This window comes from Triticum dicoccoides, chromosome 7B (assembly GCF_002162155.2).
Source record: "Triticum dicoccoides isolate Atlit2015 ecotype Zavitan chromosome 7B, WEW_v2.0, whole genome shotgun sequence".
Classification (NCBI taxonomy): Eukaryota; Viridiplantae; Streptophyta; class Magnoliopsida; order Poales; family Poaceae; genus Triticum; species Triticum dicoccoides.
Genome location: NC_041393.1, coordinates 6921097 through 6985666, shown reverse-complemented (window position 1 = coordinate 6985666; position 64570 = coordinate 6921097). Strand labels below are relative to the sequence as shown.

The 64570-nt window shown below is 45.5% G+C and overlaps 3 protein-coding genes across 3 annotated transcripts; 1 reads left to right on the top strand and 2 right to left on the bottom strand.

Annotated features, from left to right (window-relative positions):
* The first annotated feature begins 11771 nt into the window (after window positions 1–11771).
* Window positions 11772–18881, top strand: LOC119336355 (mitogen-activated protein kinase 1-like). The gene is made up of 6 exons (XM_037608359.1): window positions 11772–12186; window positions 12268–12397; window positions 15953–16090; window positions 17151–17483; window positions 17651–17831; window positions 18341–18881. Exons 1-6 carry the CDS (start codon window positions 11957–11959, stop codon window positions 18508–18510), a joined length of 1182 nt encoding a protein of 393 aa, XP_037464256.1. The 5' UTR covers window positions 11772–11956; the 3' UTR covers window positions 18511–18881.
* Window positions 18882–20082: 1201 nt separating this feature from the next.
* LOC119341560 (disease resistance protein RGA5-like) lies at window positions 20083–25244 on the bottom strand. Its single transcript, XM_037613434.1, has 6 exons — window positions 25147–25244; window positions 24933–25056; window positions 23866–23950; window positions 22833–23734; window positions 20489–22480; window positions 20083–20390 (listed from the first exon to the last, which is right to left on the bottom strand). Exons 4-5 carry the CDS (start codon window positions 23663–23665, stop codon window positions 21316–21318), a joined length of 1998 nt encoding a protein of 665 aa, XP_037469331.1. The 5' UTR covers window positions 23666–23734; window positions 23866–23950; window positions 24933–25056; window positions 25147–25244; the 3' UTR covers window positions 20083–20390; window positions 20489–21315.
* A 1662-nt stretch (window positions 25245–26906) lies between these two features.
* On the bottom strand, window positions 26907–33005 carry LOC119335427 (disease resistance protein RGA5-like). The gene is made up of 6 exons (XM_037607563.1): window positions 32923–33005; window positions 32705–32821; window positions 30784–30868; window positions 29804–30652; window positions 27492–29471; window positions 26907–27405 (listed from the first exon to the last, which is right to left on the bottom strand). The coding sequence occupies exons 4-5, from the start codon at window positions 30634–30636 to the stop codon at window positions 29282–29284; spliced, it is 1023 nt and encodes a 340-aa protein (XP_037463460.1). The 5' UTR covers window positions 30637–30652; window positions 30784–30868; window positions 32705–32821; window positions 32923–33005; the 3' UTR covers window positions 26907–27405; window positions 27492–29281.
* Window positions 33006–64570: the final 31565 nt, after the last annotated feature.

Sequence of the window (64570 nt, the reverse complement as noted above, 5' to 3'; positions counted from 1 at the left end):
GTAGTATCGTGAAATACCGGCAAACAAAAAAGAATTAAATGGAAAATAAAGCCAAATTGAAAACACAAAATTAAAGCAAAAATTTAAAAAAAAAACACCCAAACATTTAGTACCGGTTGGTGTTACCAACCGGTACTAATGTCCTACACGCACACAGGCCTGGCTCGTGCCACGTGTTTGCACTTTAGCGCCGGTTCGTGACGAACCGGTACTAAAGGGGGGGGGGCCTTTAGTCCCCACTCTTTAGTGCCGGTTCGCCAACCGGCACTAAAGGCCGTCACGAACCGGCACTAAAGCCCGGTTCTGCACTAGTGGTTCTGTCATCCCCACTTCAACTTTCTGGGAGAGTTAAACATGATGCAACACCAGAGGCTAGCACTAGGCATTACCAGAACTAGGGATGTGACACCTTCACCAACCCCATTTCTAGCTCAGGAAATCTGTCTCTGCATGAAGGTGAGCCCCTAAATCAGGAGGACATCACTCAGTATAGAAGTATGATTAGTGCTCTTCAGTACTGAACTCTTACTAGACCAGATATTTTCTTTGTTGTAAACAAAGTTTGTCAGTTCTTGCATGCACCCACCACTTTCAATTGGATTGCTGCTAAACGTATTCTCAGATATATAAAGCACATAATCAGTGTTGGACTAATATTCTGCAGGTCTAAGTCCACACTTGTTAGTGCATTCACTGATGCTGACTAGGTTGGAAGCATAGTTGACAGGTGGCTTTGCAATATTTTTTGGTCCAAATCTAATATCATGGTGTACTAAGAAGCAGACAACTATCTCTAGGCCTAGTACTGAGGCTGAATACAAGGCACTTGCTAATGCTACTGCAGAGATTATTTGGCTTCAGTCCATACTGAAGGAGCTTGGAGTAACACAAGTGCAAACTCCTTGCACATGGTGAGATAATCTTGGTGCTACATATCTTTCTGCCAATCTAGTTTTTCATGCCAGGACAAAACATATTGAAATGGATTTTCATTTTGTGAGAGAACGGGTTGCCAACAAACAGTTGGACATTTGCTTTATTCACTAAGGAGATCATATTGTAGATGGCTTCACGAAGGCATTACCTACAAGAGCTTTTGAGGAATTCGGGCGTAATCAAAACTTGGTCAAGTTGTGATTAAGGGTGTGTGTTGGAATATCTCATCTGGCGCATGGCATGTTTCTGTTAGAGTTAGTTGTTGGTTAGAGATATGATTGTAATCGGTTTAAATTCATCTCTATCCCTCTATGTCTTGTACTCCAAGTTATGTACGCGCCACCATGGGATAAGCCCCGTTGATTCAATAAATACCCCACGCAGCCCTCTCCAGAGGGTAGAACGCTTCTCCATAGTATTCTACATTTAATTCACAGACCTCAATATGACGCATGATAGGAAATATGTGTGAGAATTTAGGGGAAACATTATTCCCTTGCTTGGTTCGTGAGAACTCACGAGAGAATAGATCAGGAAAGATAAGTAAATTATGATGAAGGATTAAGATGAACTTGCTACAAAACCTCTTCCAATTCCCACCCTCCCCTGTTAATAAAATGATGGGAGTTGGAGTCTCAACTCCCATGCCTAACCTCTTCTCAATTTTCAATCCCCCTAACAAACAATACTACGGTCATCTCCAACGTCATCCATCAAAACGAACACGCAAAACGTCCGCTGACGGTGTTAGCAGAGCCGACAATCCAACCTGATGCATTAAATGTCCACTCCATTTTTAGAAAAAATAGAATAAAGCTAAAACCATATGCCCGCCATGCCGCCTTGTACCATTGATCGAGAGCAATTCAACCACACTTTTAAATCCTAATAAAAGCGCCAGATGTTCAACAAGTTTTTTAAATTCTTCAAAAGCGATCTTCATCTCAAGTTTTCTCTCTTCAAGCTTGACCGGTGGCGCACACCCAGCCGGTTGTGACCGCACTGGCCTGACACTAGGCGAGCACACTGACAGGCGGGTCCGGTCTCCCCATTGCGCACGGGTCTTACTTGCATGCACCACCAAAGTCACCCCATGACGGTGGCCTTGGGCGCGCCCGCGGTCCATCAATCATGGCCCGTCGAGGCGGGTCGCCCGGGTGCGCGCCGTCTGGGCAGATCGGACGACGCGAATAGCCCCAGGGTGGTGCACGTGACAAGCCACGCCGAAACGGACGACATGGAGGGCACTCTTGCCCTCGAAGGGCCCAGGAGGCGGGGATTTCAACATCATTTATAGGAGTAATGAGCAGGACAATGACCACCGTCACCTGCCTTCTCAGAGCCATCAAGGATGATGGTCTTGGACTCCTGGGTGTCTGAATACTCAAGCATAGGAGAACCGAAAGGTTCACTGGATCCCATGTCATGCTTGCCAGTAACCTGACCCCAGGAAAAGATGGTATGCATCTAAAAGTAGTTCTGAATAGGAGTGTTGAGAATCCCGACATTCTTGGGGTAGTCCTCAGAAAGAAAGACAACTTTGCTAGTTGTGATTGGCATGTTAGAGAAGCGAAACAAGTGTTATGCTAGCTAACCGTAAGGTAGCCTTAGTAGTGTTCTTCCTCCAACTGGATCGAGAAGGTGCCCCGATCCCATTGTGCGCCGCTAAGATCTCTAAGCTTGGACAATTGGATACATCCATCTCTTCATTTCCCGAGGTACTTGTAGATCTGGATTGAGGTCATCTATTTGCCACACAACTCAAAGATCTGCTTGGCAATAGAGTTGAGGTGCACCTCTGTTGGGGAACGTAGTAATTTCAAAAAAATTCCTACGCACACGCAAGATCATGGTGATGCATAGCAACAAGAGGGGAGAGTGTTGTCCACGTACCCTCGTAGACCGAAAGCGGAAGCGTTAGCACAACACGGTTGATGTAGTCGTACGTCTTCACGGCCCGACCGATGAAGCACCGAAACTACGACACCTCCGAGTTCTAGCACACGTTCAGCTCGATGACGTCCCTCGAACTCCGATCCAGCCGAGTGTCGAGGGAGAGTTCCGTCAGCACGACGGCGTGGTGACGATCTTGATGTTCTACCGTCGCAGGGCTTCGCCTAAGCACCGCTACGATATTATCGAGGTGGACTATGGTGGAGGGGGGCACCGCACACGGCTAAGAGATCCAAGGGATCAATTGTTGTGTCTTTGGTGCTAGCCCTGCCCCTCTATTTATATGTTGAGCCCCGGGGTCGAAACTTGGAGCAAAAGCCTCCTCAAAGTCGGTTTTGCCAGAAAGGCAAGAGTCCCACTCGGACTCCAGGACCAAACGCCACAATCCTTGGCATCTGGCCCAGACGCCATGGGCCTCGGCGTCTGGCCCAGGGCCAGACGCCAGGGTCTCCGGCGTTTGGCCTCCTGGCCTCTGCAAAACTCCTTTTGCACTGACCTAAAGCCTCATGGGCTTGACCCCTTGGCCTAACCATATCATCCAATATATGAATCTTTACGTCTCGACCATTTCGAGACTCCTCGTCATGTCCCCGATCTCATCTGGGACTCCGAACTCCTTCGGTACATCAAAACATGTAAACTCATAATATAACTGTCATCGAAACCTTAAGCGTGCGGACCCTACGGGTTCGAGAACAATGTAGACATGACCGAAACACGTTTCCGGTCAATAACCAATAGCGGAACCTGGATGCTCATATTGGCTCCCACATATTCTACGAAGATCTTTATCGGTCAGACCGCATAACAACATACATTGTTCCCTTTGTCATCGGTATGTTACTTGCCCGAGATTCGATCGTCGGTATCTCAATACCTAGTTCAATCTCGTTACCGGCAAGTCTCTTTACTCGTTCCGTAATACATCATCTCACAACTAACTCATTAGTTGTAATGCTTGCAAGGCTTAAGTGATGTGTATTACCGAGAGGGCCCAGAGATACCTCTCCGACAATCGGAGTGACAAAACCTAATCTCGAAATACGCCAACCCAACATGTACCTTTGGAGACACCTGTAGTACTCCTTTATAATCACCCAGTTACGTTGTGACGTTTGATAGCACCCAAAGTGTTCCTCCGATAAACGGGAGTTGCATAATCTCATAGTTACAGGAACATGTATAAGTCATGAAGAAAGCAGTAGCAACATACTAAACGATCAAGTGCTAAGGCTAACGGAATGGGTCAAGTCAATCACATCATTCTCCTAATGATGTGATCCCGTTAATCAAATGACAACTCTTTTGTCCATGGCTAGGAAACTTAACCATCTTTGATTCACGAACTAGTCAAGTAGAGGCATACTAGTGACACTATGTTTTGTCTATGTATTCACACATGTATTATGTTTCCGGCTAATACAATTCTAGCATGAGTAATAAACATTTATCATGATATAAGGAAATAAATAATAACTTTATTATTGCCTCTAGGGCATATTTCCTTCAGTCTCCCACTTGCACTAGAGTCAATAATCTAGTTCACATCATCATGTGATTTAACACCAATATTCATATCTGTATATGATTAACACCCATAGTTCACATCGTTATGTGACCAACACCCAAAGGGTTTACTAGAGTCAACAATCTAGTTCACATTGCTATGTGATTAACACCCAAAGAGTACTAAGGTATGATCATGTTTTGCTCGTGAGAGAAGTTTAGTCAACAGGTCTGTCACATACAGAGCCGTATGTATTTTGCAAATATTCTATGTCTACAATGCTCTGCACGGAGCTACTCTAGCTAATTGCTCCCACTTTCAATATGTATCCAGATTGCGACTTAGAGTCTTCTGGATCAGTGAAAAAGTTTGCACCGATGTAACTTTTACGACGAACTCTTTTATCACCTCCATAATCGAGAAACATCTCCTTAGTCCTCACTAAGGATATTCTTGACCGCTGTCCAGTGATCTACTATTAGATCAAAATTGTATTCCTTTGCCAAACTCAGAGCTAGGTATACAATAAGTCTGGTTCACAGCATAGCATACTTTATAGAACCTATGACTGAGGCATAGGGAATGATTTTTCATTCTCTTTCTATCTTCTTCCGTGGTTGGGCTTTGAGTCTTACTCAATTTCACACCTTGCAGCACAGGCAAGAACTCTTTCTTTGACTGTTCCATTTTGAACTACTTCAAAAAATTTATCAAGGTATGTACTCATTGAAAAACTTATCAAGCGTCTTGATCTATCTATATAGATCTTGATGCTCAATGTGTAAGCAGCTTCACCGAGGTCTTTCTTTGAAAAACTTCTTTCAAACACTCCTTTATGCTTTCCAGAAAATTCTACATCATTTCCAATTAATAATATGTCATTCACATATACTTATCAGAAATGTTGTAGTGCTCCCACTCACTTTCTTGTAAATACAGGTCTTTCCAAAAGTCCGTATAAAACCATATGCTTTGATCAACTCATCAAAGCGTATATTCCAACTCCGAGATGCTTGCACTAGTCCATTGATGGATTGCTGGAGCTTGCACACTTTGTTAGCATCTTTAGGATTGACAAAAACTTTCTGGTTGCATCATATACAACTCTTCTTTAATAAATCCATTAAGGAATGCAGTTTTGACATCCATTTGCCAGATTTCATAAAATGTGGCAATTGCTAACATGACTCAGACAGACTTAAGCTTCGATACGAGTGAGAAAATCTCATCATATTCAATACCTTGAACTTGTTGAAAACCTTTCGCAACAAGTCAAGCTTAGTAGATAGTAACACTACTATCAGTGTCCATCTTCCTCTTGAAGATCCATTTATTTAACATGGCTTGCTGATCATCGAGCAAGTCAATCAAAGTCCATACTTTGTTCTCATACATGGATCATATCTCAGATTTTATGGCCTCAAGTCATTTCGTGGAATCTGGGCTCATCATTGCTTCCTCATAGTTCGTAGGTTCATCATGGTCTAGTAACATGACTTCTAGAACATGATTACCGTACCACCTTGGTGCGGATCTAACTCTGGAAGACCTACGAGGTTTGGTAGCAACTTGATCTGAAGTTTCATGATCATCATCATTAACTTCCTCACTAATTGTTGTAGGAATCACTGGAACTGATTTCTGTGATGAACTACTTTCCAATAAGGGAGAAGGTACAATTACCTCATCAAGTTCTACTTTCCTCCCACTCACTTCTTTCAAGAGAAACATCTTCTCTAGAATGGATCCATCTTAGCAACGAATAACTTGCCTTCGGATCTGTGATAGAAGGTGTACCCAATAGTTACCTTTGGGTATTCTATGACGACGCACTTCTCCGATTTGGGTTCGAACTTATCAGGTTGAAAACCTTTTTCATATAAGCATCGCAACTCCAAGCTTTAAGAAACGACAGCTTAGGTTTACTGCTAAACCATAGTTCATACGGTGTCGTCTCAACGGATTTAGATGGTGCACTATTAAACGTGAATGCAGCTGTCTCTAATGCATAACCCCAAAACGATAGTGGTAAACCGATAAAAGACATCATAGATCGCACCATATCTAGTAAAGTACGATTACGACGTTCGGACACACCATTACATTGTGGTGTTCCATATGGCGTGAGTTGCGAAACTATTTCACATTGTTTCAAATGAAGACCAAACTCATAACTCAAATATTCGTCTCCACGATCAGATCGTAGAAACTTTATTTTTCTTGTTACGATGATTTTTCCACTTCACTCTGAAATTCTTTGAACTTTTCAACTATTTCAGACTTATGTTTCATCAAGTAGATATACCCATATCTTCTCAAATCATCTGTGAAGGTTAGAAAATAATGATACTTGCCACGAGCCTTAATACTCATCGGATCGCATACATCGGTATGTATTATTTCCAATAAGTCAGTAGCTCATTCCATTGTTCCAGAGAACGGAGTTTTAGTCATCTTGCCCAAAAGGCACGGTTCGCAAGCATCAAATGATTCATAACCAAGTGATTCTGAAAATCCATCTTTATGGAGTTTCTTCATGCGCTTTACACCGATATGACCCAAACGGCAGTGCCACAAAAAAGTTGCACTATCATTATTAACTTTGCATCTTTTGGCATCAATATTATGAATATGTGTATCACTACGATCGAGATCCAACAAACTATTTTCATTGGGTGTATGACCATCGAAGGTTTTATTCATGTAAATAGAACAACAATTATTCTTTGACTTTAAATGAATAACCGTATCGCAATAAACATGATCAAACCACATTCATGTTCAACGCAAATGCCAAATAACATTTATTTAGGTTTAACACTAATCCCGAAAGTATAGGGAGTGTGCGATGATGATCATATCAGTCTTGGAACCACTTCCAACACACATCGTCACTTCACCCTCAACTAGTTTCTGTTTATTCTGTAACTCCTGTTTCGAGTTACTAATCTTAGCAACCGAACAAGTATCAAATACTCAGGGGTTACTATAAACACTAGTAAGGTACACATCAATAACCTGTATATCAAATATACCCTTGTTCAGTTTGCCATCCTTCTTATCCACCAAATATTCAGGGTATTTCCGTTTCCAGTGACCATTTCCTTTGCAGTGTAAGCACTCAGTTTCAGGATTTGGTTCAGCTTTGGGCTTCTTCGTGGGAGTGACAGCTTGCTTGTCATTCTAGTTGAAGTTCCCTTTCTTTCCCTTTGCCCTTTTCTTGAAACTAGTGGTCTTGTCAATCATCAACACTTGATGCTCTTTTCTTGATTTCTACCTTCGTCGATTTCAGCATCACGAAGAGCTCGGGAATCGTTTTCGTCATCCCTTGCATTATAGTTCATCACGAAGTTCCAGTAACTTGGTAATGGTGACTAGAGAACTCTGCCAATCACTATCTTATCTGGAAGATTAACTTCCACTTGATTCAAGCGATTGTAGTACTCAGACAATCTAAGTACTTGCTCACTAGTTGAGCAATTCTCCTCCATCTTTTAGGCGAAGTATTTGTCAAAGGTCTCATACCTCTTGACACGGGCATGAGTCTGAAATACCAATTTCATCTCTTGAAACATCTTATATGTTCCACGACGTTTCAAAAACGTTTTGTAGTCCCGGTTCTAAGTCATAAAGCATGGTGCACAAAACTATCAAGTAGTCATCATATTGAGCTAGCCAAACGTTTATAACGTCTGTACCTGCTCCTGCAATAGGTCTGTCACCTAGCGGTGCATCAAGGACATAATTCTTCTGTGCAGCAATGAGGATAAACCTCAGATCACGGACCAAGTCCGCATCATTGCTACTAACATTTTTCAACACAATTTTCTCTAGGAACATATCAAAATAAACATAGGGAAGCAACAACGCGAGCTATTGATCTACAACATAATTTGCAAAATACTACCAGGACTAAGTTCATGATAAATTTAAGTTCAATTAATCATATTACTTAAGAACTCCCACTTAGATAGATATCCCTCTAATCCTCTAAGTGATTACGTGATCCATATCAACTACACCATGTCCGATCATCACGTGAGATGGAGTAGTTTCAACGGTGAACATTAGTATGTTGATCATATCTACTATATGATTCACGCTCGACCTTTCAGTCTCCGTGTTCCGAGGCCATATCTGTTATATGCTAGGCTCGTCAAGTTTAACCTGAGTATTCCGCGTGTGCAACTGTTTTGCACCCGTTGTATTTGAACGTAGAGCCTATCACACCCGATCATCACGTGGTGTCTCAGCACGAAGAACTTTCGCAACGGTGCATACTCAGGGAGAACACTTCTTGATAATTTAGTGAGAGATCATCTTAAAATGCTACCGTCAATCAAAGCAAGATAAGATGCATAAAGGATAAACATCACATGCAATCAATATAAGTGATATGATATGGCCATCATCATCTTGTGCTTGTTATCTCCATCTTTGAAGCACCGTCGTGATCACCATCGTCACCGGCGCGACACCTTGATCTCCATCGTAGCATCGTTGTCGTTACGCCATCTATTGCTTCTACGACTATCACTACCGTTTAGTGATAAAGTAAAGCAATTACAGGGCGTTTGCATTTCATACAATAAAGCGACAACCATATGGCTCCTGCCAGTTGCCGATAACTTCGGTTACAAAACATGGTCATCTCATACAATAAAATATAGCATCACGTCTTGACCATATCACATCATAACATGCCCTGCAAAAACAAGTTAGACGTCCTCTACTTTGTTGTTACAAATTTTACGTGGCTGCTACGGGCTTTAGCAAGAACCGTTCTTACCTACGCATCAAAACCACAACGATAGTTCGTCAAGTTAATGCTGTTTTAACCTTCGCAAGGACCGGGCGTAGCCACACTCGATTCAGCTAAAGTGAGAGAGACAGACACCCGCCAGTCACCTTTAAGCATGAGTGCTCGTAACGGTGAAACCAGTCTCGCGTAAGCGTACGCGTAATGTCGGTCCGGGCCGCTTCATCTCACAATACCGCTGAGCCAAAGTATGACATGCTGGTAAGTAGTATGACTTGTATCGCCCACAACTCACTTGTGTTCTACTCGTGCATATGACATCTACGCATAAAACCAGGCTCGGATGCCACTGTTGGGGAACGTAGTAATTTTAAAAAAATTCCTACGCACACGCAAGATCATGGTGATGCATAGCAACGAGAGGGGAGAGTGTTGTCCACGTACCCTCGTAGACCGAAAGCAGAAGCGTTAGCACAACGCGGTTGATGTAGTCGTACGTCTTCACGGCCCGACCGATCAAGCACCGAAACTATGGCACCTCCGAGTTCTAGCACACGTTCAGCTCGATGACGTCCATCGAACTCCGATCCAGCCGAGTGTCGAGGGAGAGTTCCGCCAGCACGACGGCATGGTGACGATCTTGATGTTCTACCGTCGCAGGGCTTCGCCTAAGCACCACTACGATATTGTCGAGGTGGACTATGGTGGAGGGGGGCACCGCACACGGCTAAGAGATCCAAGGGATCAATTGTTGTGTCTTTGGTGCTAGCCCTACCCCTCTATTTATATGTTGAGCCCCGGGGTCGAAACTTGGAGCAAAAGCCTCCTCAAAGTCGGTTTTGCCAGAAAGGCAAGAGTCCCACTCGGACTCCAGGACCAAACGCCACAATCCTTGGCGTCTGGCCCAGACGCCATGGGCCTCGGCATCTGGCCCAGGGCCAGACGCCAGGGTCTCCGGCGTTTGGCCTCCTGGCCTCCGCAAAACTCCTTTTGCACCGACCTAAAGCCTCATGGGCTTGCCCCCTTGGCCTAACCATATCATCCAATATATGAATCTTTATGTCTCGACCATTTCGAGACTCCTCGTCATGTCCCCGATCTCATCTGGGACTCCGAACTCCTTCGGTACATCAAAACATGTAAACTCATAATACAACTGTCATCGAAACCTTAAGCGTGCGGACCCTACGGGTTCGAGAACAATGTAGACATGACCGAAACACGTTTCCGGTCAATAACCAATAGCGGAACCTGGATGCTCATATTGGCTCCCACATATTCTACGAAGATCTTTATCGGTCAGACCGCATAACAACATACATTGTTCCCTTTGTCATCGGTATGTTACTTGCCCGAGATTCGATCGTCGGTATCTCAATACCTAGTTCAATCTCGTTACCGGCAAGTCTCTTTACTCGTTCCGTAATACATCATCTCACAACTAACTCATTAGTTGTAATGCTTGCAAGGCTTAAGTGATGTGTATTACCGAGAGGGCCCAGAGATACCTCTCCGACAATCGGAGTGACAAAACCTAATCTCGAAATACGCCAACCCAACATGTACCTTTGGAGACACCTGTAGTACTCCTTTATAATCACCCAGTTACGTTGTGACGTTTGATAGCACCCAAAGTGTTCCTCCGATAAACGGGAGTTGCATAATCTCATAGTTACAGGAACATGTATAAGTCATGAAGAAAGCAGTAGCAACATACTAAACGATCAAGTGCTAAGGCTAACGGAATGGGTCAAGTCAATCACATCATTCTCCTAATGATGTGATCCCGTTAATCAAATGACAACTCTTTTGTCCATGGCTAGGAAACTTAACCATCTTTGATTCACGAGCTAGTCAAGTAGAGGCATACTAGTGACACTATGTTTTGTCTATGTATTCACACATGTATTATGTTTCCTGTTAATACAATTCTAGCATGAATAATAAACATTTATCATGATACAAGGAAATAAATAATAACTTTATTATTGCCTCTAGGGCATATTTCCTTCAACCTCCATGAAGCCCTTGTCAGTTCTCACCCCACTGGTGATGATGTCACACATCTTGTCAAGATGGGCGTGGACAAGAAAGACTTCCATTTCATCTTGTTTCCTTCCTAGCTCCCATATACTAATAGGTGTTGGGAAACCCAAACCACGGAAACCCGAGCCACAAACAAACTGCGATGCGTCCTACCCCTATAAATAGTATAGACGCATCCGCCCGCACATCAAACGACCACGTGCGGACACAAGGTGGAAAAACACACACCAGTCAGCGCCGACATCGTCGAGAAGGCGCCCTCGACCGCACCACACCCATCATCACACCGGTGGCGATGCGCAGTCCCCAACCGCTACCATCATCACCACAACCATATCCATTTCACGGATCTATACACACTACAACGCAATTAGGGATGGGCTGTAGCTCTCTTTTCTAGGGTTAGGGATGCACATAGGTAGGCATGATGAGCTTCTTTTCTCTGGAGAAGGTTGATGCCCCATCCCATTTCCCATCCCACTTGGAGTAAAAAAGCCGTCTTCCCATAGTAGCCGGCCACTCCCACTCGCAACTCGCACGCGCGCTGCCAGCCATCTCCTCCCTCCCCCACCCGTAGGCCGGCACGGCAGCCCCATCCCATCCCGAGCCCAGAAACTGAAGGAGAGAGAGAGGGGAGCTACCACACCACCTAAACAAACAAGAGGCGGAAAGCGACCAAATCTCGCGAGCGAAATCCACCGCACGGGCTCTCCCCTCCCCTCCCCGCACCCCCCACGCGCGCGATCCGGGCGGAGATGGACGCCGGCGGGGCGCAGCCGCCGGACGCGGAGATGGCGGAGGCCGGCGCCGCGGCGGCGGCCGCGGCGGGGTCGGCGCCGGGCGGCGCGATGGACAACATCCAGGCCACGCTCACCCACGGCGGGAGGTTCATCCAGTACAACATCTTCGGCAACATCTTCGAGGTCACGGCCAAGTACAAGCCCCCCATCCTCCCCATCGGCAAGGGCGCCTACGGCATCGTCTGGTACGCCCCCTTCCCCTTTCTTTCCCCTCCATCCCCATCTCCGGCCGGCTGACCGACTCACTGACCCCCGGCGCGTGGCAGCTCCGCGCTCAACTCCGAGACCGGGGAGCAGGTGGCCATCAAGAAGATCGCCAACGCCTTCGACAACAAGATCGACGCCAAGCGCACGCTGCGGGAGATCAAGCTGCTCCGCCACATGGACCACGAGAATGTAAGTCCCCGATCCGCCCCTCCCTCCATTTTTTTCCTCTCTCGGAGAATCTCCTTGAATGCTCCTTGTGCTGGTTGGTTGCATTGAATGGAACGGCAGGTGGATGGGTTCGGTTAGGTTTTAGCCGCTGAATGATTGGATTCGCCGACAGACAGCTCCGTGGCCGGCTGCCTACTCCGGGGCCGGCTTTTCCTTCCTCATTTGCGCGAGAGCTTCAGGAATAGCAATCGTAGGCGCGCCTTTAAAGAACCCACCAACCTTTTGGGATGCGATTCATTGTGTTCTTCCTCGGCACACCTGGAGCAGCAGCACTTGGTGATGCCCTCACTCCTACTGCTAGATTCTGCTGATGTCAAAAGCTGCCTCAGGACCAATCTATCTGCCTGTGTCCCTTTTGCTGCCTAGCTCCTCCGAATCCAGTGTGTGTGTGTGTGGTGGAAGTGAATGCGCAGTTCCTAGGCTAGGGGGGCTACTACTGTTTGAAAGTTCTTATTAGGATGTTGGACTTGGATCTTTCTAATGTCCTGTGATAACTAAACTAAGTAAGAGAAGGAACCTACATCTGAGTTAGCCATCTTGGGTCTTTTCATTCATGTGCCTTCTGTAAAAAGCTTTGGTGTTCTTCTTGTAATATAAATGACTCATGTTTTGGCGCGTATTTGAGAAGAAAAAAAGCATTTTGAAATGACCGCTGTGCTAGGAGTAGACTAGAGATGGATAGTATCTTGACAGCCCGCCTTGGGCACCACAGCATATGCTCTGAGATCTGCGGAGTTGAAGTTTAGATGACGATAAGTACTCTGCTAGCAATAAGTGCATGAAGAGATTTCTCATGAGGTATTGAGGTCTATGCACAAATGGGACCCCTTCCGCTTTCTATTCTTTGTTTCATCAAGCATTGTTGTTTGCAGATTGTGTATTCTCGTGGAAGGTTTTCAGAATGAAACTGGTTTTGGGCTAGTATCCTACGTAAGCTAAGGGTTTCACATTTTAATGCTCCACTGAAATAGTCAAACTTCTTTGGGAGTTTGACCGTCGAACAATTTTGACTGTTAGTACTGAAACGTCGGATTTGGCAAGGTCTGATTAGTAACAGAAATGCTTGTCGACACGTGCTTTATACACTGTCAGCTGTAAACGTATCACCTGCTGTATCTACCAGCCACTATAAAGGCATAATTTTTCTGTTATGAGATCCTGTACTTTGTTTTTTTCTTTTGGTGGTGCGAACGAGCATTCCTGACAAGAGGTATCTGAGACAGTGGTTGGTGGCTGGCAGAAAAGCTGAAATGGGCAGCGTGGCAGCACCAGTGCGCGGCTCAATAGCTAACTTTTATGAACGGACAGAGCAACAGCCACATTACCTTGCCAGGAAGCAAATTGGACTTTCCAGTGGGCTTAAGGCCTGGTGATAGAACCATAGCACAGGAGAAAACATCCTGACCATAGAGGAAAACAATGCACAGGACCACTAATGGCACACATTTGCCTTTATAGTAGCTATATGGCAGGTGATGCGGCTCCCTGTCACCTATTTATGTCCAAAACTTTCCATAACTGTGATGCTGTCTTATTCATTCTTATTCTCCATGTGAACCCCCCAAAAGGGTGAGACATAATAATAAAGCCATAAAGATTTGGAGATCCTGTATTCCTGTAGCTATATTAGAACCCTTAGATTATGCAAGGGAAAAGCCTCTTTTTTTGCTGACACGAATTTTGTTCTCCCTCCAGGTCCCAAAGGCACAGAAAATTACATTTGCATTTCTTCAAAAAAGGGAACAATTTTGTAGATATACCTTTAGTCCTGTACAAAAGTATGTGTACAAAAATGCATACCTTTGCACAAGTTTTTGCTTGTACACATAATATTGCACAATGTACATCAAAATTTCCCCTCTCTTTTGGAAAATTGCAAATGCATTTTTTCACCAGGGAACATATGCAGCTAGAAATTGCCTGTTGTTTACTTCCGAAGCCAAGTAATATTCAGCTTACCGCAACTAATTTGGTTGATGCACTTGTTTTATCTATGCTAGCTACCTACTTATATCTTGTATCTTGTTTGTTGTATTCTACACATACGTACTTTAACTCTTAGGCCTCCTTTGGTTAGTAGGAATATTGTAGGAATTCTATAGGATAGGATTTTCAAAGCACAAAATTCCTTCGGAGCCCTTCCGTTTGTAGGAATGGATTCCTCCTATTCGTATGTAGGATAGGAACCAATCCTTAACATTTCAAAGGAAAAGACTCAATGGAAAAATTCCTATCCTATGCATCAAATGACATCTCTTTCCCTATAGGAATTGAGATACATTTCATCTCACTTCCTATGATTTTCCTATTCCTATGATATTCCTATTCCTATAGTTGTGCTCGCATATCCATGCTCTAAGCAGCAACAACTGGTCATATCCATTCTTTAAGCAGTAAGAACTGGTCAGAACTTCCTATAATGCTCATGTGCTATGTGGAACATATGCAGCTGGTATAGTGCTGCCTTGTGTTCAAGTTAGTCACAAGGGTTTTGAAGATGGTTTACAATGGAACATAAGAACATAGGGCACAAACAAATAAAAAATGGAAATCTCCAGAATTGTTTTGTTCTGACTCCCATACCAAGTATTTATGCCTTCGGCTGCTTTGAAATTTTGAATGTGTAATATTTGTGGTATTTGCACTGCTACGAAAGGCAGTTGGAAATGTGCAAAGGTTACACCCTTCACTCTTCAAACAAGCAAAATAAATAAATAAATTAGGTTGTCATCACCACCACTTGCATCTTTGAATCATATTTCATATGGTGCTGTCAGAAGTACTACCAGCTGCAGATTCTCAATAATCATTATTCATTTGCCTCATTTTCTGGACATCGTAATTCTATTATCTTTTTGGTGAAAATTAATAAAATATTGCTATGATTGTGCTAATAATATGATGTCAATTTACTTATGTTGTGCTGTTGTTGTAGAGTACTGTATCTTCAAAAACATGTTTAACCTAAAACAGAAGTCAACACCTCATCAAAGTGTCATTGGGTTCATCTCAGCTCTAACAAATGTTGGGTTTGTAGTGTCCAAAAACAAGTTTGAAATGGAAATTCCACTTGGTAGAAGTTTCCACACAACTTGGTTCAGCTGTAACCGTAGCCAACATAAGTTAAGTGAAGTGTATGTGTTCATCAGCTTTCCATGACTTGTTGATTATTTCAATGCATTCAAGATGAAAGATAAAGTTGAATCGAGCCATCGAAAGAACTTACAGATATGCCAGCTGCAACCATAGCAAACATAAGTTAAATGACAGTGTATGCGTTCTTCAGCTTTCCATGACCTGTTGACTATTTCAATTCATTCAAGATGAAAGATAGAGCTGACTCAATCCATCGAAAGAAAGTACAGATATGTCAAATGCAAGATGTAAAAACTAAACATTATCTCAGGCATGTGGAAAAAACTGAACCATAATTATTGCCTTTTTGGAAAGAAAAATAAATCAAGTATCGATTAATGCTACAAAATATGTTGCTTACCTGAGTCCGTTTCTATGCAGATTGTTGCAATAAGGGATATTATACCTCCTGCACAGAGGACTGCATTCAATGATGTCTATATTGCATATGAATTGATGGACACCGATCTGCATCAAATTATTCGCTCAAATCAAGCTTTATCGGAGGAGCACTGCCAGGTACTTATAAGTTATCTTGGTATAAAAGCAAAACCTTCTCATTCCCGCTTTGTAGGACAAGTTAGCTTATCTAATTATGTTATTGTTTGGCTATAGAAATTCTTGTCTCCTGTATCTCACTTCATCTGATTCCTCGAGTACATTATACTGTTAATTCTCTGTTTCATTTTATTTTTTGCCTCAGCCTCATACATACCTCTGCCAGATATTAGTATTCTGGGAGTTAATGAGTAATAACTATAAGTCTTGCGACCTTTCTTATTTTTCTGGTCGGTCTGAATCATCTTGCTACTTTGCTAGTCTAGGTCTACGTGCTCTAAATAAGTTTGCCTGATGTATGTTATAAACATTGATGTTAGTGGTGGAATTATTGGGGTATGTTTGATGACTGTCTGTTATGTTTTGCTTCTTTGTAATACAATGGAAATTGGATCCGTGCTTCGACATAGGTGAACTGTAATATTGAGAAGTACCTTACTGTATCACACCTCTTAGAAATGATACAATATATTTAGAAGCTTCCATATATCAATGCACCTCTGAACATTTGGTCGAGCAAAGGGAGCAGTTGAACAAGTTCATCATGTATAGCACATGAGAGCTGACATATTAGCATACAGCTTAATGCTAGTAAATCCTTTTTCTATTCTTTGTCAAACACACCCATGCATCGTCATTGCTAATGGATGATTCCCTAAATAGAAGTGCTTTCTCGATATCAGAGTTGTCTCTTTTGTTAACAATACCATGTTTAGCTGATACTAAATCATGTTCTACTTCCCCAAATACCATTGGATAATCCTTGGTGGAAAAGTTCCATGGAAAACTGTTTGCTATAGTATGCCCATGTTGTCAGCGCCTACTCGGGTTTCTAGCATAAAAAAGGTTGACGCTAAGTCATACATGAGAAATCAGTGGATTTCTGGAATGGTCACCTATTTCTCTTCTGTTGATCTTGTTCTTTCCAGTTTCTTTTCAATCTGCAAATTTCTGTCTTGTTCTGAGAAATTGTCCTTAATCTGATATGGATGTTTTTTGTAATTGTTCCTTTTTTGTGCAGTATTTCCTTTATCAGATCCTTCGTGGCTTGAAGTATATACATTCAGCAAATGTTCTCCACCGAGACTTGAAGCCTAGCAATCTTCTATTGAATGCAAACTGTGACCTAAAAATTTGTGATTTTGGACTTGCTCGTACCACCTCAGAAACTGATTTTATGACTGAGTATGTTGTGACAAGATGGTACAGGGCACCAGAGCTTCTGTTGAACTCCTCTGAATATACTGCAGCAATTGATGTGTGGTCTGTGGGCTGTATATTTATGGAACTGATGGATCGGAAACCTTTGTTTCCGGGAAGGGACCATGTCCATCAGCTACGCCTACTAATGGAGGTTAGAAAGTACCCTATGAACTTCTTTTACATCGAATTTAAATCATATTGTGTGATCCTGTTTTAGCATAATAGAGGTATTTAAGCACTTTCTGGTATATATAATAAGTACTTTTCTGGTGCACATTAATTCATTTTCAATTCCCTTGTGGTATTTCCTCGCTGCAGCTCATTGGAACACCAAATGAGGCCGATTTGGATTTTGTAAATGAAAACGCAAGAAGATATATCCGCCAACTTCCCCGTCATGCAAGGCAATCATTATCTGAGAAGTTTCCACATGTTCACCCTTCAGCAATTGACTTGGTTGAAAAGATGCTGACTTTCGATCCTAGACAGAGAATAACAGGCAAGTTTTGGCATGTGTTCTAGTGATTTAACCGTCCGCATCCATCTGCTGGGATTTACTGTTGCTACAAGATTGACGATCTTATGTTCCAAACAGCAAGATAAAAATAGCCGTCCTTTTTTTGTATCATGAATAGTTTAATTTAGAACTTGCTCCATTTGTTAAATATTAGTAACTGGAATCTCATCTGGGTATGCCATCCTAGTGTTTCGTTCTATATATCATTAGCTAACATCAGTTCCTCCATTCAAATGAAAAAAAAGTAATTAAATTGGGCTGGATTTACAGCCCAAGTGGGTAGGAACGCGTCCATACTCTCTGTAGGTATGCAAAGGTCATTAGTTTGAAGTGGGAATGCTAAAGTAATCATTGTTGCCTGTTGGGTGGTGTTTCTATTGTTGACAATCCATAGTTTTGACTGCAAAATATCTGTCTCCAAGATTCATCCTTTATTTTTTTGGTCAGTTATTGATCGATAGTTACTGATTGTTCCTTTATTTTTTGGTCAGTTGAAGGTGCACTTGCGCATCCTTACTTGGCATCGCTGCATGACATAAGTGATGAGCCAGTCTGCACGATGCCCTTCAGCTTTGACTTCGAGCAGCATGCGTTGTCGGAAGAACAAATGAAGGATCTAATCCACCAAGAGGGCATCGCGTTCAACCCTGATTACCAGTAGCTGGAGTTACTTTGATCGGCTTCATTCATATGGAAAGTTTTCGGTCCTCCTGCCGCCATAAAATGTTGCTAGCTGTAAATAATTGCCTCACCCGGAGAATCAAAAGGAGATGGGGTGTTAAGGGTAGATGACGAGCTGTAGTGGTCAAATTTCCGCGTAGCCTATGGATTCTTGTGCTTGTGTATGTTGTTTTATGTGGAATTTTTTTCCTTCTGCTTAAAGATGTTTCAGCGTTTTCCGTAAGATGCGATAGTCCGTGAACGATGGCTGCCTAATTTCTGTGGCCGTCATGAGATTTTTACATTGTGGTCGATTATGGATTATGTAATGTTGTCCTGGTTAATGAACTCTGATTGACTGTGATTGGACTATTGTGTTTGAATGTGGACTGACTGGTTTAGTGTTTGATGTTTGAAGCTGTGGCCCTATTTCAGAGTTGTGGCCCTGTGCGCCGTATCTGCCTAATGAAAAACCGAGAGGGAGAGCTGGTGAGTTATATCATTATATCGTTGGCTGTTGTGGCCAAGAAATGATGTAGAATTCTTATGTTTTAGTCACTAGTTATGCACCAGTTATTTCCAGCAGAACGTCAACAATACTAGAATGTAGACCAATAGTGGTAATCATCCACCATTGCCACGAACCTAATCGCATTTGCTTGCAATACAAGCCGAGGCAATCATCTGCCAAAAGAATATACGAGGAAGTGAAAACAGCGAAGCAGTCTGTAGCAGTTCTCGATCTCATTCCTTTGCGAGGATTTGGGAGTCTATTTCTTTGTAGATTTCCAGCTTTGGAGAATCCTGTAAGCAACCTACTACTCGGCTCACTCAGTCATACCATTTGATTGTCTGTTAGTTGTAGATATTCGATTCGGTTGAATATGTATTGCCACAAAAAGATACACCATTGAATTGATTTCGTTAGTCCAACTGATAATCTAGAAAGAAAATTTGTTCCAAAGGAACCGAAAGAGGCAGTAATTGAAACTGTTGATGTTATGTGAAACAGGAGCGAGCGAACGGTGGTTGGCTGCTGTGGGCTTTTTGCTTACAAAATTCTATAATTGTTCTTATGTTTTATTTGGTCATCATTTTTGCACTTGTGTATGTAATCTTAAGGCACGAAGATCAATAGTGGTATGGTATTCTATCTTAGCGTTTGTGACTCTCTGTCACGAGCTCGAAACAATAATTGCAGCAAGAAGAGAAAACTTGAAAAAAACAACATGAAGCAAATGTGGAGCTACAGCATGAGTTTAACCAACTACTCCCTCTGTAAAGAAATACTCCCTCCGTTTCAGTTTACAAGTCCTGCGCGTATACCTAGGTTGCCAATTTTATCACCGTAATATAAACTATATAACAAAAAAATTATACGGTTTGAAAATAGAACATCTAAAGTTTATAATGGTATATGTTTTTTGTAATATATGACTTCTATAAGGTTGGTCAAATTGATGACCTAGGGATACGTGCACGCCTTGTAAACTGAGAGAGAGGGAGTATAAGAGCTCTCATTGTAGGAGTCTTGACTGAATGTAAGTGCTAATCAAAGCAAAAACAAGCCAACTGGAGTCCGATCAACTCTTCATTAATAAGTCAATAGAAACAAAACAATGTCGTAGGTGGACAAGCAAATGAATGAGGAGATTAAAACGTAAGGGGTACTAGTGTTACAAATACAAACAGTGCCAACTGAATGCAACCTTTAATTGTACGAGTCTTGGCTGAATAAAGGAAATGAGGTGCTGCATTTCTGCAGAAGCCTCCGTGTAGCAAAAGACGGAATTCGCATTGCTTATTGGGAGCTGCATTGTAGCTGCTGTTTCAAAATGTTGGAACAGTATCTGCGGCAACTGATGGGTTTACATTGAAGGCCTGAAATTGGAAAAGTAAGAGGGATAAATCAAACAATATGGCAACAAGCATATTCAGGAAAAGAGAAATCATGGTTGCTCAGACGAACATGACCTTACCGGCGCGGCAGAGGCATGTCAGCACTCATGTCAAATAGATTTGAATGGTGGGACGTTTTGGATGGGCTTCTGCTGCGCGCGTCAGCCAAGCCTTGGATGTCTCCATCTCATCATGGCTGGAATTCTCACGCTCCAGACAAACCTGAACACGCTCAAGAGAAGGGAGGTGCCCCAGGCCGCAGTCAACCTCACCACTTGCGATCGACGGCGCAGAGACCTCGAAGTCAAGGTGTTGAACCCTTGGCATAGCTCCAGGTGGAAAAAGGCAAGGTGGCGTTGGAAACCCATCGAATAAGCAAAATCTCATGAATGGTGCGAACTGCACGCAGCCGCAGAAACCCAAGAGCAGGAAGCATCCCAATGATCTGAATGCCATCCCCTTGCAGTTCTTCCACTTCTATTTCCAGGCGGGAGAGGTGTGGAAGCGAACTTGAATTAACCCACTTTGGAAGTCGCGAGAACCACGCGGGAAGAAAGGGGTTCCATGAATCAAAACAACGGAGGTTTGGAGGGGGCACCTAGCTTTCACACATGCGATCCATCAATCTGCCGCCATCATCAATACGCAAATTTTGCAATTTGTGCAGGTTGCCTAGAGACTTGATTAATATATCAATCAGATCCTCGTCCATGTTATAACAGTCAATTTTGAGCGTCCTAACCTCTGTCAGATGACTCAGCTCTTTCACAATGTGAGGTGACGAGGATACTCGTGCTCTGTCCAGCACTTCGAGGGATGTCAAGTTCCCCATTCCTTTTGGCAGCCTCACCCAAGGATCAACATATAGGCATATCAAATTTGTGAGCTGAACAACACTTGCAGGTAATTATTTTATACTAGTGTCTCTTATATCCCATGTCTGTAAAAGCTGCAACTTGCCTATGTCCGTGTCTCTTATATCCAGTGTTTCTAAAAGCTGCAACTTGCCTATGTCCATTGGGAGTTCGCAAACATCTGCATCCTTGAGCCCTAGGTACCTTAGGTGAATTAAATTCCCTACATACTTGAGGCTGATACCAGAGCTACTTTTATGGCTGCCACAATTTCCAAGATCTAGCACACGTAAAAATTGGAAGCTTGAGAGAGATGGCAACCAATCATAGGTAATAGGAGAGAAAACAGCAAAGGTCCTCACTTTTGACAGCCTAGAGCTATCAAACTGATGGTTCTGAACCTTTGCCTTGATATTATGAAGTAATAGCCTGCGAAATTTCCTTTGCAGATTAGGTGCATGCCACTCAGCATTATCCAATATGGAGATAAAATTCTCCTCACTTGACAGTGAGCATATAAGATCAAGCACCACATCATGTATACGACAAGTTACTACCGTTCCTTCCAAATTGATTTGTGCTGGCTGGATCAAGCTCCTGTTCATAAGCTCGTTGAAGTAGCTCTTTCCTATCTCAAACAGCCTGGTTTCTTCTTTGTCACATTGGATAAACCCTTCAGCAAGCCACCTCCATATCAACAAATCTCTCTTAATCTCAAAGTCTTCAGGAAAGATGCTTAGATATAATAAACATGGCTTCAGATGGGATGGCAAATCATAATAGCTGAGTGATAATATCCTCTTCATGTCCTTCACAATACCACCTTCTGTAACTCCACGGCCCATCGAACTGTGCACATGCATCCATTCTTCTTTCTGCTTTATCCTTTGGTTACTGACTAGAAGGCTAGCTATTGTAATGATGGCTAATGGTACACCACCACATTTCTTCAATATCTCTCTTGATACTGCTTGCAAATCTTCTGGACATTTCTCCTCGCTTTGAAATATTCTTCTATGGAAGAGTATTTGTGAGTCTTCATCAGAAAGAGGTTTCATTTTGTGAATCATGTCATCACTGGAAGAGAGACATGCTTCAGACACACTCACATTGCGGGTTGTTGTGATTACCCTACTATGGAGTTTGTTTTTATACAAAGCACAATTTATATATCTCCATATTTCTTCTTCCCATATATCATCAATTACAATAAGGTACCTATGCCAATAATTTTGATAGAGTTAGTTGGGAAGTCATCTATATAGTACAACTGAATTTTGTAACAAGGATAAACTATAAGGTACTAAAGCAAACCTTGGGATTATATAACCAGTAAGGATATGCATGCAAAAATATTAAGAAATGCAACAGAATGGCTTAAAAGTATACAGGACTAACAAAAATAAGGCAACTGCGCAAAAAAGAAAGAAGTCGAATTTGCTTAAAAAGAAATGGACTACTACAGATATAAAAATATAACAAACAAGGAAATGAAGATATAAAATTCAGTATATATCTCACTACTTCTTCTGAAATATATACAAAAAGACAAGCACTATGTGGTGCACACCTCTTATCCACAAGGAATTCTCTGATTTCCTTGATGAGGAGATTTTCATCCTTTGATGTATTATGAATGTCATTGAACTTTTCTTTGTTCAGGTCATAGAGTAAGTCCTTGAAAACTTTCTTGATATCAGGGTTCTGCCCTACAGGGACAAAAGCCGCACATTCAAACTGTGCTTTGATCTTCTCATAAATTGCTTTGGTGAGTGTAGTCTTGCCCAGCCCACCAACACCAACAATAGAGATCGTCTTCAATTGCTCCTTAGAACTCCCATCCTCACAAATCAGTGTTTTGATAAGCTCATCCCTTGTGCGGTCAACGCCAACAAGCTCCCCTACATCTTTGTGCAGAGCTAACACACGAGGGTCAATGGTAGCACCATTGCTAGTGCTACGAGTGTCAAGCTCGTACCTTCTACGCAGGTCCGCCAACTCCTTGGCAAGATCCTGAGCTTCTTTGATGGCATCACTGATTTGATGAAGTGCTTTGCCCTTGCCAAACAGTTTGGTGGTCTTCTTGAGAAACTTCTTGACTCGATTCCTCATGTTCGTAGGCTTGCTGCTTGAACCCTCATGCACACGCACCATGAAGTCGTCAACAGCGTCTTCCATGTCGCAAGACAGGTCTCTCACCTTGCCAGCCCAAATCCGGACCGGCTCATCGAGCTGTTCCGACGGCACCTCGCCAACCTTGCGAAGTACAGCGTGCATCATCTCCAGCTCGTTTAGGAGCGATTGTACGCCTTTCTTTACTCGCTTCTCTAGGTTGTATTCTCCGACGAGCAGCTCGCCGAGCTTACGGATGACGGGGCCCATCGCCCCAGCAGCGACCTCCATATCTCGACCTTTTTTTTGTCTTTGCTCTGGATCTACAGACGGCTATAGCATTGTCCTTGGCGTGAAATTCTGCAATGAAAACATTATGTTTTTCAGAAGACAGAATAAGGAAAACCTGAACTTGATTGGTCGGTGAAAGTAACAGTACACTATGCGCCTATGCATTGCTTTCCTTCAAAGCAGAAGTAGAAGAAGATTACCTTGAATAACAGCTCCTTCAAATCCAATTTGCAGAGTCCTTTGCAACAGCTACCCAAGGTGAACTACTGAAGAAAAGATCCAGTTCTGCACATCATAAATTCACATCAGAATGACCAAAAATCCTACTAGTTGTTTTCAGAGGACCACCGGATGAGCAAAAGCTGGACATTTCTGGTTGGGGAAAGTAACAGCTCCCGGTACTAATTTGTTTGGGAAAGCATGATCTGATTTTTGGTTGGTCACGGTGTGAAAAGAAAAGATGCTGCATTCCTCAGAACTTGGACAGATGCTAAGCTCTGACAACTGACCAGTTTTCCTCTTTGCTTTATTCTTTATTATTCCTTTTTCTTAACCTGTGATATACAGAACACATTTAACATTTTCATTAATATAATTATAAATTAATAAAAAAAAATCCAGAAACAAGATTTTTACTGTTTGTGCCTCACAAAAAAAAATAGCAACACGAGATTAACGAGTGGAGAAACAGATCGAGAAAGAGCTGACCCTCCCCTTGCTCTGGATCTATACGCATGGGCATGGCTGTAGTGGGAAGACAATCGGTTTCAGGATGAGCAAAGCTAAACTTGTGGCGGACGACAGCGAACAGCAACTCCCCACCTCTGCTGAGCGAATGCTGAACGGATTCAACTCTGCAACATCAAAACCACAAAGGATGGAAAAGAGGAGAGAGGTGTGCCGTAAGGCGTGCGGCTCCTCAAAATCCTGTTTACTATTTTGACAGACGTAGAAGAACTACCGTAATAAGCAACGCCTTCCCATCAAAAGTAGACGGAAAAAGGTGACAGGGACATGGCAGTTTGGATGTACTCTGGGCAATCGAGTACCCAAGCAGCTGCCGTGTCTTCGACAGCATCCCCTACTAAAACAGGAGTATGATTTCAGAATTTGAAATATTTTGTGCTCTCTCTGGGCCTTCTCAGCTATTTCTTGGTAGACGAGAGAGCAAAAGTTGGGCCCTCTCCTTGCTCTCGATCTACACACAGACGGCTGTAATGGAAAAAAAAAAGAAATGGTTCCCATGCATGATGAGCAAAAGCATCACCTCTCCACCTCCAGTCTTCAATCAAGACCGCAAGTCAAAGAAGAGGATCCGGAACACGGAACAGCAGCTGTCCACCTCCAGTTTGCAAAGCTCTCTGCTGAGAGAGTGTTGAACAGGCCGAATTCTGCACATCAATCAAAACCAAAAAGAACGGAAAAAAAAATAAGTGAGCCATCTGAGACAAAAGAACTGAACAGAAGAGGAGGAAGAGTACCTTTGGCGATGTCGCCGCCGGGGACTGCTAGTCGCGGGAGACGAAGGAGAGAAGGAGCAAGTATTGTGGATCCGGCCGGAGTGCTTTGTGCCTTTGTGGTTAATTCGTCGGTGTGCACCTACCTACTACTACCACTACTAATACTTATTAGGCGTCTCCAATGCTTGATTAGGCCCACTGGTAATAATGCAATGTTTAAAATCCCATCTAAAAGCCATAAGCTGGAGCGCACAGTTTTTTTCCTTTTATATATTATTACTCCAAATGCTTTTATTATCTTTTACTTTAGGTGTTCACATGGAGGCAGAGAGACAAAACTGTTTCTTAATCTGCTGAGACCTGACTCTCAAGCATCTCTAGTCCTTGTTAGAGATCCCTTATTGTAATTCATACGCATGTAATCTTCTAGACAAAATTGTTTGGCAGGAGTAGATATTCTTTTGCATTGTGTTCGGTTCCCTTCTAATTAAGGACCGAATCATTGACTTGGCGTGCTTGCCATCCTAATCTTCAAGTTCAGTTTGTAAGACAAGTGCACATTTCTAGATGATCAATCTGATTTGAATATGTATTACATGTCACAAAAATATGCCACTGAACTGAATTCGTATTCGGAAGAGGATCCACTGATATGCTCTTTGTGGCATGTAGCTCATATTTCAATTAATTGTCCAATTCATGATCTAGAAAGTACTGTACATGCCTAATGAAAAACCAGAAGAGAGGGAGTACTTGCAGTCGTCTAAATGGGCAACAGGAGCAAGCGAGTGCTGGCTGGCTGTTGTGGCCGCTAAGGTTTCTTCAACACAGAATTGCTGTAAATTTCTTACGTTTCACTCACTAGTTCTGCACTATTCTAAACGTGTAACCTTGAGGTAGTCTCTGCCTCTCTGGGCGGTCTGGGATAGTTTTGGATCTCATCCCTCGTTGAGGATTTGGGGGTCTTTTTTTTTTTAAAGTTTTGGGGGTCTTTTCTTCTCTAGATTTTCAGAGCTGGATGAATTAGCCATCACCAGCTTGGAGAAACCTGTTTTTAGCAACCCACTACTGAGCGCACTCAATTGCGCAGGGATTACAAGGTTGTTGTAATTCAGAGGCATGAACAAGCCCCAGATGGAGGGGATCGGGATGCAGAGCCAGAGTGTGTGTAACGGTCACTGTCAGAAGAGATTTCTAACATTCCCCTCTCCTCGAAACTCGGCTTGAAGGCGGCTACAGCTGCAGCATTGGATCGGATTGCATATATGTTGCTTTTGAATGCGAAAGCATGGCCCTTGCTCTCCACTGTGTTAAATTGCATCTCTCCTCTTATTGTGAGCACTGCCTGATGGCCCAATTCTTGAGGTCTTGCTTAGGACCCTCTCTTCCGGTTTATGAGACACATGCGCATTTCTAGATAATCGACTTGATTGAATATGTATTATATGCTGCACAAATTATCACATTGAATTGATTTGGTTACTCCAATTGGTAGTCCAGAAAATATGTTCCGAACGAACCGAAAGACAGGGAGTAGTTGCAACTGTTGATGTTATGCTAAACAGGAGCGGTAGAGTAACTGGTTGGCTGTTGTGGGCTTTTGCATACAGCATATTATAAAAAATTTATGCTTCAGTCGTCAGTGTTGCACTCGCCATGAACAGTTGACACCGATCTATCTGTGCTGTAACAGATGCACGCGCAAACATCCAAGAGAAAACAATAGTTGCAGTAAGAGAAAACTTTACGAATACGATGAAGCAAATCTGGAGCTACAACAGGAGGTCAACCAATAATTACTCCCTCTGTAAAGTAACATAAGATCTTTTAGATCACAAAGATCTTATATTAGTTTACAGAGGGAGTACCATTTATTGTACAGCTCTTGACTGAATAAGTGCCAAGACGGAACCTTTCATTGTACGAGTCTTGACTGAATAAAGGAAGTAGAGGTAGTAGTGTTACAAATAGTGCCACTGAATGCAACCTTTTATTGTACGAGTCTTGACTGAATAAAGGAAATGAGATACTGCATTTCCGAAAGCATATGCAGGAAAAATAAACAGATCATCATGAACAACACCAGCAGCCTCAAGACGGAACCCGAACATACACAGAGAGAATGAGCCTTCGTTAGTGGAAGCTGCAGTGGCACAGGAATCAAACGAGATAGAATTGTTTTTCGCCTATCGAAATGTTGTTGCAATATCCGCAACGACTGATGGAACTACTAGTAGAGTACCTGACCCAGGATTTGTTTGAAGGCCTGAAATTGGGAAACTAATAAGAGGAATAAATCAAATAATATGGTGATGAGCATTTTCAGGAAAAGGGAATTCTTGGTTTCTCAGGTGAGTAGACCATACCTTACCGGCGGCAGAGGGATGTCAGCACTCACCAGTCAATGATTTGAATGGTGGGACGTTTTGGATGGGCTTCTCCTGCGCGCCTCAGCCAAGCCTTGGCTGTCTCCATCTCTTCATCACTGGAATTCTCATGCTGCAGAAAAACCTCAACATGCTCGAGAGAAGGGAGGTGGCTCATGCCGCAGTTGACCTCAACACTCGCGATAGACCACACAGATACCCCGAAGGCAAGGCGCTGAACCATTGGCATAGCTCCAGGTAGAAAAAGGCTCGGCGGCATCGGAAACCCGTAGAACCAGCAACATCTTGCAGATGGGAATGCTTCGGCCCTCACAACCAACGTTCCCATCACGCGACGTGTACACAGCTGTAGAAAGCAAAGAGCGGGCATCATCCCAATGATCTGAATGTCATCCCCTTGCAGTTCTTCCACATCTATCTTCAGGGTGGAGATGTGGGGAAGCGACATTGAATTAACCCAATTTGGAAGTCGCGAGAACTGCGAAGGAGAAAAGGGGTCCCATGAATCAAAACTACGGAGGTTTGGAGGTGGCACCCAACTTTCACACATGCGATCTAACAATCTGCCACCATCATAAATACGCAGATTTTAAAATTTCTGCAGGTTGCCTAGAGACTTGATTAATATATCAATCAGATCCTCGTCCATGTTACGACAGTCAACACTGAGCGTCCTAACCTCTGTCAGATGGCCCAGGTCTTTCATAAAGTGAGGAGACAAGGATAAGCCTACTTGTTCCAGCACTTCAAGGGACATCAAGCTCCCCATTCCTTTTGGCAGCCTCACCCTAGAATTGACACATAGGCATATCAAATTTCTGAGCTGTACAACACTTGAAGGTAATTCTTTTATACTAGTGTCTATTATATCCAGTGTGTGTAAAAGCTGCAACTTGCCTATGTCCATTGGGAGGTCGCAAACATCTGCATCCTTGAGCCCTAGGTACCTTAGGTGAATTAAATTCCCAACATACTTGAGGCTGATACCAGAGCTACTTTCATGGCTGACACAATTTCCAATATCCAGCACACGTAAAAATTTGAAGCATGAGAGAGATGGCAACCAATCGAAAGTAACCGAAGAAAAAATAGCAAAGGTCCTCACTTTTGACAGCTAGTGCTATCAATTGATGGTTCTGAACCTTCGCCTTGATATTATGAAGTGATAACCTGCGAAATTTCCTTTGCGGATTAGGTGCATGCCACTCAGCATTATCCAATATGGAGGTAAAATTCTCCTCACTTGACAGTGAGCATATAAGGTCAAGCACCATATCATGTATACGGCAAGTTACTGCCGTTCCTTCCAAATTGATTTTTGCTGGCTGGATCAAGCTCATGTTCATAAGCTCATTGAAGTAGCTCTTTCCGATCTCAAACAGCCTGGTTTCATCTTTGTCACATTGGATAAACCCTTCAGCAAGCCACCTCCATATCAACCAGTCTCTCTCAATCTCAAAGTCTTCAGGAAAGATGCTTAGATATAATAAACAAGGCTTCAGATGAGATGGCAAATCATAATAGCTGAGTGATAATATCCTCTTCATGTCCTTCAAAATACCACCTTGTGTAACTCCACGGCCCATCGAATTGCACACATGCACCCATTCATCTTTTTGCTTTATCTTTTGGTTACTAACCAGGAGGCTAGCTATTGTAATGATGGCTAATGGTACATCACCACATTTCTTCAATATCTCTCTCGATACTACTTGCAAATCTTATGGACATTTCTCCTTGCTTTGAAATATTCTTCTATGGAAGAGTATCTATGAGTCTTCATCAGAAAGAGGTTTCATTTGCTGAATCATGTCATAACTAGAAGAGAGACATGCTTCAGACACACTCACATTACGGGTTGTTGTGATTACCCGACTGTGGAGTTTGTTTTTACACAAAGCACAATTTATAAATCTCCATATTTCTTCTTCCCATGTATCACCAATTACAACGAGGTACCTATGCCAGTTATACTGTATCATTAGTGGGCAAGTCAATCTATATACAACTGAATCCTGTGACAACATAATGGTAACGTACTAAGCAAACCACATGAATTATTCAACCACTAACGATATGTATGTAGAAAGAAATGCAACAAAGATAACTCGTAAAAAAAAGATAAGGTGCATGCACAAGAAAGGAAGAAACATAATTTGCTTATGGAGAAAAGGACCACTACAAATATAAAAACATATAACAAAAAATGATATTGATATGAAATTCAGTATCTGGCTACTTCACACATTTTCGAAATATAAAAATAAAGACAAGGACAATGTGATGCATACCTCTTATCCAGAAGGAATTCACTGATTTCCTCCATGAGTAGTTTCTCATTTCTTGTTGTATTATGAATGTCTTTGAACTTCTCTTTGTCGAGGCCATAGAGTAGGTCTTTGAAAAATTTCCTGATATCTGGGTTCTGACCCACCGGGACAAAAGCTGCACAATGAAATTGGGCTTTGATCATCTCGAAAACTGCTTTGGTGAGGGTTGTCTTGCCTAGGCCACCAACACCAACAATAGAGATGGTCTTCAAGTGCTCCTTGGAACTCCTGTCCGCACAAATCAGTGTTTTAATAAGTTCATCCCTTGTGCGGTCAAGTCCAACAAGCTCCCCTACGTCTTTTTGTAGAGCTAATACACGAGGGTCAATGGTAGCACCGTTGGTAGAGCTAAACATGTCAAGCTCATACTTTTTACGCAGCTCTGCCAACTCCTTGGCAAGATCCTGAGCTTCTTTGATGGCATCACAGATTTGATGAAGTGCTTTGCCTTTACAAAATAATGTGGTGGTCTTCTTGAGGAACTTATTGACTCGACTCCTCATGTCCGTTGGCTTTCTGCCTGAACTCTCACCCACACGCGCCATGAAGTCGTCAACAACGTCTTCCATGTCGCAAGACAGGTCTCTCACCTTGCCAGCCCAAATCCGGACCGGCTCCTGGAGCTGATCCAGCGGCACCTTGCCAACCTCACGAAGTACAGCGTGCATCATCTCCAATTCTATACGAAGTGATTGTACTCCTTTCTTTACTCGCTTCGCCAGGTTGTATTCTCCAGCGAGCAGCTCACCGAGCTTACGAAGGACAGGGCTCAATGCCCCAGCAGCGGCCTCCATATCTTGGGTCGAAATTCTATAATGCAAACATGATGGTTTTCGAAACACAGAATGAGCAAAACCTGAACCTGATTGGTTGGTGAAAGTGACTGTAAACATAGCGGATATGCATTGCTTCTTTCCAAAGCAGAAACAGAAGATGGGTACCTTGAATAGCAGCTCCTTCAAATCCAATTTGCAGAGTCCTTCGCAATAGCAACCCAAGATGAACTACTGGAGAATAGATCCAATTCTGCACATAATAAATTCATTTCAGAATCAGCAAAAAAATCATACTAATTGTTTTCAGAGAACTACCGGATGAGGAAAAGCTGGACATTTTTGGTTCTTGAAAGCAACAGCTCCCTGTACTAATTTGTTTGGAAAAGCATGATCTGATTTTATTTGGAAAAACTGGACCTACTAATTGTTTTCAGATACTAATTGGTTTGGTAAAGCATGATCTGTTTGTTTGGAAAAGCTGAACAGAGTGAAAAGAAAAAATGCAGCATCCCTCAGAACATGGATAGATATACTAAGCTCTGGCCACTGACCATTTTTTCTCTTTGCTTTATTTTATCTTATTCCTTTATCTTTTTCCTAATGTACATATTTAAACACTTTTACTGTAATACAATTATACAGTAAAAAAATAGCAACAAGAGATTAAAGAGGGGAGAAACAGATCGAGCAAGAGCTCTGGATCGAGCAAGAGCTCATATATTTTTGGTTCGTGAACGTAACAGCTCCCAAATGCATTACCTTTCAAATCAATGGAGTAGCAACCACAAGTGCAGCTACTGCATATATAGAGGTTGAACCAGGCTGTGGCCTGCCCATAATTTTTGCAACAACCAAAAATATACCAATGTACTGGCCGGTGATCGGTATCCCAGTCCATTAGCAGCACCGCATCCCACGGTCCCATGCGATTTTCAAGATTTCGATGAACTTGAAGTTAGTATTAGGGTAAATCATTTTCGGTCAAATATGGGGATGTTCTTGGTGACCAAAGTGCACTACTACTTATCAATCTTAGCTTGTTTACAACTTGGACAAGTGCCTTGTTTGGTGTTGCTTACCCTGGTACTCCCAAAACATGTACTCTAGTACCGAACAAATCCAGCCGTCCGTTGTAAAGGGTAACTTAGTCATTTTCCCACGGGTACTTCCAATTTTCTCCCTGTGATCGTGCATAGATGCCAAATAGCTCCCAAAAGAAAAAAGAAACTGCAAATCGAGTGCCAGAAAAAACTCGCGTTCGTTCGGCCAGAAATCCCGATCGCTCGGTGCATCACAATGGAGTGGCGGCGTCACCTCGAGCCTGATCCTTCTCTACCGCAGGCCACGGTACCTTCTCCACACCGATCGTCGGCTCCGATGCGTCGCCCGTGTGGCATATCCAGTCGAGCCGCCACCGGCCAACCCTAGTATTGCGCCACGGTCGAGGAAATAGGTCCGGCGGCTGCATGACATAAGTCTTGCTCCGGCTCATCCCCGACGCGGATGCTTTCCTAGTTCCCGCTACTCACCCACGAAGGACGTGCATACCCCGCCGGCATGGGCTCATCCCGGCATCTCCGGACGCTACGTGCAGATCAAATATACTAGGTTTTGCTTCAATTGGAAAAAAAGACGCCAGAATACATGGAGGTTACGAGGAACGAAAATGAAATAATATTAGATTGTTATATTATTACGGTTTTGCCCCTTAGATCAAGGTACTCCTGTAGTTTTTAACTTAGTACTCCGTTGGATGAGTGATGGAGTACCAAGTAATACTGTCCAGTGGATCAAGAGAAATTTAGGTCTATATTTATTTCGGGGTACCGTAAAAGATCTCTCCTAAAATTAGGAAAAGTAAACAAAAAAAATCTGACCACATAAGTTCAAAAAAAAAAAATCTGACCACATAGCAGTTTAGATGTACTCTGAGCGTTGCACCAAGCAAAAGTCTTCGTAGCTCCCCCACTTGAGCTACAAGAGATTGACGAGGGAAGAACAGATCGAGCAAAAGCTGTCCCTATCCTTGCTCTCGATCTACACACACGAGTACAAACACGGCTGTAATGATGAGAAAAAGCATCACCTGGCTTTGGTCGATCAAGAGCGCAAGTTGAAGAAGAGGATCCCGAGCACGGGACAGCAACTCTTCACCTCCAGTTCGCAAAGCTCTCTGCTGAGCGAGTGTTGAACAGACCGAACTCTGCACATCACAGATCCACATCAAAATCACAAAGACCGAAAAAAACGAAGAGAGCTAGCTGAAACAAAATAGTTTAACAGAAGATCGAGGAGGAAGAGTACCTTTGGCGATGTCGCCGCTGCAGACCGGTAGTAGTCGCCTTAGAGAGCCGAAGACGAAGGAGAGAAGCAGCAAGTGATTTGTGCCTCTCGGGTCAACTCGTCTCGGCGTGTACTTGATTAGGCGTCTCCAAGGCTTGATTAGGCCCACTGGTAATAATACATGCAATGTTTAAGTCCCCATCTCAGCCGTAAGCTGGAGCCCACTCTGAGTATTTTTCCTTTCTTTCGTCCAACTGCTCTTTTGTTCTCCTTCACATTGCTAAAATCATCGCCAAGGTGTTGGCGTCCCGCCTTGGCCCTTTCATGAACAACCTTGTCTCCACTGCGCAGAGTGCTTTCATCAAGAAACGGAGCATCCACGACAACTTCATGTATGTGAGAAACCTCGCGCGACGTCTCCACAGAAACAGAACTCCATCCTTGCTCTTCAAGTTGGATATCCGGAAGGCCTTTGACTCGGTGTGATGGGAGTACATCCTTGACCTACTCCGCCGGTTGGGATTTCCAGTCCGCTTTTGGGATTGGGTGGCGGCCCTCTTATGCACGTCCTCTTCGCGCGTCCTCCTCAACGGTATTGCCGGGCCCGCCATCTACCATGGACGAGGGCTCAGACAAGGGGACCCCCTTTCACCCCTTCTCTTTGTCCTCGCGATCGACCCCTTACAGCAGCTCCTCGACATTGCCACAAGTCACAACCTGCTCCAGAAAATTCGAGGCCGTGGATCTACTGTCCGTACCTCCCTGTATGCCGACGATGCGGCGATCTTCATCTCCCCTTCACGGGAAGATGTGGCCAACCTTGCGGCCATCCTTAGTGCATTTGGAGGGGTCACCGGTCTGTCCACCAACTTTCAGAAGAGCTCTGTCGTCGCAATTCGCTGTGGCAACCTAAACCTTGACGACATACTCCACAGCCTGCCCGCCTCGTGAACTTCTTTCCCATTGAAGTACCTGGGCCTCCCGTTATCCATTTGGCAGCTGAAAAGGGTGGACTTCCAACACCTTGAGGACAAGGTGGCTGCGAAGCTCCCTCCTTGGCAAGGGAGAAACATCACCACAATTGGCCGGGCGGCCTTGGTCAAATCGGTCCTCACTTCTCAAGTCATCTACCACATCACATCCCTGAACGTCCCCGCCGGTGTGCTACACAATGTCAATAGAATTGAGCGTGCTTTCCTCTGGTCAGCTCAGAGTCAAACTTCAGGTGCAAAATGCAAGGTCAACTGGGAGACTGTTTGCCGCCCTACGCATCTCGGCGGGCTTGGAGTCCTACACTTGGGGAAATTTGCAAGAGCTCTAAGGTTGAGATGACCATGGGTGGAGTGGAAGGACCCGACTAGATTGTGGGTGGGCTTGGGAAACCCGTGCTCTGAGGTGGATATGGACCTCTTCTACGCCTCCACCATCATCACCGTGGGAAATGGAGGGAAGACGACCTTCTGGGAGGCACCATGGTTGAGAGGGAAAAAACCGAAGGATATCGCCGCCCTCATCTTCGCAGCCTCCAAGCGGAAGAAGTGGGTGGTGAGGGATGCACTGCGAGACAATGCTTGGGTGCGCCAGATCAACCCTTCCATCAACCTAACGACCAACCACATCGTGGAGTTCGTGGACCTTTGGGTCCATCTGGACCAATTCGAGCTTTCACCAGAGATTGATGACGACATATCCTGGAAATTTGAGGCGAACGGTGAGTATTCGGCGGCCTCTGCTTATAGGGTCCAGTTCTTGGGCTCCATGACGACGACCATGAACAAGAATATTTGGAAGGTTTGGGCACCTCCCAAGGTCAAGTTCTTCTCCTGGCTAGCGATTCAAAACAGAATATGGACGGCGGATAGATTGGAGAAGCGAGGTTGGGAGAATGGCGGACTGTGCACCCTCTGCAGAAGGGCAAACGAGACGTCCGCGCACCTCTTCTTTCGGTGCAGGTTCACCTTGCGCGTGTGGAGATTGGTAAAGGAGTGGCTTGGCCTAGGGGCTCTCGAGATCCATCAATGGCAGGCGGAGCACAATATCAAACATTGGTGGACAAACATGTCGAAGCCCAATACGGCGAACCGGAAGGCCATGGCTTCCCTTACTATGCTTGTTGGTTGGGCCATTTGGAACGAGAGAAACGCTAGAGTTTTTAGGAAGAAATCAACGCCGCCCTTCTACATTCTAAAACTAATCCAAGATGAAGCCAAACTTTGGGTCACGGCAGGAGCTACGCACATGAGCATTATCATGCCGCGAGAGTAGTTATTGTTTTCATTTTGCTGACGGACGGGCTATGTTGTGGAGCCACTATTATGTACTCTAAAACTCTCCTTCTTTATTAATGAATGAGGCAAGTCTTTTGCCTCTGTTTCAAAAAAAACATTAGGTGTTCACATGGAGACAGAGAGACAAAACTGTTTTTAATCTGCTGAGACCAGACTTTACTCAAAAAGGCTTTTGCCCCGCTTTATATTATAAAGCAAACCGCCCGAGCCAAACATCCAACAAAGTTCACGCACCACGCACACACACAGGGGTCACACCCCAACAAGAGTACAAGGTTCAATGCTGAGGGCACAGCTCAACAAGCCCAGAAAACACAACACACACACGAACAACGCCACATGTAGCAGGCTCAATCGGGCATCGGAGGAGGGGGCGGCAGCGGAGGTGCCACGCGGAAGGCCATCGAGCGAAGGTCGACGAGGAGGGTGTTGATGGCGTCCCAGTCCTGAGGGCGGCTAAGCGACCACCAGAGCTGCAAGTAACCACACATTTTGAAGATTGCGTCAGTCGCACGTCGAAGGGGCACTTTCTAAATACCGAGCTTGTTGCGGATGGTCCGAAGCGTCCAGGCGAGGACTCCAACGCACAACCATATAATATGGCGGTAGCGAGGAGGAGCGGCGTGGATCTCTGCAACCTGGTCGAGAAAGTTGGTGTTGCACCACTGTCCACCAACCGTCTCGCGGAAGCAGGACCACAGGAATTGGGCGGTGGAGCAGGAAAAGAAGATGTGGTTAGAATCCTCCACCGTGCCGCATAGGGGGCACATCTCATCTCCCGGTCCATTGCGCTTGAGGACCTCAAGCCCAGAGGGAAGGCGTCCTCGGATCCACTGCCACAAGAAGATCCTAATCTTCAGAGGTAGGCCCCAAATCAAGCTAAAGGGCTCAGGGGCCAACGAGGGGGGCGATTGCTGCGTATGGGGACTTAGTGGAGAAGCGGCCAGATGGCTCCAGGCGCCAGGAGATGGAGTCAGGCACTACAAAAAAAGACACATCCGTGACATTTTGGGCCGAACGAATTTTTTTCTGTCATACTTATGATACTTCTATGACGATAATTGTGACAAAACCCGGTATCATCATATATGTGGTGGGGTCCTACTTCTATGACAAAAAATCATGACAAAAAATGGGCTTTTCGTCCTGGGCGGGTCGGAGACATAGCTGCATGACATTCTTTGGTAGAAGCGAGGGCGAGGAAAATATCGGAGTGTTCCTGGTTAGGGTGGGTGGTCGGGGCCGAGCGATGCGCGTTTCTCTCGTACACGCACGCGCGTGGGTGCGAGGTGTTGGGCTCTAACTGAACCCGAGCAAGGCGTTGGGCTCTAACTGAACCCGAGCGATTGCACTGCAGGCTACGCGTTACTGAACCCGAGCGATCGATCGATGACTGTTAACTGAACCCGATCGAGCGATTCCTTCGCTACTGCTGCTAACTGAAGCCGATCGATGCTGCCTATGGATGAACAGTGAGCGTTGCTGGGGGGTTTGGATGAACAGTTCCCGGTGGGGGTGGATGAACAGGACCCCGTGGTGTTGCCTCTGGATGAACAGGACCCCGATCGATCGAGCCGGTTGGGGCTGGATGAACAGGACCCCATGGAGGGCAGGATGAACAGGACCACCCCGTGGAGGGCTGGATGAACAGTAGACGGTGGAGGGCTGGATGAACAGTAGCCCGTGGAGGGGTGGTTGAACAGGAGCCCGTGGAGAGGGCTAGTTGAACAGTAGCCGGTGGAGTAGCGCGCGGTGGAGGCTGGATGAACAGGAGCCCGTGGATGAACAGTCGCAGGTGGAGGCTAGAGGAGGTCGACGGTGGATGAACAGTAGCCTGTGGAGGCTGGAGGGGGTCAACCGTGGAGATGAATAGTAGTCCGTGGAGTCCCGTTTTGCGGTACGCCACACCCCTCCCGATGAACAAGACCCCCGTTTCGACCGTAGCGCTCCAACACAAGTCCGTTTCCTCCGTTTTGCGGTACGCCACCCCCCCGATCAACAGGACCCCTGTTTCGACCGTAGGAGGTCCATTTCCTACGTTTTGCGGTACGCCAGACCCCTCCCGATGAACAGGATACCGTTTCGACCGTGGCCGGTCGAACACAAAGCCGTTTCCTCTATTTTGTGGTACGCCAGGCCTCGTTTCTGTTGGGGAACGTAGTAATTTCAAAAATTTTCCTACGCACACGCAAGATCATGGTGATGGCATAGCAACGAGAGGGGAGAGTGTATGTCCACGTACCCTCGTAGACCGTAAGCGGAAGCGTTAGCACAACGCGGTTGATGTAGTCGTACGTCTTCACGATCCGACCGATCCAAGCACCAAACGTACGGGGCCTCCGAGTTCAGCACACGTTCAGCTCGATGATGATCTCCGGCCTCCGATCCAGCAAAGCTCCGGAGATGAGTTCCGTCAGCACGGCGGCATGGTGACGATAATGATGTTCTACCGGCGCAAGGCTTCGCCTAAACTCCGCGACGATATGACCGAGGTGGAATATGGTGGAGGGGGGCACCACACACAGCTAAGGAATGATCCGTAGATCAACTTGTGTGTCTATGGGGTGCCCCCCTGCCCCCGTATATAAAGGATCAAGGGGGGAGGCCGGCCGGCCCAAGGGGGGCACGCCAGGAGGAGGAGTCCTCCTCCTAGTAGGAGTAGGACTCCTCCTTTCCTACTCCTACTAGGAGGGGAAGGAAGGGGGAGAGGGGGGAAGGAAAGAGGGGGGCGCCCCCCCTCCTAGTCCAATTCAGACCATAGGGAGAGGGGGCACGCGGCCCACCCTGGCCGCCCCTCTCTCTTCCACCAAGGCCCATGTGGCCCATTAACTCTCCCGGGGGGTTCCGGTAACCCCTCCAGCACTCCGGTTTTCTCCGAAATCACCCGGAACACTTCCGGTGTCCGAATATAGTCGTCCAATATATCAATCTTTATGTCTCGACCATTTCGAGACTCCTCGTCATGTCCGTGATCACATCTGGGACTCCGAACAAACTTCGGTACATCAATACTTATAAACTCATAATAAAACTGTCATCGTAACGTTAAGCGTGCGGACCCTACGGGTTCGAGAACTATGTAGACATGACCTAGAACTATTCTCGGTCAATAACCAATAGCGGAACCTGGATGCCCATATTGGTTCCTACATATTCTACGAAGATCTTTATCGGTCAAACTGCATAACAACATACGTTGTTCCCTTTGTCATCGGTATGTTACTTGCCCGAGATTTGATCGTCGGTATCCAATACCTAGTTCAATCTCGTTACCGGCAAGTCTCTTTACTCGTTACGTAATGCATCATCCCGTAACCAACTCATTGGTCACATTGCTTGCAAGGCTTATAGTGATGTGCATTACCGAGAGGGCCCAAAGATACCTCTCCGACAATCGGAGTGACAAAACCTAATCTCGAAATACGCCAACTCAACATGTACCTTCGGAGACACCTGTAGTACTCCTTTATAATCACCTAGTTATGTTGTGATGTTTGGTAGCACCCAAAGTGTTCCTCCGGTAAACGGGAGTTGCATAATTCTCATAGTTACAGGAACATGTATAAGTCATGAAGAAAGCAATAGCAATATACTAAACGATCAAGTGCTAGGCTAACGGAATGGGTCATGTCAATCACATCATTCTCCTAATGATGTGATCCCACTAATCAAATGACAACACATGTCTATGGTTAGGAAACATAACCATCTTTGATTAATGAGCTAGTCAAGTAGAGGCATACTAGTGACTATATGTTTGTCTATGTATTCACACATGTATCATGTTTCCGGTTAATACAATTCTAGCATGAATAATAAACATTTATCATGATATGAGGAAATAAATAATAACTTTATTATTGCCTCTAGGGCATATTTCCTTTAGTCTCCCACTTGCACTAGAGTCAATAATCTAGATTACATAGTAATGATTCTAACACCCATGGAGTCTTGGTGCTGATCATGTTTTGCTCGTGAGAGAGGCTTAGTCAACGGGTTTGCAACATTCAGATCCGTATGTATCTTGCAAATCTCTATGTCTCCCACTTGGACTTGGTCCTGAATGGAATTGAAGCGTCTCTTGATGTGCTTGGTCCTCTTGTGAAATCTGGATTCCTTTGCCAAGGCAATTGCACGAGTATTGTCACAGAAGATCTTCATTGGTCCGGATGCACTAGGTATGACACCTAGATCGGAAATGAACTCCTTCATCCAGACTCCTTCATTTGCTGCTTTAGAAGCAGCTATGTACTCCGCTTCACATGTAGATCCCGCCACGACGCTTTGTTTAGAACTGCACCAACTTACAGCTCCACCGTTTAATAAAAACACGTATCCGGTTTGCGATTTTAGAATCGTCCGGATCAGTGTCAAAGCTTGCATTGACGTAACCATTTACGACTAGCTCTTTGTCACCTCCATATACGAGAAACATATCCTTAGTCCTTTTTAGGTATTTCAGGATGTTCTTGACCGCTGTCCAGTGATCCACTCCTGGATTACTTTGGTACCTTCCTGCCAAGCTTATTGCTAAGCATACGTCAGGTCTGGTACACAGCATTGCATACATGATAGAGCCTATGGCTGAAGCATAGGGAACATCTTTCATTTTCTCTCTATCTTCTGCTGTGATCGGGCATTGAGTTTGACTCAACTTCACACCTTGTAGCACGGGCAAGAACCCTTTCTTTGCCTGATCCATTTTGAACTTTTTCAAAATTTTGTCAAGGTATGTGCTTTGTGAAAGTCCTATTAAGCGCCTTGATCTATCTCTATAGATCTTGATGCCCAATATGTAAGCAGCTTCACCGAGGTCTTTCATTGAAAAACTTTTATTCAAGTATCCCTTTATGCTATCCAGAAATTCTATATTATTTCCGATTAATAATATGTCATCTACATATAATATCAGAAATGCTACAGAGCTCCCACTCACTTTCTTGTAAATACAGGCTTCTCCAAAAGTCTGTATAAAACCATATGCTTTGATTACACTATCAAAACTTTTATTCCAACTCCGAGATGCTTGCACCAGTCCATAAATGGATCGCTGGAACTTGCATACTTTGTTTGCACCTTTTGGATCAACAAAACCTTCTGGCTGCATCATATACAACTCTTCTTCCAGAAATCCATTCAAGAATGCAGTTTTGACATCCATTTGCCAAATTTCATAATCATGAAATGCAGCAATAGCTAACATGATTCGGACAGACTTAAGCATCGCTACGGGTGAGAAAGTCTCATCGTAGTCAACCCCTTGAACTTGTTGAAAACCTTTCGCAACAAGTCGAGCTTTATAGACAGTTACATTACCATCAGCGTCAGTCTTCTTCTTAAAGATCCATTTATTCTCAATGGCTTGCCGATCATCGGGCATGTCAACCAAAGTCCATACTTTGTTTTCATACATGGATCCCATCTCAGATTTCATAGCCTCTAGCCATTTTGCGGAATCTGGGCTCATCATCGCTTCCTCATAGTTCGTAGGTTCATCATGGTCAAGTAACATGACTTCCAGAATAGGATTACCGTACCACTCTGGTGCGGTTCTTACTCTGGTAGACCTACGAGGTTCAGTAGAAACTTGATCTGAAGTTTCATGATCAATATCATTAGCTTCCTCACTAATTGGTGTAGTCGTCACAGGAACCGGTTCTTGTGATGAACTACTTTCCAATAAGGGAGTAGATACAGTTATCTCATCAAGTTCTACTTTCCTCCCACTCACTTCTTTCGAGAGAAACTCCTTCTCTAGAAAGGATCCGATTTTAGCAACGAAAATCTTGCCCTTAGATCTGTGATAGAAGGTGTACCCAATAGTCTCTTTTGGGTATCCTATGAAGACACATTTCTCCGATTTGGGTTCGAGCTTATCTGGTTGAAGTTTCTTCACATAAGCATCGCAGCCCCAAAATTTAAGAAACGACAACTTTGGTTTCTTGCCAAACCACAGTTCATAAGGCGTCGTCTTAACGGATTTTGATGGTGCCCTATTTAACGTGAATGCTGCCGTCTCTAAAGCATAACCCCAAAATGATAGCGGTAAATCAGTAAGAGACATCATAGATCGCACCATATCTAGTAAAGTACGATTACGACATTCGGACACACCATTTCGTTGTGGTGTTCCGGGTGGCGTGAGTTGCGAAACTATTCCGCATTGTTTCAAGTGTAGGCCAAACTCGTAACTCAAATATTCTCGTCCATGATCGGATCATAGAAATTTTATTTTCTTGTTACGATGATTTTCCACTTCACTCTGAAATTCTTTGAACTTTTCAAATGTTTCAGACTTGTGTTTCATCAAGTAGATATACCATATCTGCTCAAATCATCTGTGAAGGTGAGAAAATAACGATACCCGCCGCGAGCCTCAACATTCATTGGACCATAAACATCTGTATGTATGATTTCCAACAAATCAGTTGCTCGCTCCATAGTTCCGGAGAACGGCGTTTTAGTCATCTTGCCCGTGAGGCACGGTTCGCAAGTACCAAGTGATTCATAATCAAGTGATTCCAAAAGCCCATCAGTATGGAGTTTCTTCATGCGCTTTACACCGATATGACCTAAACGGCAGTGCCACAAATAAGTTGCAGTATCGTTATCAACTCTGCATCTTTTGGTTTCAACACTATGAATATGTGTATCACTACTATCGAGATTCAATAAAAATAGACCACTCTTCAAGGGTGCATGACCATAAAAGATATTACTCATATAAATAGAACAACCATTATTCTCTGATTTAAATGAGTAACCGTCTCACATCAAACAAGATCCAGATATAATGTTCATGCTCAACGCTGGCACCAAATAACAATTATTTAGGTCTAAAACTAATACCGATGGTAGATGTAGAGGTAGCGTGCCGACCGCGATCACATCGACTTTGGAACCATTTCCCACGCGCATCGTCTCCTCGTCCTTAGCCAATCTTCGCTTAATCCGTAGTCCCTGTTTCGAGTTGCAAATATTAGCAACAAAACCAGTATCAAATACCCAGGTGCTACTGCGAGCATTAGTAAGGTACACATCAATAACATGTATATCACATATACCTTTGTTCACTTTGCCATCCTTCTTATCCGCCAAATACTTGGGGGCAGTTCCGCTTCCAGTGTCCAGTCTGCTTGCAATAGAAGCACTCAGTTTCAGGCTTAGGTCCAGACTTGGGTTTCTTCTCTTGAGCAGCAACTTTCTTGCTGTTCTTTTTGAAGTTCCCCTTCTTCTTCCCTTTGCCCTTTTTCTTGAAACTGGTGGTCTTGTTAACCATCAACACTTGATGCTCCTTTTTGATTTCTACCTTCGCGGCTTTTAGCATTGGGAAGAGCTCGGGAATAGTCTTGTTCATCCCTTGCATATTATAGTTCATCACGAAGCTCTTGTAGCTTGGTGGCAGTGATTGGAGAATTCTGTCAATGACACTATCATCAGGAAGATTAACTCCCAGTTGAATTAAGTGATTATTATACCCAGACATTTTGAGTATGTGTTCACTGACAGAACTATTCTCCTCCATCTTGCAGCTGTAGAACTTATTGGAGACTTCATATCTCTCAATCCGGGCATTTGCTTGAAATATTAACTTCAACTCCTGGAACATCTCATATGCTCCATGACATTCAAAACGTCGTTGAAGACCCGGTTCTAAGCCGTAAAGCATGGCACACTGAACTATCGAGTAGTCATCAGCTTTGCTCTGCCAGAAGTTCTTAACGTCGTCAGTTGCATCAGCAGCAGGCCTGGCACCCAGCGGTGCTTCCAGGACGTAACTTTTCTGTGCAGCAATGAGGATAATCCTCGAGTTACGGACCCAGTCCGTGTAATTGCTACCATCATCTTTCAACTTTGCTTTCTCAAGGAACGCATTAAAATTCAACGGAACAACAACACGAGCCATCTATCTACAAACAAACATAGACAAGCAAAATACTATCAGGTACTAAGTTCATGATAAATTTAAGTTCAATTAATCATATTACTAAAGAACTCCCACTTAGACAGACATCTCTCTAGTCATCTAAGTGATCACGTGATCCAAATCAACTAAACCATGTCCGATCATCACGTGAGATGGAGTAGTTTCAATGGTGAACATCACTATGTTGATCATATCTACTATATGATTCACGCTCGACCTTTCGGTCTCCGTGTTCCGAGGCCATATCTGTATATGCTAGGCTCGTCAAGTATGACCTGAGTATTCCGCGTGTGCAACTGTTTTACACCCGTTGTATGTGAACGTAGAGCCTATCACACCCGATCATCACGTGGTGTCTCAGCACGAAGAACTTTCGCAACGGTGCATACTCAGGGAGAACACTTCTTGATTATTAGTGAGAGATCATCTTAAAATGCTACCGTCAATCAAAGCAAGATAAGATGCATAAAGGATAAACATCACATGCAATCAATATAAGTGATATGATATGGCCATCATTATCTTGTGCTTGTGATCTCCATCTTCGAAGCACCGTCATGATCACCATCGTCACCGGCGCGACACCTTGATCTCCATCGTAGCATCGTTGTCGTTACGCCATCTATTGCTTCTACGACTATCGCTACCGCTTAGTGATAAAGTAAAGCAATTACAGGGCGTTTGCATTTCATACAATAAAGCGACAACCATATGGCTCCTGCCAGTTGCCGATAACTTCGGTTACAAAACATGATCATCTCATACAATAAAATATAGCATCACGTCTTGACCATATCACATCACAACATGCCCTGCAAAAACAAGTTAGACGTCCTCTACTTTGTTGTTGCAAATTTTACGTGGCTGCTACGGGCTGAGCAAGAACCGTTCTTACCTACGCATCAAAAACCACAACGATAGTTCGTCAAGTTGGTGCCGTTTTAACCTTCGCAAGGACCAGGCGTAGCCACACTCGATTCAGCTAAAGTGAGAGAGACAGACACCCGCCAGCCACCTTTAAGCACGAGTGCTCGTAACGGTGAAACCAGTCTCGCGTAAGCGTACGCGTAATGTCGGTCCGGGCCGCTTCATCTCACAATACCGCCAAACCAAAGTATGACATGCAGGTAAGCAGTATGACTTGTATCGCCCACAACTCACTTGTGTTCTACTCGTGCATATAACATCAACGCATAAAACCTAGGCTCGGATGCCACTGTTGGGGAACGTAGTAATTTCAAAAATTTTCCTACGCCCATGCAAGATCATGGTGATGGCATAGCAACGAGAGGGGAGAGTGTGTGTCCACGTACCCTCGTAGACGGTAAGCGGAAGCGTTAGGACAACGCGGTTGATGTAGTCGTACGTCTTCACAATCCGACCGATCCAAGCACCGAACGTACGGGGCCTCCGAGTTCAGCACACGTTCAGCTCGATGACGATCTCCGGCCTCCGATCCAGCAAAGCTCCGGAGATGAGTTCCGTCAGCACGACGGCGTGGTGACGATGATGATGTTCTACCGGCGCAGGGCTTCGCCTAAACTCCGCGACGATATGACCGACGTGGAATATGGTGGAGGGGGGCACCGCACACGGCTAAGGAACGATCCGTAGATCAACTTGTGTGTCTATGGGGTGCCCCCCTGCCCCCGTATATAAAGGAGCAAGGGGGGAGGTCGGCCGACCCAAGGGGGGCGCGCCAGGAGGAGGAGTCCTCCTCCTAGTAGGAGTAGGACTCCTCCTTTCCTACTCCTACTAGGAGGGGAAGGACGCGGGAGAGGGGGGAAGGAAAGAGGGGGGCGCCGCCCCCCTCCTAGTCCAATTCGGACCAGAGGGAGAGGGGGCGCGTGGCCCACCCTGGCCGCCCCTCTCTCTTCGACCAAGGCCCATGTGGCCCATTAACTCTCTCGGGGGGTTCTGGTAACCCCTCTGGCACTCCGGTTTTCTCCGAAATCACCCGGAACACTTCCGGTGTCCGAATATAGTCGTCCAATATATCAATCTTTATGTCTCGACCATTTCGAGACTCCTCGTCATGTCCGTGATCACATCTGGGACTCCGAACAAACTTCGGTACATCAATACTTATAAACTCATAATAAAACTGTCATCGTAACGTTAAGCGTGCGGACCCTACGGGTTCGAGAACTATGTAGACATGACCTAGAACTATTATCGGTCAATAACCAATAGCGGAACCTGGATGCCCATATTGGTTCCTACATATTCTACGAAGATCTTTATCGGTCAAACTGCATAACAACATACGTTGTTCCCTTTGTCATCGGTATGTTACTTGCCCGAGATTTGATCGTCGGTATCCAATACCTAGTTCAATCTCGTTACCGGCAAGTCTCTTTACTCGTTTCGTAATGCATCATCCCGTAACCAACTCATTGGTCACATTGCTTGCAAGGCTTATAGTGATGTGCATTACCGAGAGGGCCCAGAGATACCTCTCCGACAATCTGAGTGACAAAACCTAATCTCGAAATACGCCAACTGAACATGTACCTTCGGAGACACCTGTAGTACTCCTTTATAATCACCCAGTTACGTTGTGACGTTTGGCAGTACCCAAAGTGTTCCTCCGGTAAACGGGAGTTGCATAATTCTCATAGTTACAGGAACATGTATAAGTCATGAAGAAAGCAATAGCAATATACTAAACGATCAAGTGCTAGGCTAACGGAATGGGTCATGTCAATCACATCATTCTCCTAATGATGGGATCCCACTAATCAAATGACAACACATGTCTATGGTTAGGAAACATAACCATCTTTGATTAATGAGCTAGTCAAGTAGAGGCATACTAGTGACTATATATTTGTCTATGTATTCACACATCTATCATGTTTCCGGTTAATACAATTCTAGCATGAATAACAAACATTTATCATGATATGAGGAAATAAATAATAACTTTATTATTGCCTCTAGGGCATATTTCCTTCAGTTTCCATCGGCTGTTCCGTCCAAGCCGGTTGGCTCCCACGCGTTCTGTTGCCTCCCGATGAACATGACGCATTCCGTTGCCTCCCCATGAACACGACGACGATGCAGTTTCTTCGTGCCGACCCAGCCATGTACACGAGCCCTGGCCATACGTATGTGCGAGTAGGTGTTCGAGACCCTGCCCGTATGTACGTACGTGGCCATATTTTCTTTCTTGCACACTGGCCGCTGTACATGTGTGTACATGCTACGTACGTGCGCGCCTCTACTACGACACGTGCGCGCCTCTACATCAACCAGTATGTACATACACGTTCACGACCAGAATGACAACACTACGTACGCTTCGACCAGGTGGGTCCCGGCTGTCAGGCACTCCCTTGCCTGTGAAGATGTAGCTGATGGGTCCCAGCAGTCAGGGGGCGAATCGTTTTTTATCCCGGACGCACTTCCTTGCGTGCGAAGATGTTGCTGGTGGGTCCTAGCAGTCAGGGGAAATGTTTTTTGTGAAATATGATGGCCCGTCCGGTGGGTCCCCGCTGACAGGTGGAGGAATAATTTTTTTACGCATAATAAGGAGGCACTTCCTTGCTGCGGCCGTGGACCCAGCTGTCAGCCTCTCAACATACAGTCCACGTCCGATGGAAGCCGTTCCTTGACCACGTTGACCACGCCGCACCGAGAGCACCAGGGCGGTGGATTCCCACGCGTAGAGGAGTAGGAGGGTTCACTGGTTCGCTGCAGTGTGAGGCTGCCGCACCGCAGAATAACAGGGGGTGTGGGTGAGTAGAGGGATGGCCTGGCTAGCTGCGGGAGTAGTAGGGGGCGATGAGGCATCCGCCACGTCGCAGCCAGCCATGGGAAGCAGGAGCACGAGGCACGACCGGCGCTAGTTTGGGCGGCTGGAGCAAGAAGACCAGAGGTTGAAGAAGCACTACGGCCGTTGGATGGACATCATACGGCCACTGGAGCTAGAATCGTGCATATTGACTAAGTTGACAAAGCTCTCCGTCCCTGTCAACTTAGTAGGCCCACAAGTCAGCCTGCCACTATACTGGGTCCCAGTTAGCAGGGGGAGTATTCATTTTTTTATGCATAATAAGTAGGCACTTCCTTGCGTGCGAAGATACAGCTGGTGGGTCCAAGCTGTCAGCGGCGGTAACGTTTTTTTCGCGAAATACAGAGGCCCTTTTGGTGGGTCCCAGATGTCAGGTGGAGGACTCATTATTTTGCGCGTAATAAGGAGGCATTTCCTTGCGTGCGGCCGTGGACCTAGTTGTCAGCCTCTCCACGTACAGTCCACTTCAGATGCATGTCGGTCGTTGACCATGTTGACCAGGCTGCGTCGAGAGCACCAGGGCGGTGGACGACAGCGAGGCCTAGGAAGGGAACGACATGGAGGCAGGGAAGACTTGGTAGTTGTTTCCCACGCGGAGGGGAGTACGACTGTACGAGGGTTTACTGGTTCGTCTACCGTCGCCGGAGAATAACAGCAGGTGTGGGTGAGTAGAGGGATGGCTAGGCCAGCGATGGGAGTACGGTAGGGCGGTGAGGCCTGCGCGGCAGCACAGCCGACCGCGGGGAGGAGAGAGTAGGCAGTCCCGCCGGCGCTTTTTTGAGCGGCTGGAGCAGGAAGAGCAGAGATTGAAGAAGCACGACGGCCCTTGGATGGACATCCAACAGTCACTGCTTGTGCATCAACCTTTTTTTAGGAAAGCCTCAAATCTGTGGAAAACATCATACAACCCATCTGCCATTATTTCTAATAATTTACAGCCCATTTTCTAATTCTTAAGGTTTTTTTGGAGATCATATTCTTTTTGTTAGCATTACAGCCCATATTGTGGCCACGGATAAAAAATTATACGAAATTTTGCATATTTCGGTGCGGTCCGAATTGTTTTTAGTCCCGAAATTTCGAGAAACTTTCAAACTGAATTTAAAAATAAATAGATATCAATATAAAATCCAACAAATTGTCCACGCATAAAAATCAATGCTATTTAAAATCTCGAAATGAAAAAAAGAAATTTGAAACTAATTGCCGGTTTGATGTGTTTTAAAAATGTACAGCCCATTTCTCATTATTGATAGGCCATTTTCTCGGCCAACGGAATGAAAGCTCTCCTCGTCTTGAAAGATTTGCAGCCCAATAGGCCTGATAAAGCGACTTACTTGGCAAATCACAAAAAAACTGGGTTGTGGCCGTGGACTAGATGTCAGTCTCTCAACGTACAGTACTCTTCCGATGGAAGTCGGTCGTTGACCACATTAACCACGCCGCACCGAGAGCACCAAGGCTGTGGACGACGGTGAGACCTAGGAAGGGGACGACGTGGAGCCGGGGAAGACGCGGCAGTGGATGCCCACGCGGAGAGGAGTACGAGGGTTCACTGGTTCGGCTGCGGTGTGATACGTCTCCATCGTATCTACTTTTCCAAACACTTTTGCCCTTGTTTTGGACTCTGACTTGGATGATTGAATGGAACTAACCCGGACTGACGTTGTTTTCAGCAGAATTGCCATGATGTTGTTTTATGTGCAGAAAACAAATATTCTCGGAATGACCTGAAACTCCACGGAACATCTTAGAAAAAATAATAAAAAATCCTCGCCAAAGATGAAGACTAGGGGGCCCACACCCTGTCCACGAGGGTGGCCCCCCCCTAGGGCACCCCCTACCTCGTGGGCCCCCTGGAGCTCCTCCGACGCCAACTCCAACTCTATATATTTGCTTTTGAGGAGGAAAAAATCAGGGAGAAGAAATCATCACGTTTTACGATACGGAGCCGCCACCAAGCCCTAAAACCTCTCGGGAGGGCTGATCTGGAGTCCGTTCGGGGCTTCGGAGAGGGGGATTCGTTGCCGTCGTCATCATCAACCATCCTCCATCACCAATTTCATGATGCTCACCGTCGTGCGTGAGTAATTCCATCGTAGGCTTGCTGGACGGTGATGGGTTGGATGAGATTTATCATGTAATCGAGTTAGTTTTGTTAGCGTTTGATCCCTAGTATCCATTATGTTCTGAGATTGATGTTGCTATGACTTTGCTATGCTTAATGCTTGTCACTAGGGCCCGAGTGCCATGATTCAGATCTGAACCTATTAGTTTTCATGAATATATGTGTGTTCTTGATCCTATCTTGCAAGTCTATAGTCACCTACTATGTGTTATGATCCGGCAACCCCGAAGTGACAATAGTCGGGACCACTCCCGGTGATGACCGCAGTTTGAGGAGTTCATGTATTCACTATGTGTTAATGCTTTGGTCCAATACTCTATTAAAAGGAGGCCTTAATATCCCTTAGTTTCCATTAGGACCCCGCTGCCACGGGAGGGTAGGACAAAAGATGTCATGCAAGTTCTTTTCCATAAGCACGTATGACTATATTCGGAATACATGCCTACATTACATTGATGAATTGTAGCTAGTTTTGTGTCACCCTAGGTTATGACTGTTACATGATGAACCGCACCCGGCATAATTATCCATCACTGATCCAATGCCTACGAGCTTTCCATATACTGGTTTACACTTATTTACTTTCCCGTTGCTATTGTTACAATCACTACAAAATACCAAAAATATTGCTTTTACTTTCATTGCTCTTTTGTTACCATTACCACCACTATCATTTTACTTTGCTACTAAATACTTTGCCGCAGATATTAAGTTATCTAGGTGTGGCTGAATTCACAACTCAGTTGCTAATACTTGAGAATATTCTTTGGCTCCCCTTGTGTCGAATCAATAAATTTGGGTTGAATACTCTACCCTCGAAAGCTGTTGCGATCCCCTACACTTGTGGGTTATCAAGACTAATTTCTGGCGCCGTTGCCGGGGAGCATAGCTCTATTCTTTGAGTCACTTGGGATTTATATCTGCTGGTCATTATGAAGAACTTGAAAGACGCTAAGACAACAATTTATCCCGCAACTACGAGGAGAGTTAAGGAACTGCCATCTAGCTCTGCACTTGATTCACCTTCTGTTATGAGTAAGCTTGCGACGCCTAAACCTGCTTCTGCTATTCGTTCTGATACGTCGCATGTTATTGATGATGCCACTTTTGCTATGCATGATACTTATGATGAAACTACTTCTATGATTGATACTACTGTGCCCCTTAGTGAATTTCTTGATGAACAAATTGCTAGGGCTAGAGAGAAATAAAATATTGAAACTGATATTGATGATGAAAGTGAAGATGAAGATATGCCTGTTATTCCTGAGGTTTATGTTTTTGATAAAGAAGCCTCTTTAGCTATTTTATCTTGCAAAGATAGATATGAACTAAAGAGGTTATTAGCTAAATGGAGCAAGGAATCTCTTAGAGATAGAATGAAACCTGACCCTGCTTTTGCTACTTCACCTATCTGTGTTACCGATAAGGATTATGAATTCTCTGTTGATCCTGATATAATTACTTTGGTTGAATCCGATCCTTTTCATGGTTATGAATCTAAAACTGTTGTGGCACATCTTACTAAAATAAATGATATAGCCACCCTATTCACTAATGATGAGAGATATCGCTACTTTTATATTCTTAAAATATTTCCGTTCTCATTAAAGGGCGATGCTAAGTTATTTAATGCTTTGCTTGATCATCCTCTTAAGAAAAATGAAATACTTGATATCTTTTATAATGGACTAACCGATGCTTCCAGAGATTACCTGGATAGTTGTGCTGGTTCTCTTTTCAGGGAAAGAACACCGTATGAAGCTGAAATTCTATTGAATAATATGTTGACAAATGAAAATAATTGGGCACCAACTCCGAAGAAGAGAGGTGTTCTATTTCTCAGTCCTGAAGATATGCAAGAGGCAGAGAAATATATGAAAGAAAAAGGTATTAAAGCTGAAAATGTTAAGAATTTACCTCCTATTGAAGAAATACATGGTCTTAATTTACCGCCTGTTGAAGAAACTTATGCTCCTAATCCATTACCTATTGAAGAACCTCTAGGTCTTGATAACCTGACACAGGTAGTAAAGGTAAATTCTCTCTATAGATATGATAAAGCTGAAGTCCCTCCTACTAAAATTGCTAGTCAGTGCTTGGATGAGTTTGATAACTTTATATTTAAGCAAGAAGACTTCAATGCCTATTTTGGTAGACAATTAAAACAAAATACTTATATGATTAAACACTTGGGTGATTATATGGCTAATGTTAGAGGTGAACTTAAACTTATTAGTAAACATGCTTCTATGGTTACCACTCAAGAAGAACAAGTACTTAAGGCTTAAAATGATTTGCTCAATGAAATGAATAGTAAGAAAAATGATTATGCTGTTAGAGTGGCTACTAGAACTGGTAGAATGACTCAGGAACCTTTGTATCCTGAAGGCCACCCTATTGATGCACCTAGTTCTTCTAAAAGGAAGAAAAAGAAAAATGATAAGACTTTGCAAACTTCTAGTGAACCTATTGTTGAACCACCTGAGAATCCAAATGATATATCTATTTCTGATGCTGAAACACAATTTGGTAATGAACATGAACCTAATGAAAATGTTAATAATGATGTTCATGATGATGCTCAACCTAGTAATGATATTGATGTAGAAGTTGAACCTGCTGTTGATCTTGATAACCCACAATCAAAGAATCAACCTTATGATAAGAGAGACTTTGTTGCTAGGAAACATGGTAAAGAAAGAGAACCTTGGGTTCAGAAACCCATGCCTTTTCCTCCCAAACCATCCAAGAAAAAGGATGATGAGGATTTTGAGTGCTTTGCTGAAATGATTAGACCTATCTTTTTACGTATGCGATTGACTGATGTGCTCAAAACTAATCCTTATGCTAAGTATATGAAGCATATCATTACTAATAAAAGAAAGATACCGGAAGCTGAAGTTTCCACCATGCTTGATAATTATACTTTTAAGGGTGGAATACTAAAGAAACTTGGAGATCCAGGAGTACCTACGATACCATGCTCCATTAAAAATAATTATGTTAAAACTGCTTTATGTGATCTTGGAGCCGGTGTTAGTGTTATGCCTCTTTCTTTATATCATCGACTTGACTTGAATAAGTTGACACCTACTGAAATATCTTTGCAAATGGCTGATAAATCAACTGCTATACCTGTCGGTATTTGTGAGGATGTGCCTGTTGTGGTGGCAAACGTTACTATTTTAACGGACTTTGTTATTCTTGATATTCCCGAGGACGATAGTATGTCTATTATTCTTGTAAGACCTTTTTTGAATACTGCAGGTGTTGTTATTGATTGCAACAAAGGCAATGTCACTTTTCATGTTAATGGTAATGAGCATACGATACACTTTTCGAGGAAACAACCTCAAGTTTATAGCATCAACTCTATTGGAAAAATTCCATCGATTATATTTGGAGGTTTTGAATTTCCTCTTCCTACTGTCAAGAAGTAATATGATATTCTTATTATTGGGGATGTGCATATCCCCGTTGAGGTAACATAGTGTTTTTCGAAATTTCTCCGGTTCCATGTTAATCGGAATGAGTTTGTTAACAAGACTTGATCAACCTTGTTAGTGGATTCCTTTTGATGAGCATGAGATGGATGAAACTAGAAGCACAACCCTCTGTACCCTCTTTATACTTTCTGTTATTTAGTTGAAATAAAGTAAAAATATTATTTTCTGTCTATTTCCTGATTTATCCATGCAATATAAAAATGTCCCGAAAATAAATGTCCTCCAAATGCCATGCCAATTTAATATGATTTTTTCTGGAATATTTGAGGATCTATAGTGTAAAAATCACCACGGGGGGAGCTGCCACCTGGTCACGAGGGTGGAGGGCGTGCCCTACCCCCCAGGGCGCGCCCCCTGCCTCGTGGGCCCATGATGGCCCTCCTCCAATTATTCCTGCACCCATCCTCTTCTTCCTCGCACAAACCTGAATAACCAGCTCAAGCACGAGTTCTAGCTCACTTTGCTGTGATTTTCGATCTCCTTGCTCAAAGCATTGCAAAACTGCTTGGGGAGATTATTCTTTGGTATGTGACTCCTCCATTGGTCCAATTAGTTTTTGTTCTAGTGCTTTATTCTTCGCAAATTTGTGTTGCATAGGTGACCATGTTCTTGAGCTTGCATGTCAAATTTATATGGTTCCATGTAGTCCTAATGCATGATATAGGCTCTAGGGACTTATATGAGTAGTTGCTATCAGTTTTATTAAAGTTGGTTCACTTTTGTTTGAAGTTACTAAAAATTTCAGAAATTTTTCAGAGAAAACAATATGCTTCGGAGGATGTTCCAAGGTGGTGCTTCAAGGAAGCAAGGCCCCAGGCTTGCTATGCGTGATGCTGATGAGGAACCACCAAGAGACGCTCTAGTGTGGCCTTGTGAATGGCCTTCTGAAAATTTTATGGATCATGCAGGAATCAAAGAGTAATTTAACGCCTATTTGCGTAATGCCGATCTTGTGGACTTTGAGGCAGACAAATGCCGACAATACGATGATTTCACAAGCTCATTTGTGAGGAGTTTGAATTTTCATCTTCGCATAATTCTCCTTCAGTCATGTTTGATCTTTATGACAAATCTTATACCGTGGACTTAGAGGATTTTACTTTTGCCTACAAACTCCCACAACGGACTTCAGCTTTGCTACGGTTGAGAAGGTCTCATTGTAGTCAACCCCTTGAACTTGTCGATAACCCTTAGTGACAAGCCGAGCCATATAGATGGTAACATTACCATCCGTGTCCATCTTCTTCTTAAAGATCCATTTATTTTCTATCGCTCGCTGTCGGTCTCAAAACCGGCGGATCTCGGGTAGGGGGTTCCGAACTGTGCGTCTAGGCGGATGGTAACAGGAGACAAGGGACACGATGTTTTTACCCAGGTTCGGGCCCTCTCGATGGAGGTAAAACCATACTCCTGCTTGATTGATATTGATGATATGGGTAGTACAAGAGTAGATCTACCACGAGATCAAGGAGGCTAAACCCTAGAAGCTAGCCTATGGTATGATTGTTTTTCGTCCTACGGACTAAAACCCTCCGGTTTATATAGACATCGGAGAGGGCTAGGGTTACACAGAGTCGGTTACAATGGTAGGAGATCTACATATCCGTATTGCCAAGCTTGCCTTCCACGCCAAGGAAAGTCCCATCCGGACACGGGATGAAGTCTTCAATCTTGTATCTTCATAGTCTTGGAATCCGGCCAATGATGATAGTTCGGCTATCCGGACACACCCTAGTCCAGGACTCCCTCAGTAGCCCCTGAACCAGGCTTCAATGACGACAAGTCCGGCGCGCATATTGTCTTCGGCATTGCAAGGCGGGTTCCTCCTCCGAATAATTCATAGAAGATCTTGAACACCAGGATAGTGTCCGGCTTTGCAAAATAAATTCCATATTCCACCGTAGAGAGAATAATATTCACACAAGTTCAATCTGCTGACATATTTCGCGGCACGACGTCACACCACGGCCAAGCCTTTACTCGAATCGTTTTTATTACTCCACCTCAACGCGTTTAGCGAAGCGGTTTCCTTGGCACGTCTTGTCAAAGCAGAGATCGTGTCCCCTTATTCCAGGATTCTCATCAATACGGACGTGGGTAACCCAACCGCGCCCGTTGGCACGCCCCCTCCATCGAAGGTGAGTCCCAATCGGTTACGGGGACGGCTCTTGGTATTCAACCCCTTTATAACGAAACCAAGGCCTGTTCTTTTCCTTCAATCTTCAATCGAATCCGCCCCTTGCCCCGAGTTCCAACACCCAAGGCTCCAGATTTAGGCGCTTCGGACCTTCGACAATGTCCGGCTCTGACCTACAGGGCCGGTGGATGCCCTCTTCCGTCACGGAAGAAGATGTGCTAAAGCTGAGAGACACTAGGTATCTAACCGGCGAAATTTCGCATAGGCTGCCCGCCCAAGGGCAAGTCATTCCCACTCCCGAGCCTGGTGAGAGCGTGGTGTTCGTGTCTCACTTCCGTCGGGGTTTAGGCTTCCCAATGGATCCCTTCGTGAGGGGGCTCATGTTTTATTATGGGCTGGAATTCCATGACTCGAATCCGGAGTCCATCCTCCATATCTCATCATTCATTGTTGTATGCGAAGCCTTCCTCCACACCACTCCTAACTTCGGATTGTGGCTCAAGACCTTCAACATGGAGCCGAAGATGATCGAGGAGCGGCAGGTAGAGTGCGGAGGGGCAGTTATAAGCAAGAGAGCTGACACTCCGTGGCCCGAGGGTTGTTTTCAAAAGGAGCTCGGTTTGTGGCAACAGGAGTGGTTCTACATTACCGCTCCCAGGGGGCACCAGATGGGTGGCGCCGCCTGCCTTTCGCTCGGGCCCTCCACAACGGCTGGCGTCATGGGTCAACAAAGGGCTTGACTAGGGGCCGTCCAAGGATGTGCCATTATTGCAGGGCCATATTCGAGACCTCCAAGAGAGGGAGATCAATCTGGTTGTAGTGGCGCAGGTCATCCTGATTCGGCGCCTTCTGCCCTGCAAACGTTGCCCCCTCCGCCTATGGGAATTCAATCCAGAGGGACCGCGAGCTCTCCAACACTTCATGGGTGCGACGCCCGTGGAGATGTATAAACTGTTCTTTGGATCACAAGAGATGTGTCCGGACCTGACCGAGGACGCAGGCCTGAGCTGCAATCGCCCGGATACTCAAGTAAGTAGTCCTGTGCCCGGACACGCTGTCCATACATTTACCATAAACTTGCCCTTTAACCAGCTATCCCTTGAACAGGAGTGGATAGCAAAAGCAAAACTGATACGGTGTCCGGCCCCCCTCCCTGAGACCACGCCGGATCCTGTGTTAGTCAAGATGCTGGAGGCTGTGTCTTCGGAAGAGGGCGAAGGGGAAAACAGGAAAACTACCGCCTCCGCTAAGGAGGTTCTTAAGAAAGGGGGGATCAAGAATCCCTCCCTCCAGGGGGAGAAGAGGACCGCTTCTGAAGATCCGGAGGCCAAGGCCTCAAAACGGGGGAAAAAATCTTCGGTAGAGGGCCCCGCGCCAGGAGAAGCCCCGGCCGCACTGTTTCCCCAAGGGAATCAACCCTCCAGCAAGCCGTAAGTAGAAAGGGGAGTTTTGTAATAAGGGACATCCCTATTTTTATTTCTGAGGATAACCGAAGTTTTTACCTTGTAGTTCGGATCTCAGCCCTTCTCAGCAAAGCTCGTCTTCGGGGGACCTTCGTCCGGAGATGATGGAGAGAGAAACGCCTCTATCTGCCGCACTGTCAGGCAGGGCGAACGACCCGGAGGTGTCGTCGCGGAGGGTCTCCTTGAGTCTGGCGGGGCCGAAGAGTTCGGCACCAACTGGTGTACGACCGGAGGAGCTGAAGGATCTGCTCGGGCGGGCGTCTATCTCAGAAGATCACCGTACGTTGATGAGTATGGTGATTGAAAGGATTTCATCCGCTGAGAGCGGGTTGCATGAGGCCGTCAGAAGTTTACTGATGGGGTTTGAGGTACGTGAAAATGATATACCTTTTGACAGTTTTGCACATAGGATGTGCCCTGTATAGATAGTAGCCCCTGAGACTCGGTACGTTGTCAAAAGCAACAACGTGTCGAGGATCATAATCTCAGTTATAAGATGTCGCTCTTCCTATTCAGGTGGTGGAACTTTCGGTGGCCAGCCGGACTGATAGAGTTGCCGAACTGAAGCGGCAACTTGACGTTGCGGATGCGGACATCGCGCTGGTCAATAAACGACTTGATGAGTCACAAGGTATGTGGCTTCTCCGCGGACACCTTGTAAGGGAGCTTGATGCCCGTGCCTTACAACATGTATGCTTAATGCAGATGGCGCCGCTGCTATGGAGGACCTTCGGGCGGAGCTTGCCCGAGCCAAGGAGCAAGCCACAAAAAGTAATGCGGCTGCCTTGAAGGCGGCCGAAGAGCTAAAAGCCGAACAGGCTGCTCACTGCCGAAGTAGGGAGGAAATGGCCGAAATGGCCGTGAAGCTGAAGGATGCTACCGACCGCTATGAGTTTCTTGAAGGAGAACGCCGAGCGGAGCAAGAGGACCTGAAGAAGGCCACCGCCGAAGCCAAGGATGCCCGCTCCGCGATGAGAGCTATAAAGGAAGAGCTGCGTTAGGCCGGGGATATTGCGGCTGGAAAGCCCTTTCTGCTGCGTAGGAAGTTCACGGATCCGAAGTATGCTCAATTGGGCCAGTTGTGGGGTGCGGAGGATGCTTATCTGAATTTGGCGGCGAGTGCGGCGAACGTAGTCGCACACTTCCGAGGCCAAAAGGATCACGGAACGGAAGAGCTTTTTTGGTCTCAATTCCATAGTCCGGAACATCCACTTCCATTAACCGATCGGTTGGCTGAGTGGGCTGAGCTGAATAGGTTATCCGGACATGCCATGAAGGATGTTGTGGCTCATCTGTGGCCGAAAAGGCCCGAGCTGAAGAGTTATTTTAGCTTGGTGCAGGAGTTCCTTGATGCGGTGCCGCATATCAAGGTGATGAAGCGGTTGACATTCATAGAGGGTGCACGGATGGCTCTCGCCCGTGTCAAAACATACTGGGCAGAGATGGATGCCACCGACGTTGCATCCCAGGATTCAGACAGAAGCCGATTACCTGCCGAGCACTATTTTGAGGAAGTCCTGCAGGGCGCTCGTTTAATAGAGTCGCAGTGCTCGAAAAACGTTATGTTCAAATGACATGTATGAGTTGTGAAACCATGTTTCAAATATAATATAAGGGCTTTTTATACTTGGGCGTTCAAGTGTTGAAATACCTCCTGTGCGGCCGTTAACGTATATGTGTATATAACCTGAAAGATGGTAGTCTTCGGCTTCAGCCCCCACACACATAGTGCGGGGGTGTTTGCAAAAAAGCGCATTTTCACACTTGATCCAACGTCTTGGTCCTGTGAAGGAGGTGATAGCGTAGCAAACTAGGCAACCGGACTATAATGCTTTATCACTTTCACTTAGCCATAGGAGTTCGATGGTGGGGCTACTATATAGCCCCTAGGGGCACTGCGCTCTCCGAATTTCGGGGCGCGTATGTGCCTGACCGGGAAACGGTCCTTCATTAAAGCGGAGGAATTCTAAACATTCCGGTGGTCGATCGAGTGGTTGACCAATCTCTCGCTATATCATGACAATCAGTTTTCGGCTTTCTCTACTGAGGTGCTCACCTGGGCGAACCGGGGCACAATCGCAGTAGTTCTCCTGGTGCCGCATTAGCCGATAGAGCGGAACGTAAGGCAGAAAAACACAGGAGCCGGGCAAACCCAACATTTGACCAAAGACATGATTCGGATCTGATGCATATAAGGCCTAACTCGAGACGCCGAACACTCCCTAAGGTATTCGGTCTTTATGAAAACGGGCAGAACAATGCCCTAAGCCCCTAGTGTCCAGGTACGCGCAAAAATTTCTGACGCGGCCGATGCCAAAACGCCAGATTCCTCCTTGGTTATAGCAAAAAACCGGGGGATGTGTATCAACAAGAGACAGTAAAAAAGGTTTACGCAGGGTCTTAATCTGAAAAGAATCCTTGCATCGGGTCCCTACTGCACGTCTGCGCTGTGTCTCCGTTGTGCCGTATCCTGGACGGGTGTCGCACGGTGTTCATCTGTAAAAGAGAAGAACTTAGTTGGAAAAGAGTTCGTGCGAAATATGTATTTTGAAATAAACAGAGTATGGTTCAAGGAATGAATAAAATTTGAGCTTTATTGTCTCTTTTTGTGCATGCGTGGAGCCCCTTGTAAAGGGGTACGCGGCTAGTGAGCCCCTTATTTGTTTATACCGGACTCGCCTAACCGTGTCTGGGGTCTAAATGACCTGTTTAGGGGCTTTGACCAGCAAGGCCGGATTAGTGTGTGGCTGTCAAGGCAGTCTCACGTTCTTCCGTAGTCGAGGAACACTCGAAGTTTCCCTTTAATGAGATGATGCCACGTGGACCGGGCATTTTAAGTGTAAGAGACGCATAATGCGGTATTGCGTTAAAGTGGGCGAAAGCTTCACGTCCCAATAGTGCCTGATAGCTACTTTTAAATGGGGCAATGTGGAAGATTAGCTTTTCGCGACGGAAGTTGTCGGATGAACCGAACACAACTTCCAGTAGTAGGGAGCCCGTGCAATTGGCATATGGGCCTGGCGTTACTCCTTTAAAGGAGGTGTTGCTATGGCAAATTTTGGTTGGGTCTATCCCCATTCTGCGGATTGTGTCCCGGTATAGCAGGTTTAGATCACTGCCGCCGTCCATTAGGACTTGTGTAAATTGTAGTCCGTCGATTATAGGATCCAATATCAAAGCAGTCCATCCCGCATTCCGGATACTTTCGGAGTAATCCTGATGGTCGAAGTTGATTGGTTTTGACATCCAGTGTCGGGACTCCGCTGGGGTGGACCATGCGGCGCCCACTTCAGTGGGCGCCACTCTATTTTTGCCTGTTGTCACATGAAGTGAGTTTACTGTTTTGAACTCTTGTCGGAAGTTCCTTTGTTTGCTGGTACTCTGCTTGTGGAGTTCATTATCATCCTCACTTGGTGTTTCGAGCCCCTTGTGTTCGGCATTAAGTCATCCGGACTGCTTGAAGACCCAACAATCTCTGTGGGTATGGTTTGCAGGCTTCCCGAAGGTGCTGTGGATTTGGCATATCTTGTCCAAGATTTTGTTTAGGTTAGATAGCTCGTCGCTATTTTCCTTGAGAGGCAGCATTTTATTGTTCTGCCGAGAGCTTTTGAATCCGGCGTTGACTGCCGTGCTCTTTGGGTCATTTCCCTTAGTCCGGCGCTGGTCCTTTCTGCGTCGTGGTTTCCCATTTCCATCCCTGACCTCGGATGTACTTGGGTCGCTGGTGCTGCATCTTGCCAGCCAGCTATCCTCTCCCGCGCAAAAGCGGGTCATGAGGCTTGTTAGTGCGGCCATTGTTCTTGGCTTTTCCTGGCCGAGGTGTCTGGCGAGCCATTCGTCTCGGACATTATGCTTGAAGGCTGCTAAGGCTTCGGCGTCCGGACAGTCGACTATTTGGTTCTTTTTGGTGAGGAACCTGTTCTAGAATTTGCGGGCTGACTCTCCGGGCTGTTGAGTTATGTGACTTAAATCGTCTGCATCTGGAGGGCGGACATAGGTCCCCTGAAAATTTGCCCAAAATGCATCCTCTAGCTCTTCCCAACTTCCAATGGTATTTTCTGGGAGGCTTTTGAGCCAATGCCGGGCTGGCCCTTTAAGCTTGAGGGGTAAGTATTTTATGGCGTGGAGGTCATCTCCTCTAGCCATATGTATGTGTAGGATGTAATCCTCAATCCAGACTCCGGGGTCTGTTTTTCTGTCGTATGCCTCTATGTTTACGGGCTTGAATCCCGCTGGGAATTCATGATCCAGCACCTCATCGGTGAAACATAGGGAGTGTGCGGCGCCCATGTATTTGGGTGTGCCGTGATTTTTGAATACTCGACATGTTGTGTTGTTTTCTGGAGCATGCTTTCTTGGCCCATAGATGGATCTGACCGGGCCATCCTTTTTGCGAGGATCCTTATGCGGATCACGTGCCGGCTTGTATGCGGCGCCGCTTGCCGCTCTTTGTTTGTCATGTGGTTGTCTATCCGACCGGGCGGCCTCTTTGTTTTTTGATTGTGGGGGCTCTACGGCCTCCTCGTCAAATTCGGGCAGCAGTTTGCGCTTCGGGTAGGTCTTTGCTTGGCGACTATCACCGTATTTGTCTGCGGTCTTGAGTACTTTGCTCCATCTCATTCCGAGTACGTCTTCCGCTGTTTTGAGCTTCCTCTTCTGCTTCTTCAGACTTCGTGCAGTGGCGACGAGCCTTTTGTGGAGGTTCTTCTGCTCCAACAATGTGTCCGGTGTGAGATCGTCCGGACCGTTGTCTTCGCTGGGGATAGGTTGCTTGTCCAATCCATCCTGTTCGGATGGTTGCTTGGGGGTATGTTCGTCATCCACTAGTTCGCCCTGCTCTATGGCTGGGTCTGTATGGGTGCTGTCATTGTCGAGGCGGGACTTTGGGCGGCGCTTGCGTCGCCGTTTCGGTTGTTTTTTGGGGGAATTATCCTTCGCAGCGTCCCGTTGTTCCTCGTTATCGCTTCCCTTAGGTGTATCCACCATATATACATTGTGAGTTGAGGTGGATTTCCAGTGCCCTGTGGGCGCTGGTTCTTGGTCGTCTCCGGCATCGTCGTCCATACCGTCGATATGTAGCATGTCGGTTAAGTCATCGACAGTGGCTACGAAGTGGGTGGTGGGTGGGATTTGAATTTCTTCGTCGTCCGCATCCCAACCGTCGTGGCCATAATCCAGCCAAGGCTCTCCTGATAAAGAGAGACACTTTAGCAAATTCAGGATGTCGCCGGAAGGCGAGTGCTGAAGGATGTCCGCAGCGGTGAACTCCATGATCGGCGCCCAATCGGGTTCGATTGGCAGGAGCGCGGAAGGTTCGGGGTCCGGAGAAGAGTCCGGCACCTTGGAGTCATGAGCTTCACAAGAGACAGGTTCGGTATTCGGCTCCATCGCCATAGAGGTAGCAGCCCCCGAGGCGGTGTCCAGCAACCCATCTTCGATCGGCACAGTCGACTCCGAGTTAAGGGTCGGAGCGGACTCTGGTGTGGCCTCCAGGGCACTGTCCGGCAGCAGAGCTAAATCATGCCCATCGTGACAGTGCGGCGCGCTCGGCTGTGGCTCGAATCCGTCGAAGGTCAAGTCTCCGTGGATGTCGGCCGTATAGTTCAAACTTCCAAATCTGACCTGATGGCCAGGGGCGTAGCTTTCGATCTGCTCCAGATGGCCAAGCGAATTGGCCTGCAGTGCAAAGCCGCCGAATACAAAGATCTGTCCGGGGAGAAAAGTCTCACCCTGGACCGCATCGTTGTTGATAATCGAAGGAGCCATCGGGCCTATGGGTGATGACACAGAGGAACTCTCAATGAAAGCACCAATGTCGGTGTCAAAACCGGTGGATCTCGGGTAGGGGGTCCCGAACTGTGCGTCTAGGCGGATGGTAACAGGAGACAAGGGACACGATGTTTTTACCCAGGTTCGGGCCCTCTCGATGGAGGTAAAACCCTACTGTCGGTGTCAAAACCGGCGGATCTCGGGTAGGGGGTCCCGAACTGTGCGTCTAGGCGGATGGTAACAGGAGGCAAGGGACACGATGTTTTACCCAGGTTCGGGCCCTCTTGATGGAGGTAAAACCCTATGTCCTGCTTGATTAATATTGATGATATGGGTAATACAAGATTGGATCTACCACGAGATCAAGGAGGCTAAACCCTAGAAGCTAGCCTATGGTATGATTGTTGTAATGGTTGTTGTCCTACAGACTAAAACCCTCCAGTTTATATAGACACCGGAGAGGGCTAGGGTTACACAGAGTCGGTTACAATGGTAGGAGATCTACATATCCGTATCGCCAAGCTTGCCTTCCACGCCAAGGAAAGTCCCATCCGGACACGGGACGAAGTCTTCAATCTTGTATCTTCATAGTCGTGGAGTCCGGCCGATGATGATAGTCCGGCTATCCGGACACCCCCTAGTCCAGGACTCCCTGAGTAGCCCCTGAACCAGGCTTCAATGACGACGAGTCCGGCGCATATATTGTCTTCGGCGTTGCAAGGCGGGTTCTCCTTCAAATTCCATGTACCTACCAAACAGTGTCCGACTCCCTTACAGATGTTGCACTCCTTGGCTTCCACGCCCAATAATGGCCTTCTTCCACGCGTTGCACTAATGCGAAAAGCCAGGGTATCTTTTATGCTTTACCCCCTAGCTGCGCAAACAATCTGCCTAGAAGAGAGGCAGGAATCCAGATCCAAATCACACCATCTTCCCTCCGCGAGTACTCATCGGAGCGCTTCTGACCGAAAATCCATTCCATCATGGACCGTCGACGCGGCTCCTCTTCTCGCGCTCCCAGCCCTCCGCCAGGAGATGGGAGGAGATGTTCTGTTCCGCACAGCGAGCTGGTGACGCTCCAAGCGGAGGGATATCTTCCTCCGGCCTTTATGGTCCCGATTCGAGCCGGGCTGGCCACCTACAAAGGTGGGAAGCAAGCGGAGGCCACCCCTAGTCCCTCTAAAGGAGAGCGGGTATGCTTCGTCCCCTATCTAATAAGGGGCTTGGATTTCCTGTACATCCGTTCCTCCGCGGGCTTCTGGAGTTCTACAGACTCCAGCTCCATCACCTAACGCCCGCCTCTATTCTACATATCGTGGGTTTCGTAGCTCTTTGCGAGCTATTCCTGGGCACCGATCCCCATTTTGCACTGTGGAAGAGGCTATTCTGCCTCGTACCCCGCTCTCACGAGGGGTCAATATATCAAGTGGGCGGTGCCGAAACATGGCGCATCGCCGGGACCGGATATCTATCCGGAACCCCTAAGAAGGCGTCCGAAGACTGGCCTTCGGAATGGTTTTATGTAGAAGACGCTCCACTGCCGGACCCAATACGGATCGGCCTCCCGGAGTTTAGCAATGCCCCTCTGAAGAAACGCCTAAGTTGGCTCCCGCGGAGCCCTCAACTGGAGGAAGACAGGGGCGTCCATTATTTGATGGGCCGGATAAGGTTGCTGGCCCATTCCGGATTGACCATGATTGGAGTCATGGCCACGTGCATTATGCGGGGGGTGCAGCCGCTGCAATACAGGGGCCACCCTATGTGGGATTTCAACGGGGAGAATGATGCCACCCATCATGGCCGCAAAGGGCCGGAATCGGCCGAAGATCTGGTGAAGATTCTGTCCGGCCTGTACAAGGGGGAGAAGGAGGACTTCCTCCAGACAAGCCCATTGAATGGGTTCTCCATGAACAACCCTCGGAGCTGGGTAAGCGGACGTTTATTTATCCGACCCGCGCTTTCAAAGTTAAGTACCTTATTTTATGGTTTTGACGCAGGAACTGCGCCGGACTGTGGAGAGCATACATAGTCCGACCCCACAACCCGAGGATCCGGGAAGATCCCTTGATCCGGCCTCCGAAGAGGATCCGGACATACAGGTGGAGCTAATTGACGGGGTGTTCCACCAACTCAGTATGGACAACGCTTTAGTCGCCATTACGGCCGACTACCCCGGCTTATCACCGGCTTCCCAGGTACTCATGACCGAAGTCCTAACACCATTACTCCATCCTGGCGCATTTCTGACCACTGTACACAACGGTGTCTTGTAGGAGGTGCCTTCAAGGCGGGAAGCCGAACCCGCGGTGGCTGACCAACAGAGGTCAGTCCGGCCCCGCAGGCGGAAGAGGGGTGCGGTACGAATCGAAACGTCACCGCAATGGTATAGCTTGCGACCATCACTTAGGACAAAGTCCCTAGGAGGTGTATTAATGCTCATGACTTTTTCAGGAGAAAGAGCATTCGCCGGACTATGGACGGAGAGGTTGCCAACCAAGCCTCTGCCAGCCAGGCTCCAACAGCTGGTCCGGAGGGGGAGGCGAGCGCAAGGCGCGAGCCGGATACTCCTCCAACGGAGGATGCCGACAGGCTCTCCGCCACCAGGTCTGAGGTCGAGAGGGCCATGAACCATAGGCGCCGCCGGACAGTTTT

Bases quoted from the DNA above. Each gene is read 5' to 3' on its own strand.
- LOC119336355 (XM_037608359.1), top strand. From the start codon at position 11,957: ATGGACGCCGGCGGGGCGCAGCCGCCGGACGCGGAGATGGCGGAGGCC. The intron at 12,187-12,267 runs GTACGCCCCCTT...GGCGCGTGGCAG, and splicing joins GGCGCCTACGGCATCGTCTG to CTCCGCGCTCAACTCCGAGA. The intron at 17,832-18,340 runs GCAAGTTTTGGC...TTTTTTGGTCAG, and splicing joins TCCTAGACAGAGAATAACAG to TTGAAGGTGCACTTGCGCAT.
- LOC119341560 (XM_037613434.1), bottom strand. From the start codon at position 23,665: ATGGAGGTCGCTGCTGGGGCGATGGGCCCCGTCATCCGTAAGCTCGGC. The intron at 22,481-22,832 runs GTGTGCACCACA...TTATTGGCATAG, and splicing joins GAATTCCTTGTGGATAAGAG to GTACCTTATTGTAATTGATG.
- LOC119335427 (XM_037607563.1), bottom strand. From the start codon at position 30,636: ATGGAGGCCGCTGCTGGGGCATTGAGCCCTGTCCTTCGTAAGCTCGGT. The intron at 29,472-29,803 runs GTATGCATCACA...TAACTGGCATAG, and splicing joins GAATTCCTTCTGGATAAGAG to GTACCTCGTTGTAATTGGTG.